Source organism: Anarrhichthys ocellatus, unplaced genomic scaffold (assembly GCF_004355925.1).
Source record: "Anarrhichthys ocellatus isolate YVR2014 unplaced genomic scaffold, GSC_Weel_1.0 scaffold4, whole genome shotgun sequence".
Lineage (NCBI taxonomy): Eukaryota > Metazoa > Chordata > Actinopteri > Perciformes > Anarhichadidae > Anarrhichthys > Anarrhichthys ocellatus.
The window spans coordinates 9887744-9959021 of NW_022280034.1; the positions used below are offsets into that span (position 1 = coordinate 9887744).

At 40.5% G+C, this 71278-nt stretch overlaps 5 protein-coding genes across 7 annotated transcripts in view; 2 read left to right on the forward strand and 3 right to left on the reverse strand.

Moving 5' to 3' along the window:
• Positions 1-7362: 7362 nt before the first annotated feature.
• LOC116381561 (tripartite motif-containing protein 16-like) lies at positions 7363-17249 on the reverse strand. 2 transcript variants are annotated; one of them, XM_031843818.1, is made up of 6 exons: positions 12785-12942; positions 11155-11187; positions 11013-11075; positions 10770-10912; positions 10225-10459; positions 7363-7456 (listed from the first exon to the last, which is right to left on the reverse strand). In XM_031843818.1, the coding sequence occupies exons 1-6, from the start codon at positions 12831-12833 to the stop codon at positions 7425-7427; spliced, it is 555 nt and encodes a 184-aa protein (XP_031699678.1). In that variant the 5' UTR covers positions 12834-12942; the 3' UTR covers positions 7363-7424. The 2 variants fall into 2 exon arrangements, with proteins under 2 accessions (XP_031699678.1, XP_031699676.1); XM_031843816.1 differs by lacking the exon at positions 7363-7456 and adding an exon at positions 17227-17249 and having other exon boundaries at positions 9575-10459; positions 12785-12929.
• On the forward strand, positions 14771-16752 carry LOC116381109 (stonustoxin subunit beta-like). Its single transcript, XM_031842950.1, has 5 exons — positions 14771-14779; positions 14891-14906; positions 15939-16010; positions 16090-16232; positions 16324-16752. Exons 1-5 carry the CDS (start codon positions 14771-14773, stop codon positions 16750-16752), a joined length of 669 nt encoding a protein of 222 aa, XP_031698810.1.
• A 6875-nt stretch (positions 17250-24124) lies between the features above and the next one.
• On the forward strand, positions 24125-46607 carry LOC116381389 (myosin-binding protein C, fast-type-like). Of its 2 annotated transcripts, XM_031843510.1 has the most exons (29): positions 24125-24207; positions 29919-29939; positions 31349-31369; positions 36234-36302; positions 36468-36616; positions 36707-36824; positions 36937-36985; positions 37217-37276; positions 37403-37566; positions 37727-37859; positions 39481-39605; positions 39745-39850; positions 40035-40201; positions 40517-40682; positions 40817-40923; positions 41024-41053; positions 41166-41308; positions 42282-42441; positions 42585-42689; positions 42783-42971; positions 43089-43223; positions 43473-43640; positions 43758-43846; positions 44406-44601; positions 44781-44920; positions 45093-45252; positions 45363-45499; positions 45725-45911; positions 46207-46606. In XM_031843510.1, the coding sequence occupies exons 1-29, from the start codon at positions 24186-24188 to the stop codon at positions 46230-46232; spliced, it is 3342 nt and encodes a 1113-aa protein (XP_031699370.1). In that variant the 5' UTR covers positions 24125-24185; the 3' UTR covers positions 46233-46606. The 2 variants fall into 2 exon arrangements, with proteins under 2 accessions (XP_031699370.1, XP_031699371.1); XM_031843511.1 differs by lacking the exon at positions 31349-31369 and having other exon boundaries at positions 46207-46607.
• A 140-nt stretch (positions 46608-46747) lies between these two features.
• LOC116381390 (testicular acid phosphatase homolog) lies at positions 46748-54006 on the reverse strand. Its single transcript, XM_031843512.1, has 9 exons — positions 53588-54006; positions 52852-52938; positions 51684-51839; positions 51324-51422; positions 49597-49692; positions 49005-49137; positions 48654-48736; positions 48445-48551; positions 46748-47031 (listed from the first exon to the last, which is right to left on the reverse strand). The coding sequence occupies exons 1-9, from the start codon at positions 53693-53695 to the stop codon at positions 46818-46820; spliced, it is 1083 nt and encodes a 360-aa protein (XP_031699372.1). The 5' UTR covers positions 53696-54006; the 3' UTR covers positions 46748-46817.
• Positions 54007-62004: 7998 nt separating this feature from the next.
• The window catches only part of lrrc4bb (leucine rich repeat containing 4Bb), an 11734-nt gene continuing 2460 nt past the window's right edge, over positions 62005-71278 (reverse strand). Inside the window, exons 2-3 of the mRNA XM_031843832.1 lie at positions 68913-69517; positions 62005-68797 (exon numbers count right to left, since the gene is read on the reverse strand). Coding sequence (XP_031699692.1) covers positions 66803-68797; positions 68913-69155 — 2238 coding nt within the window. The 5' untranslated portion in view covers positions 69156-69517 and the 3' untranslated portion in view covers positions 62005-66802. The remainder of the gene's footprint in view (positions 68798-68912; positions 69518-71278) is intronic.

Below are 71278 nucleotides of genomic sequence, written 5' to 3' on the forward strand. Positions count from 1 at the left end.
TATATCTTTTAGAATGTAAGGTGTACAGGCCTGTTGGGAAAACATAGATTTGGGGGGAAACAGACTATCATTTGACATGTAAAATTATTATTTAACGGAATAATGTGTCTTGAATTTGGAATTTGTTAAAAATTACTGATTTGAAAACACTGCTATTTTGGTTTGAGGGCATCAAATCTGCCAAATTTTACATAGAAATTCATGAAAAAAGACGGTGAGTATAGGCCAAATTTAATAAAATTCCAAAAATTTGGTTTAGTTGTGCACCACGGAGAGGATGGAACTATTGGGAGCGAAAGTCAGGATGTACAGGTGTAATCAAACCACGTTCTTCTGTGTGGATGGAACCAGAGTTGACTCTTGAATTGATGAAGATCTAGTCAAATAAAAATGAACTTGCTTTCTGAAAATACACCAAAAATAAATACACCAAAAAATGAATGCTGTTTAGATTGATCCGTCTTGCAGTCATTTGTGTAGCATTTCAATATCAGACATAATCATATTGTCTTAAAATCAGTCAGTCTAGGCTTTAAATAATTCCACAATTGGGACAAAAGCATTTCCCCAGATGGTAGGCTCGTTTTTTAAGTTTTCTGTTTCACTGAGTCAGCATCTTATGGAGTTCTTCTTCGAATATTCTCAAGATAGAAACTGAACTGCCTCGACTTGGATGCAGTGCATGAGAAAGATGGTGCTTCAGTAATCCAGCTGCAAGAAAACAGGTGTACGGGGCTTTAAGGTGAGAAGAGTGCAAACGTTTCGAGTCATGAATAATAATAAAAAACCTAGACAGAGAGAAAAGCTCTCAAAGAAACAGTGAAAGCCGATACCCAGCAGCGGGCCCACTACAGATGCCTCGGGAGAGCTGGCATTGTTGCTGTCGGAGGGGAAGATATGAAAGGTATTTTAAGAGCTATGATAAGAACAAGGAGAGGAAAGCCAAGTCTAAATATACTCTTACAGGAAAGCAGCCGTAAGGTCTGGCTGGTTGCTGGGACCATATTCATGCTATACAGTTTAACCTCAACACGTACTGCAACTAAGGCACAAAACACTTGGACAATTTCTCGACACTCAGATAGTAGTCATGCTGTCTTATAATTAGTATCTCACATGTCCAGGCCATTTGGTTTTGATCTCTGATGCCCATGACCAGTTCTCACAGGGCACCAATTAGTCTGCCTTAAGATATTTACGAGCTATCCCTGTTAGCATACTACACAATTAGCCTTGTTGACTGACAGCTGTGTGGCTACTTATCATCTCCTGTTACACACTGAACAATCTGCGGGGCACTCGTATTCAGGAAGCAGGGACAGTGGTGTGAAGACTCATGGGAAATGTAGTTCAGTTAGACAGTCAGACAAGCTAGAGTCCACATTCACCTGTAATATATGGAGCCCTCAAAATGTTTCATAGATTTTTAAAACAATAATCACATTAATAATTAAAGGAAACTCTTTAAATGGACGAATAAACTGAACACATTTAATAAATTGTTCAAATTCAACCAAATATGATTTAAAGTAACATTTCATTACACTCAAAATAATTTATTTCGTAAAAAAAACTATAGAAGATAACAAAATATAATGCAATATTATAGAAAGTCATGATATCTATAGTATTTCATTTTAACATTCAGGAAACTCATGACTTGTGTCTACACCCCGTCATAAAATGTCATATTAGAGGGAAGCATATTGTATACAGAGTTAGTAAAATAAATGTCAGTGTGCAGACAGTCCATATTGTGAATATTTTTTGCCGTTTGTTATGTAAAACAACAAGAGGTGCAGCTGTTTAGTCATTGTCTACATCACTTACAGCATCTACTGACAGATTCACAGAAAATGTTCAAATCAGTAAGTATTGTAGATATAAATTGTGGATAAAATACACAGACGTTCTTTATGATGTTCCAGGATAGCTATGTTATAGCAGAATATACAGAATATACAGAAGCCAGTTTACATGTCTGGCTTGCAGTGAATCAATTCAAACAGAAGATGGTGGTGTTGTCTTGAGTGATGAAGAACACCAACGACCAAAGTAGTTGTTCACAGGTGAGCAAACAACCCAGAAAGACCAATTGGCAGTGGTCAAAGAAGCAGTCATATTCTTCATTGAAATAAATCTAGAAATGCCCCATTATAAATAAAGCTCCTGGCTCAAAGTACAGCTAGGATTGTAAGAAAGTTGGGATCAAATTACTTTTCATACTGCTGCAGTATAATCTATAGGGATGCTTTGTATTGTATAGAGTAAACGCATCACAGGTTTTCCCTAAAATGTAGTGGAGATAACTAAAGTTAAGAAATGTTAAAATACTATACACATACCTCAAAATTGGACTTGAGTAAATGTATTTGATTGCAATTTTGTACATAGATTTACAGAAACAATAAACCAGAATCTACATCAAATCTACATCAAATCTAGTGTTTTTGAATATTGTCCTCATGGATTAAAAGAAAATTTTGAAAAGAAAATCAACAAAATATTCGCCTCAATTTGAAGTTTTTTTTGTTGATAATATTAAAATATAAAGCGTGTTGTAATACTTGTATAAAACTTGGAGTTTGATGATTTTTTGGGGTTAACACAAAACAAATATTTATTTCGATATATTTAAGAAACAAACGTGCTCGTTAATTCTATCATAAACTACATATAAAGAAGGCCCAACCCCCGAAATAGTTTGTATGACACAACATATTTTACTTGTAAATGTAAATGAGGAAAACTGGTAAAAATTCAACCAAGTCACCCGTTGAAATGTTTGTCAGCTTTCAGTCTAAAAGTGGGTCTCTTCTTTCAATACAACCAATTTTAAATTATACTGGTCGTGTCAAAAACCAAGAACTGTTGCAGCAGAAAACCATAAACAGACCTTGAACCAGTATCCCAGTGTAATGTACTGCATGGGCTACAGTAGCACCACATGTCCGAGATTAGCATCTGTAAATACAGGCAGAGCACACAACAGAAACAGAGGTGAATATATATATATGTGTGTGCGTTTGTGTGTGTTTGCATGTGTAGGGGCGCTCTGCACATACAGACAGCAAGGGCAACATGGAACAACTGATTCTCCCACCAGGCCGTCTTGGAGTGTTGACAGTTTGAACGTGGGCCAGTGGCAACATGACAGTAAAACTGCCAGGACCAATAGCGTCAGAATAATTGAGTGCTGCATATCATCGATGAGTGTTGGACCAGGTGGGAATAAAACCATGGGGGCACATGGAGTGATAATCATTTAGAGCCAGTTACTGAATGCTACTCATATAACTGCTGCACACGTGTTATAAATTACATACATATGTCATAAATTCTGGAAGCAGTGAGGACAACAGAGAAAAACATATGTCATGGTATATGTGTCACTTATATAGCGTATACCACTCTGTTTATGACACAAGTTTAGAGTTACCACTCACTCACATGCCTGGCATGAACTAATCCAGATACATCACATAGACACAAACATGTAGGGCACTGGCGCTCTGGTTGTGATTATTCTTAGGATCATGGATCAATCATCTCGTTGTGTTTTCTTTTGGTACACGATGAATATTTATGGTTTAACTGTCACACTTGCGACCATAAATTCTCACGTTTACTCATCACTGGAACCACTTCCTAAAATTAGACATCTGCGATCATGTGTGCTTCAGCAGTGATATATATTTCTGAAACTTTATCTTTGTGTGTTTCATCATCAACAAATATTTGTTCACACATAATTGAAAATGTATGAAGTGTATCAAAACTATTTGTGAGGTGTGAAAACCTCTGTGTCAACATATATTATACAAAGTATTCTGTGATTTTTCCAAACAAATTGTAAGTATAAGTACACTTACACTCGAGTTTCAGTCACTAAAAAAAACAAGTGAAGAGTACTTGAAACTTTACTTAAGATGTACTCTTGACTTAGTAAAGCCTACTCAGAATTACTATTTCAAACAACTAAATAATCAAGTGAAATATACTTTGTGTGTATTCCAAGCAACACATTTATTTAAGTCAGGCTAACTTATGTGACATTTACTGCTCCTTAATATTTCTCAGTTGTATTTACTTGAACACTAAAATCATTTACTTGGTAAAACCATGCAAACCGATTGCCTTAAAACAACCAAGTTCATGTTACTCGTCTAACTTAAGTATGTCAAACATCCTTTAAACAATAATGAAAAACAGGTTCCATTGTCTTCAAACAATCACATTTACACATAATAAATCAAGGTAGTGACACAGTTCAAAGTTCTAGTACATGATTTTTTTATTTTAACATTAGGATTTGGTTCAGATAAAAACATTTAGTAAAATGTACAATTTGATCATCAAATAGACATGTACTGGAGGTTCTATATTTCACAGAGGAACAACGTTTTCACAATAGCAATTTAAAACACCAAATGCTCAGCTATGTTACACTGCTTTGCCAACTCACTGCTATAGGAGTATTGTGAACAATGGAGTCTGCTGGACTGTCTTTTTCCCCCCCATCAGCCTACATATGCCAGCATCAAAATCAGTGATGGTACAGTTATCTGCCATCAATACTTGCCAGCTGTAGTATAAATTGGGCTTTATAAAAATAAATGCAATTATAATACTGAAAAAGAAAAATCCAACCCTGATCTTTAACCTAACATACAGTCCTGAAACAACGCCGTTAATACTGTAATAGCTATACAACTTTGTTGATAGACCAAACTTGGTAAAGAACCAACGGGCTGACAACTACAAAGTGGCTTCATTCAGTTAGCAGAACAGTATGAAAGAGAAAGGACTCCGGCATTGGATCACACTTTTTTAACATACACTGGCAGCCTCTGGACATGACTTGCTGATGAATCCATGGGCTAACTATTTGAAACGAGTGCCTTAATGTAGTTAACGTAACAAAAAGCAACTGAATCTAATGCCAAACGTCAACACCTTTATACAGTAATTTACGTTCTAACTATTTTTAAGAGTTTGCAGTTTTGGTGGGAGTTTGTCTTGTGCCAAGCGTCACTCTTTGAATGAAGTTGAAAGTGTTTTTCATGGCTTTAGGGTATTCAGTCCAAGTGTAAAGAAAATGACAACACAAACAAGAGGCAAAGTGCTTGAGGTAGGTTCAGGAGATCATCCATTACAATACCTTCCTCAACAATGATGGAAGTAGACACTGGGTCAAGGTGGAGTTGATTTGGAGAGAGGGACATCTTCACTGATGTTCGTCAGCACCCCAACAGATACTTGTGCCCAGGCACCATCCCTGTCAGAATCCTGTGTAAGACCAAACGGAAACAACATTACAACAAGGAACTATAAATTGTCACTGTGTCATATGTTTTCCTCACACTAAATATTCTTTGCCATCCTCGTTAGATTGTATTAGCTTGTGTATTCGAGGGAGAGATATGATCTACCTCTTGTGCATTATACACAACCGGAGATGGCAAGCAGGCTTAGCACCGTTGAGCTGAGCTGAGCAGTGCAACCCGGTGACATGGACTGCGAACGGAGTTAGATCAATATATGGCTGCTTCACCTTATGGGTGATGCTACCAGCCTAGCTCATGTGAAGCCAGGAAAATACACCTTTATCAATATGCATGAAAAAAAATTGTAACAATTTTTTGGGGGGCATTTCTGCATTATTCGACAGTAACAGTAGAGACAGAAAAGGCAGGGATGAGAGAGGCGATGACATGCAGCGAAGGCCTCCATCCAAATCAACTTCCGGCTGCTGTGGTTGGGACTCAGCCTTGCTGTGATACGTCTTGAGGCATTATGTTTATCTCAGGATTACCTTGACGGAATTTCTTCAAATTTGGAACAAAGGTCCACTTGGACTTAAGGTCGAAATTTGGTGGTCAAAGATCACAGGTCACCGTGACCTCACAAAACACGTTTCTGGCCATAACTCAAGAATTCAGAAGAATGCTAATTATGACACACAATTCATTTCACACAAATGTCTATTTACATACATTTCATAAAGGTTTCTGTTAAATGAAAGTGAAGACGTTTATTCATTAAGCTTCTTTCTTATTCATCTCTGTTATAGTGTCAAAAGTCATCCTGAGGACAACACACACACACATCAGAGGCATGGGTCTCTTCCTCCATTCAGCGCCCATCCTCTACCCTAATAATTTACAAACAGTTCCTAAATGTTAAAAATGGTCGAGGGATTCAATTTACAACAATATTTAACTGAGAAAATATAGGCGGGGATCGGCTCACGTAAAAGGCGTCATGGGTAGGGTGAAGCCAGAGGACACTGGTGGAGGCAGTAGTCCTGACGTGCAAATTGGTCGTCCGATCTGGGTCTAGGGGCGAAAGACTAATCAAACCAGCAGCTGGTTCCCTCCCAAGTTTCCTTCAGGATAGCTAGTGTCTCTCAGGTTTTTCTCTCACTGCATTCACGTGAATATGGTTCACTGCTTGAGTTAATGTACTTGAAGTGAATATGAACTATGAAGTATTCAGAAAAGTAAAAGTAACGGTACAGAACTATTATGATCAAAATATACTTAAAATACTAAAAGTAATAGTCTTCATTATGCAGAATGGCCCATTTCAAAATAAGGTTAGGTTAAGCTGTTTGAACAACAGCTTAACCTCTCTCTCTGCCCCCTCACCGGTCACAACATAAAAGTTCATAATCCCTGCAGGCTGGTCGATGTAAACTCCAATTGTGGAGCTGTATGGGACATCGTTTATGGCTTTGTTCATACCGTTGAACCAGATCTGGTAACGTGTTCCTGACCAACACAGACCTCATGACTCCTTATTTTCTCAGAGGCCGCTCGGCCCGGAATCTGCCCTTCTTGCTCCTTGATAGGTGACTCCAATTACCACCCACCCAGAGTACTCTGCCTCCCAGTAAGCCCTCATGCTCCAGATACCCTCTTTGCACAACGCCTTCGAAGAAATTAAAAAAGGAGGAAAAATCAGAAAGCATTTGTTTCTTTGAAAGCTTGTATCTGTATTTGTATCTTTATTATTTTCAACATACCTGAGGAGAGAACTCATATCTCTCTGGTCGATCCATGACAGGATAAACCTCCTCAGTTCTCAGGAAAACCTGAGGCCCATTGTTAGAAATCCACAACATCTTGTTGGCAGTCTTATCAAATATTCTGCTGAGGCGCATCCGTCAGTAACTGTTCCAGCCGAGACACATGCTTACTCAATCATCTTGTTACAATGTAAATGCATGGACTGTTAATGTAAATGGGATAGAAAAAACATGATGTACCTAGTTTATTGGCCTCTGAGAGGATTATTGCAGAATTGGGTCTAGCAGGCACCTTGAGACGTGCTAATAATCCACGTCCAGATGCTTCAAAATGCTTCGGTTCATCCAAAAGTACCAAGTCTTTGTCTTTGTCTTCCACTTGACTTTCATACCATCAGTTAAGATGAGTTGGAGGGGCTTGAGTGTCTGAAAGAGGAGTTGAGGTCAGTGGAACAGGTGCTCAGCAGGGTGCAAGTGGGAGTATGCACTTGACTTTGACATATGGATGTAAGTGAGGCTAGCACAGACATCTGACACCCCGGAGTGTGTGCAGAAAAGCAAGACGATGGTTGCAAATATGAGTGAAAGTAAGATTAAAAAACTGGTCCTGTCAGTGTTGTCAAAAGAGACGGAAGCAGAACCACATAAACAAACACACAACCGTCAAACTAAGATAAACTATGCGACATTTCGTGTTTTTATTTCAATTACAATAATACATCGACTATGTTGGTATGCTATAAGAGTCCACCTTAAGGTGATGGAAATCTGAGCTTTTACACCACCGTACGGCAAACAAGCACTCGTTTACTCTACAGTCCCTTTTTACAGCAGCAATTTTGACATGTAATAGCAGGGTAAACACATGTGTAATAGATATATTAAATAACTATGGTCCCATTCTATTTTGTCCGTCACAGTCATCGGAGTGAGCTAGCATTTAAATACCAGGGCCCTGGCTCACCTAATTGGAAAAGGGACAGAAGTCATGTTATCAATTACACCTGTGTTTACCCTGCAACACGGTCTCATGGCAGTTTGTGAAATAGTCACAAAATTGAATCTATTGATTTGTGTACTTGGGCAAGAATTTTTCTTTTTTTGTGTGTTGCTCAGCACGATTTTCTGTTTTGTTTAGGCAACAAAACCACTTCATTAGGTTTAGGAAAAAGGTCTTGAACGTATCACTTCACAACAACGTTTTGGCAAACAGACACCAGTCTTGAACAGCTGTGTTCACACGATGGTTACTCCGTCGGCTGTCAGGATATACGTTCCTCTTGGAGTTGTCGGAACAATACCTTCGGCCTTTTATCTCACCCCGTAGCTGAATCGTTAGGATTTTGGGATTATTGTCTTTCTGAAAGTCTTTTTACGGCTATACGCCCTAGGCGCTTTCAGTAGGATGTAACCCTACACCCAGTACGAATAGTTATGTACATCGTCTATATACTTTACTATTGCCAATTATGAACATTCTCACCATTTTAAGACTAACACTGCCAAGTCTTCACCCAGGGAACTTACCTTAAGCTCCTCTGCACGTTTTCAGTCGTCACATATTATCGCACGGTTAACGGACAGGAAGAGGGTTAAATTGTTCTAAAGAACCGGAATACTTCAGACACTTACAAATGGTAAGGGTGTGGTTTTATTAAAGTTTTTCACACAACAATCACGTACCACAATTTCAATTCAATGAAACAGTCTCTGTGCTACAAGAACTAATTCTAACACTCCTACTGTAACGAGGCTTTCCTCTTAATCAGCTGGCACTGATTTGCTGAAGGAATAAAGTCCAGCTCCTAGCCTAGACAATCTTCCCTCCTCTTTCTCTCTCTCTCTCTTTTTTTATGCTGGTGCTGACATTCCTGCTGTGTTCAGGCTCTCTCTGTGACTTTTTTCTTTTTCCTTTTTCTCATGCTGTCAGAAAGGTCTTCTGTCCCCCTATAAGTGGGTAAGACAGTAGAAGGGTCTTCCTGTCCTCACTTCCTAGGGGGTAAACCCCCTAAGTGTCTATTTAAGAAGTCTGTCCCATTCTCTATTTGGGGGGAAAAGGCCCAACTCACACAATGTTTCTGCTGCTCTTATGCTGATAAAAAGCTGGCATCTGCTTCAGGTTCATGAGTCACTCACATGTGACTCCTGCTTTTAGATCTGAAACAGAATGTAACTGGTTTGATACTGTTCAGAAGAGAGGAAGGATACTAAAAGTTTTGAGTGACTATTTTATATAAGGCGTATATGCAGTTTATATGGTTAATCACATCTATCATGAAATAAAACAGTTTATATGTTTAATGGTTTAATACTTTGAATCAAAAGGGTTACAGGTTATAATAGTTATACTTTTATGCTTTCATACTTCTCTACCATCTTTCAACAACATGAAAATGGCTGCTGTGAAAAGGGCCAGTTATCAGTGTAATTCATAAGTCATCTAATAAAGGAAATGAACTCAGTGCATGTGCAGAACTACGTTTGGCATATTATTGCTGTCGTTCTCTTGCGTTGATATTTGGATTAACAAGCCAGAACAACACGTGTCTCACTCAGTTTTATTATTTATCTAAACTTTACATTCTGCACACCAAACTAGGATTTTCTTTACATTAGCAAACAATAACAATGGAGGAATAAAAATACTGGTCCAGTGGTTTCAGGAAAGTCCATATAGAGTGTGAAAAAAGTGAATCCCAGCTTAACCCCTACCCGACTGAACTTAGTTGCCTACATTAAAATGTACAAACCTAAAAACTACTGTGTAAACCTCTGAGATGCTATATGTAGGAATATCTCATGTGTGCTAATGTCTAAATTATGATGTCACCCACATAGGGTTAATGCAAGCTTATGGAACACAAATGTTAACGGCAGTTGGTATTGTGCCATAATTGTAGCTTGATTAAAAAAGGACGAGATAGTTTCACTCCTTTCTCAGCCAGAGCTCTGCTCATAATCACTGCCTATTAGATATAATATTCTAATGTTGTCAGCCCTTTATTCCTCCTTCTTTAGGATCAAACAGTGTGACTGCGGCGCCACCCAGAAACCTGGTATCATTTTCTGCTCAAAGGGGCACCTAACTTGTTGCAAAAGATGAACCTCCTTTCCTACTGTGCTCTCCTCTTCCTCCTTCACCTCCTCCACACCGTAATAATTTAGGATACCAGCAGGCTGGTCAAGGTACACACCAATTGTGGGGAACTTAGGGATCCCCTCGATCTCTACATGGCGGCCTTTGTGCCAGGCACTATAGCTGGAACCACTCCAGCCAATGCACCAGGACTCCTCGTTCTCTCCAAGGCCGCAGAATCCATCGGTGTTCCTCCTTCCTGCTCGTTCGTAGGCGACCCCGACCACGACCCACCCGGAGTACGCCACCTCCCAGTAGCCTCGGAAGCCCAGGATGGCTTCTTTGCAAAGAACCTGTTGGAACATGGATGGGGATGACAGTGCTATTTAGGGACTATCCGACATAAACTCTGATTAATTACAGCTGCCACTGCGGAGAATTTAGAGCAGCATCACTTTCTCCGACTTGCAATGCCAAACTAGTTGCCTCAGGATTTAAATAAACGCAGGGGGACAGCCCTCCGGTTCCAAATACTCTTGCCTGGGTTTTACAATCACATCAAACTCATGACAACTTCATGGCACTCTCATCTAATTTCGAGAAAATACATATAAATGGCATAGTGTCAGTCCAAAATAATGTTACTGCGTCTTAAACTTGTACCTGTGGAGAATACTCATATCGCTCTGGTCTATCCAAGACAGGACAAGTTAAATCGTCGGTCATACGAGCAACCTTAGCACCATTCTCCCCAATCCACAGCATCTTATTGGCTGTCTTGTCATCCAGGCAAATGTTGTACCAATCTGAGAAAAAATGATAAAGAAACAATGATTCAATAATAAGTTTGGACATATTGTTTTTTTTTTAAGGGATAAAAAATTGGTAAAAGAATAAGAATCTTACGTTTGATGAGATCAGCTCTGCATTTCGGTTCGGGGATATTTGGCTCATAGGCCGGGATGTTCTCTGAGAAGTGAGTGACAGAACAACATGGTCTTAATCTTAATCTTAATTTCCAAAATCTGTAATAAAGTTACTGTCTTACCTGTGGTTGCGTTTCCACCTTTGCCTTTTTTTGCTGCAAAAAAACAAACTGTGTCATCACCAGAACAACCTATATTAAGATCAACATGCTCAGCTGCTAGGCAGAGGTATGTGTCAGGTGTGTCTCAACAGGTGATGATGAAGTGTAAAAATGGTGTATAATTAGAAAACCATCTGCCTCTGTCAGATCATCACATCGCCAACCACATGCTTACTGGAACCAGTGGTGGGTTCATGCCAGGCAGTTGGAATTAACAAGACACCTCGCATCCTGGGGGTGTCAGACTGAGTGCAGCACGAAGCTCAGAGCAGTTTAACAGATGAAAAGGAACATGATCTGCTCGCACAAATCAGATAAGTTGGGAAGATGAAGATCCAACATTTGTTTGTTGAGGTGAATGAGTAAAGGCAGCCAAAAAACGACTAATTGCATTTAAATTTTGTCACAATTGAAAAGCAGCTGCTCTCGTATAGAGTTAATGTGAAGATAATGAATTGTAACATGTGCTTTATCCCTAAATTGAATAAGGAGTGGGACTCTCTTTAATGAAAGGAGATTATAATACAGACAGAAAATAATTAAGTCTGCTAGCATTTAGATTTCAAGTTAAACTTGATTACAGGGGGCAATATTGTGTCATAACTTTTCTTGAAGTGATAAATGACAGTTGCATAACAGGCTCAGCCGCGATGCCAGTTTTGTAACTTATACTCATGTAAACATGTACTATCCAGTTTGTTGTTAAGGACGGGGATTAAAAACAGGAGACACCTAATCCCCACAGCATTAGGATGTCACCGTCGACTAACATAAGTGATGTGTTTTATATATATCAACAAGTAACATCAGCTCCAAAATGAACTGAACCTTTATTTTCCTTCACACATCGACATTAGCTCGAAAAGCACAATATTGCATGCTTTATATACATATATATATTGTGAAATTTAAGTGTGTGATTAGGTTTCACAGGCAAGAAGCTGGATTCCTATCATTAAAGAGCTAACAATTATACTATTGTCAACTACAGCAACTGCAAGCTAGTCGTGAGCCTCCATTCCTCTGGAAGTTGTGTTACAGGTCCACATTATGTTATCCTTGTTGTCAGGATAATACAGTCTGTAGTGGCTGACATCAATGAGCTACAATCCTGCTCAATGTCCCCAATTTTCAAGATGCAAAAACAGCATTTTAATACATACTGCATGATAAATCTTTTTTTAGTGCATATGATTGCGCCCTTGCGCCCAGGCAGCAACACCATTATACACCCCGCATGACGACAAGCATGAAATCGGGCAGAGAAAAATTGCGCTTTCCACACAGACATCAACTCTAGTGACCGATTCACCCAGGGTCTGCCTCACAGGACACTGCCCGGCTGGGGTTATTGAATCAATTCATATAAAGCATTGCTGATAATAATTCCTGTATGCACCAACTAATATATATGCTGCAATATTCTTCACAGGCTTAATTTGACAGAAAAAATATATTTACCTTGTAATATTCTTAAACATTTAGATGGAGGTGTTCACACATGGAAAAAAAACCTCTTAAATTATTGATAAATGTCCTGTATTTAAATCAATTATTCTAAATGGTGTGAAATGTAAAAAATAAAGTTCACCTTTGTCTGACATCCGGGTGTCAGTAATGAGTCTGTTGGTGGCAGGCATCTCTATACTGGCTGTTTAAGCTGCTGAAGGGAGCCTGGCTCAGCCCTGATGTCACTGGTCTCTCTGTTGACTCCACTTAATGCCACTCTTATATACCTGTGATGTAGGACAGAGGTGAAGGAGTGAGAGCCAGTGTTGTGGACATGAGCGTGAGATCATATTTGCCAATTGAAAAGAGGGGGAGGCAGGAGGCTTGTAATCAGAGCGTGTTTTACCTTAGAGGGGTTAAATAGATGGTTTAATGTCTGTAGGACACCCCCTAGTACCAAGTGAACCACACCCCCTTCCCTCTACATCACTACCGCTGATCTCTTCACATTGCACAGTGACAGCACTGATGCATTGATGTTGGATGAGGTGATTGGTGTATGCAAACACACACATACCTACAAACAAATTCTCAGTATGCAGCTTGCAAAGAAATAAACCTTAGGTCCTGGTGTTGGACATCAAGCAGTATGAGGTCCAACAGTTGCAAATGTGTAACATATTGAACAACTAGGAATATCACTTTGTTCTACATTAGAGCATTATTTATGTGATATGTAATAGATCATCAAATTTCTCTTGCAGCAACATATGTAAAGCCTGCATTTACCGGTTTGTTCTATTCTAACATTGAACATTTTAAACAAAAATAAAGAATTCATCCCTTATTTATTTATATAAATAAATATATATATTTCCAGCTGCAGGTTAAAGACGGCGCTGGTTCGGGTCCGTCCATCTGCACTGAGCTGGTAGCTGCCAGAGGACCAGCTGGAGTCTGAGCTGAAGGAATCTGACCCGGTGGCACCGACGACAGTCAATCTTCTATAGCTGATGGTCTTGTGTGCTTATGTGGTGATATACAGGCATCAAAATGAATTCACAACCAGTTAAAAGTTGAGCTCTGAACATGAATATAGCATGCAAACAATTATTTGTTATGTAAAAAGATAGTGGAGTAATGTCTACTGAGCAGAGAATGAAGTCTCTTTCCCTCTGTGTGTATTGTTATCATAGCTTTTCCTTGCTTTGTTGCCATAGCCCGTTGAGTTAATTGAAAGGATCCTAATCACGGGTCTTGCATCTTTATTAAGTGATCACAATTAAGTACAATTTTTTCTTTTTTAAGAGAATAGGTTACTTTAATTTGGCAGTTTTCTAATTAATTTCATAATGAAAGATACATCTATATAACTGCACATATTTGTAAACACTCAAAATTCAATTAATGAATTTGAATGAAAAAATTGTACTAACAGGACATTGTCATGAGGATAGGCATATACCATCTGATAATTGCACTTTGGAGAAGAGGTACGTAACAAGCAAAGTCTGAATTCATACTGTATATACAAATGTCACCCGGAATGACCTCATACGATAACCAATAACCCGAGGCGACTTCGAGTCACTTGACTGGAGGTGTCTCGGATCATCATACCAGGCTTCACAACGCACTTGACCCCCATTATCACATCAACCATTTACCATCACAAGTGCCTTCATGCCCACGGCCTGGGTTAAAAGAAAAAGCCTATCACTGGTCGTAAACCCTTCCCTGTGATATGTTCCCCACTGTGAGCTGCGTGTGTCAGATGTTTACAGCTCTGGCACCCAGCCAAACCTCTAGTCAAGGCTGTCCCGTCCTTCTTGTGTTGCGGCCTGACCAAGCAGATGGCTGACCGGGGCAGTGATTGCGACATGCTAAACAGTAAATACCAGGAGTAGTGACGGAACTGTCCCAGACTGCCCCATGGGATTTAATAAAAATAACGGAGAGGGGAGTCTGGGTGATGGGTTTGCGTGTGGCCATCTGAGTTCCTCCAATCTCTTCTAACAGGGTGATCAGAAACCAGGGGCAACAGACTTTCAAAACATTGCTGACCGACAACTGATCTCTGCCATAAAGGCCGGGGCTGAGCTGTGACCCTGCTTAGCGGCTGCTCTGCATGGTCAAGGTCAGGACTAGCTGGTCTAAAGCTCTGAATATCTTCGTTACTATCTTTTTGGCCAACTTCTCCTGTCAACGTGTTGAAGTGTCCTTGAGTGAACCTTATGTTTCTCACCAGGCGCCCACTGCACCTAGTAAATGCTTAGAATGGCTTAAATACAGAAGTCAATTTTCATGCATGTACCAGTAGGTATATGACAATTCGACTACAGTTTATAAAACAAAATTCTAAGTCAAATGCAAGCTAAAAATAAATCACGTATTTGATTTCATTTTGAAAACTTAATATTTAAATGAAATCTTTCTTGGGACAATCTCACCAATCAACAAACTGAAGGGTTAACTTTTTCAAGCAAAAGGAATGCCTACAGAACAGAATATTGTAGTATACAGTATACAGTATATTACAGTATACAGTATACTACAGTATACAGTATATTGATATGCTAAGGGAACACAGAAGCATTGCAATCCTAAAGTGCTATTCATTAAAGATTCAAAAATCTATCACAAGAAGAATTAAAGGACATAACAGACAAAATCAGGTACATTAATAAAACTACTTCTTTACCTTGGAGTGCACAGACAGATGAACTCTTCTCCAAATTAAACTCCCTCCAACCAGGTTCCTCTTCCCTCCATCACCAAAGGTCTCAAAGTGCCGTTAAGCTGTTCCTCCGGTCTAACGTGAGCGGGTCAGATTTGGCCGGCTCTGTGACACACCCATTATCCCATTATGAGCTCATTATCTCTGCATACCTTACCAAAACTTTTTCCTAGAGAATGCTGCAGTTTCATCAGCCAGGAGTATCACTTTGTGTTGGAAAGCTTCTCTGGAGATGAGCCAGGATGCAAACTACGGGATGAGACTTTTAGAGCTTAGAGCAGAGTGTTTACTTTAACAGTCTGAGGAACTTTCTGAGCAGATTTTGCATATTGTTAGTATTACGGTGAACCAAAAGTGTCCAATAAGTACAGCTGGCAGTCATTGTTTGTTTGATACTTACAGGTATAAAATCTAAACATCTGGCTACTCCTACAGGTAAGATTTTAAAGTAAACTACAGCAAATACAGTATATAACTTCAACTGTGAACTCACTAGAGACTGATAAGAGATGTATTTTAATTTTAAAGACAATACCTCTGCTTGTTATTGTATCATCAGAATGTATCCCAGACTACGAGCCTAACATCCCTGAGCCCACATGCAGAGCTGATCTTCTGAAATATAAGAACGGTCATTTAAAAACGTTTTTCCTCACTTTCATGATTTATAGTTTCTCTTCCTGAAATGGCACATTTTCCACCTCCCACAGACTGGATTAACCTTTCCCTGGATGACAAGACAGCCAATAAGATGCTGTGGATCACAGAGGGTGGATCCAAGGTGTCACGCATGACCGATGATAACACTTGTCCCGTCCTGGACAGACCAGAGAGATATGAGCATACCCCCCAGGTGGTTTTTAAACAACACACATTCATTCCAGATGTATAGAATACTTGTTTCATATGCTCGACTAATTTAATCGTCTTCTTTGCTCTTTAAGGTTCTTTGCAAAGAGGGGATCTCGGGCTTCCGAGCTTACTGGGAGGTGAAATACTCAGGATGGGTGGTCGCTGGAGTCGCCTATGAACGGGCTGGGAGGAGGGGAAGCGATGGACAATGTGGGCTGGGAGAAACTGAACAGTCCTGGGGTTTTGGGTGGGGTGGATCCCACTACCAGCTGTGGTTCAATGGCATTAACACAGAAATCTGCAATATTCCCCAGTGCACCACCATCGGGGTATACCTTGATCATCCAGCTGGTGTCATCAATTTTTATGCAGTTGAAGAAGCAAAGGAGGGAGAGGGGTTCGAAGCCAGAAAGGAGATCAGACTGCTGCAGCAGATTAAGAGCTCCTTCAAGGGGAGAATGTTGCCGGGTTTCTGGGTGGGACAAATGTCCTCATGTCTCTTAGTTAAACCAGAGGAGTAAAGTAAAGAGTGTGCGTTTTCCATTTCCATTCGTACGTAATTTACAATACATCTAAAACCTGAAATATGTCTGCATGTATCTGCAATGCATATTTTGGGGATAATGCAATACAAGCTATTCTAAATCAAAGAAAAACACGTTTATCATCAAGAAGCTGCTATTTGTTTGTGTATCATTAAAATGTTAATTTTGTCAAAACCCAAATGACTGGCTGACTTTTAATAGAATAAACACACTGAAAATAATCAGTCATTAAAAAGGTGTGAATAGTTTTGCCATGCTAATCAACAGTAAAGATGATGGTAAGGGATATAAGAGAACAGAGTGAAAGAAACAGCATAATATTGACAGACAGATGAATAAACAGATGAAGCGTTCATGCCAACTGTGAAGAGAGGTCAAACAAAGCAACACTGCATTGCTTTGTGGTATGAACGCCAGGTGATAAGTCTTGATTTATAAATATAAGCTTACGGTGCAGGAAGATGAATCCATCACTGCCATGTGAAGCATTCAAACTCGTCCATACCTTCAGCTGCTCTGGCTCTTTAATTCTTCACCTTCCCCTGTTAACGCTGAGCAGGGGGGCCAGAGGATAGGGCTGGTGATATGAAAGCAGATCCTGCAAAGTCATAAACAAGTTCATATGAGAGCACACACATAACGCCGTTGAGGGCATATGAGGAGAGCTGATGAAATATAAGAGGGCAGATGCAGGGCTTACCTCAATGGCGAGTTCATTGATAACAATTTAGACTTATGCAGTTTTCCACAGCCCACACACACACCTGAACTAGGAACAGCGGGGGAAAGAGGGAATATCAATTGCAAAATGCAAATATTAAGATTTTATTTTTTTGGCACATTTTCGGTATGATAGTGCTCTCAATGAGCTGATAAACCGCTGCAGTCAAAGTACTTCTTAAGGATGTTACACCTTGTCATGAGGGCAACCTGAACCGCCTGAAAGTCTGAAAGTCGCCTGAAAGTCTCTCTAATAATGTCCAATGATGCTTACTAGCATGTAGCCAACATCAACCACATTGTTGTCATCAAGATGATTGACGATGCTGGATATAATCCACAACTGCCAACACACAAAAACACAACAGAGAGAGTAATGCCTGAATTCATACTGCAATTAACTGGCAGCAATTCACAAGTAAGTTATCTTGAAAAATAAATCTGTAATACATTTTTTAACTTTCATGCACATAATTAGTTACTGTGATTTTATACAGTAGATTGCTGTTTACTGTGATTTTCTACAGTAGCGACTTCCCTACTGTGATTTTCACATAAGGCTGATTAATGTAATTCCAAATTTATTATTATATTGAATATTATTGAATAGTATAATACGCAGTCCTCTACTGTGCACAAACACAGTAAATTACTGTGGTTTCACCAGGCATTCTTTACAGTCCACGGAAATGATTTTGTTTTTTGACCATAATACTCAGCATGATTCCTGTATTGTATATTTTTTTCATAAACCACACTAGTGTGTATGGGTTTTTTTTAATGACAGTGGCTTGTGAAAATTTCAGCTCAAGCACAACTTTAAGCTTTTGGCCCCCACCAACAACATAATGCATTCATTTATCCATCTATTAAATCATTGTTGGAGACAAGACTGTAACTGCAGGCTGAAAGTCACTTTCCTGACTGTCTGTCGTCCTCTGGTTACACTCTGAGCCACACTCATTATCTGGTCAAATGAAACCTTGTCTTTTTCTCCCCCCAGCGACGGTCACCAGTATAACAAGCTGTGGCAACCAGCCTGGATCCTCTCCTCCAACGTGGAATGTTTATTCCCACCCACCGTGATTTGATTGGTTTAACCGTCTAATATGGGCGGGTTAAAAGTGGATTTAGATTGGAAGCTAACTTTGAGCGTTAATAAACACCTTGAGGGGGGGGACACAATGATAATCAGTGGTGGAATAAGTATGCAGTAATTCCACACTGTGATGGTAAAAGTCCTACAGTTAAATTCTTGCTTTAAGTAAAAGTACAGTATTTATTTCATTTTAGAAAAATGAATAACTGCCTTAATCAGTGTTCTACTGTAATATATGATGTTTTAAATATCACTGCTGCATTAATGTTTATGTTGCATTTTAATGTTGTAGATTAAACTACCCAACATTATCTGAAGTAGTATGGCACAGCCTTAAACATCTACTGCAGTAACATGCATCGTATTCTATAAGCAGTGTTGGGAAGGTTACTTTTTAAATGTAATAGATTACAAATTACTAGTTACCCTGTTAAAAAATGTCATCAGTAATGTAACTATTTTAATTATCAGAGTATCATTTACATTTGATTACTTTTCTGCAAAGAGTAAGAAAATATTTGTAATCACAAAAACACTCTTTCTGCAACTGATAGCGATTACATTGATTTGGCAATGTTATTCAAATAACTGGCTCTAATGGTTCATTAAATAGTAATTCTTTGCTTTTTTTATCATCGAATTTGGACATACATAGTTTTCACTGAGCAGGAAGGGGAAATTAGAATCTAAGAAGTAACTTAAGATAAAAGTGGTGGAGTAAAAAGTACAAGATTCCCTTCTGAATGTGTGGAGAAGAAGTAAAAAAATAATAAATGTACATATAAAAATCGTCCTCACAAAATAGAAATTGGTACTTCCTGATAATACCACAAGATGGTGCCATGGTGTCATTCATAAATTAAAGACAACTGCACTTAGGAACATGGGCAGTAAGTGTGCTCTAAGAAGAAAACAAGACTTGCTTTGGCTTCGTGTAATCTTTGGGATTCATCATGAAATTGTATTCATCATCATTTTAATTTGCTCATCAAAAACATTAATGGATTACAGACACTTTTCCACAAGCCGTTCAATGACACAATCCTACTTGTCAAAATGCTCCAGTAAGTCTGACAAAAGTATTAAAAGGTATTCAATTTAGTGGAAAACCCCACAAAATATTTGATTAAAAGTAAAAAGCTCTTCTAAATAGAGCACTATAACATAAGCTCCAAATGATTGGTTGACTGATCAGTCGTGTGCTGTATGGATATTGGTATCAATCATGAATGCATTTCAAGTAGTAAATCCAATTAAAAAAAATATGAAATGTAATTATGGTGGATTATCCATTTAGTCATGGCAGGGTGTTGGTTGTTTGTAAATATATAGTACCCTAAATAAATAAATCTATCTAAAATATTGTACCATAAGGGAAATATGGTTTGCAACTCAATATACAAGCGCTATAATACACAAATCAACCTGATATACCTACATTGCCCACCAGATGCAATAATTGGTCAGTCTGTGGTGTAAATTACCAAGCTGTTGCAGAGGGAAACACTGCTGCTGAATTGTATGTTGAAATGAAGCCATCTAATTGCAGAAGGAATAAATAAGACGGGTCTCTCTGCTCTGAAGTGTATCCAGTGTGAAGGATCGGTCAGAGAGTATCACTTCCTCTGTAAGTCAAAAAGATGTTCATCTTTTAGCACATGAATCACACAGATTGCAGTTATTTATGTGCAGCTCAGAGCAGTAACCATATTGGGGTTACTCACATATTGGGGTTATAGCTGAGGCAATAAATTCTGATAAAAACAAGGTCATAATTTTTGCAGATGTTAATAGATTTGGTTTTCAGTGCTTCCCTGCAAATTATCTCTGTTACTGTCTCTGAAGTTTGCTATCAGTAAAAGTCCCCAGATATTTACGGTATAGTTGCCCTCCAATTCAATTCCCTTATCAGATTGTAGAGCGGGTTAGGGAGCGGCCTGTAAACTTCTAAAATGTATTGCACCGTGACAAAAAGTCACCACAAACACAGTCAAGTCTCCTCCTAGAGTGTAGCACATAATACCAGAATCATCTACAAATTTGTTAAAATGTCTGATTAAATATATACAGTGGTAGGCATGAATATGGATGGAGAGATTGCATCAGTGGACATATATATATATATATATATATATATAATACAACCCAGTGACAGACAGTAGTTATAAGGTAGAATTCTTCCAATGAAAAGCAAAATTCCAGTTAAATTATATTAAAAATGTGACTTCACAGGTTCTGGACTAATCACTGACTTATCACATTAGGTGGTTGCTGACTGGGGAAAAGTTATTTTCATGTTGCGTATTAATCTTTATCTCGTCAGATGAGAAACTTAATATAGACTCTGCCCTTCCCCATCTGTCTCCTTCTCTCTTTGCCCACACACACGCACAAACACACACACACACACACACACACCCCTTTGAACTTCTATCTTTGTAAGGACAGCTTACCTTAACCATCTCAACTAAATGCCTGACCCCAACCCAAACACGACATAATTCTAACCTGAGCCTTAAAACCAAGTCTGAAGGTCTGTCCGAAAGGCCAAACTGTCCTAACTTACCAAAAGTGTCCTCACTCTGAAGGTCTGAAATTCAAATTGGTCCTCACAAAGATAGCTGTACACGTACTCTAACACACACACACACACACACACACACACACACACTCACACACACACACACACACACACACTCTCTAGACCCCCTTTGTGATTCAATTGTCTGCATCAGGGCTGTTCTAAATCACTCTCCCTACTTGTCATTTATGTGGTTTACTGTTCACCATCTTACTGCTCTATCACTATCACTGTGCAAATAAATGCACTCAACTGAACCAGCTTATGATATCCTGCAGTAATGTTTCAAAAGACTATATTGTTGAACTTTATCGTGGATAGGAGCAGGTTATGGAATAGTTCAACATTTTAGGAAAGCTTATTCGCTCTCTTTCCGAGAGTGAGATGAAAAGATCAATACCACTCTCATGTCAGTACGCTAAAAATTAAGCTATACCGCCAGCAGGGGATTAGCTTAGCTTAGCAAACAGACAGGAAGCAGGGGAAAACCGCTGGCTTGGGGCTGTCTAAAGTAAAAGAAATACACCTAACAACACCTGTAAAGCTCTAAAGCTGAACTGTTGGTATAGGCGTGGCTTGGAGCTAGCTGTTTCCCCCTGCTTCCAGCCTTTATGCTAAGCTATCACCTCTTCTAGCTCCGTTTTACAACACATTCTTGCTGTGGTGAAAGTATCAATACCACATTCCTCCTCGTAAAAGATGTAGTGCGTGACCCCCTGTTGCCAGTCAGTCATGTAGTGTGAAAACCAGGTCGTGAATGAGAAGGCCCACTCCAGAAGTGAATGTGAGTGTTTGCATCATCGTTGTTCAAAGGTCTCCGTTTCTGACCTCAATCCTAAAATGGCTTCAGCAGCGTTTTTGTACGTCTCCATACTAAAGTTCTAGTGTGGATGATAGCCGTAAACTTAGCAAAAGTTAGGTTTTTTAAAACATCGTGTGGATGTAGCCTGACTGTAACGCACTTGGTTACATTTCACTACTGCATTATTTTGTGTCTAAAGCAGTAGCATGACAGGTTGATCTTTAAGATAGCTGGAGGGAGTGAAGTGACTTGGGATGACCATGAACATAATACCTTATGAATAGTAGCATGAAAGACCCACTCACCATCGCCTGCACTCTCAATTTTGCTTACTCTTTGTGTCACTGTTCTTTTTCCAAGAGACATTTCCACCCCCTACAGCTATAGATACACCCGCCTGGTGTTCCCTGTAGACTGACATGCCTGCGAAGATTCACACTTTGACCCCAGTAGCGGGGGACTTGTCTCCACAGTGGCTCCTGTTGACGCAAGCACATTTCTGACAAATGAAGGAGGAGATGACGAACGGTGATGAAGATGTGCTGAAGACTTAATATTATTAATATTCGGTATGAGATGCCATGGAGAACGAGGCCGACACTTCTGCATAGGGTAACATTAGAAAAGTATACACTGTTACTGGCTGTGGCCAGCTGACCATCTCTGGCTGTCAACCGTCTTTGTGCTACAAATAAGACCTTGGAAGCATTACGGCAGCATTTGGGAAACCAACCACAAGTGGTCGAATGTAACAAAGTAGGCCTTCATTTACTCAAGAACTGCACTGAAGTACAATTTTGAGCTTTAAAAAAAAAAGTTTAAATAACAAATAATCGTTTTTACTCCAGTGCATCTATTTGACAGCTGAGGTTAGTAATTTTTAACATATTGCATACTAAACTTTTGCTATATTTTAACTTAAATTCATATTTTTCCACAATGCATATATTTGCTTTCTTGCGGAGATGTGAAGAATTATACCACTCTCATGTCTGTATACTTTATATGTACGCCAGCAACCGCTTAGCTTAGCATTAAGACTGGAAACAGTTACCCTGACAGCCCTGAGAGGAAAGTGAGCAAAAAAATGCTTCTATTTACAACATGGGGTTGTGGTGCAACTTCAGTCTCTTGTGATCAAAATGCGTGGCCAGCTACATTGTTGGCGAGTGGCCATTGAAGTGTTGGTGAAGCATTCATTATGTCATTAAGAAGCAGTTGGATGACGGAACGGAACAGGGCGAAACAAGAACATATGATTGGTTGACGCTTCGCTGCATCATTGGAGCGCTGAAAAAAGTTAGGACCAGCTCAACGTTTTTTGCAGCGCATCACACAGCGACCAGGGTCGGGTGTCAGTTTGTTGCTTCATGTCATCATCTCGCATTGTAAAATGACTTAGCCTGTTGCTGTGTTGTGAACACAGCATTAGAGAAACCGATTTAGTTCAGACTTAGAAAATGTATACCAGAATGTCTTCACTCACTTGCCTCTCAGGGCCTTCGCAGCAATAAAAACATACAGTGTGGTTTACTTTGGGCCATTACTTTAGCTGATTCGTTAATACAATAATGGATGCTAATAATAAGCAATGTTTGATAAGATAATGCTGTGTCAGCTGGCAGGTGCATCAAGCATCAATAACATACAGCAATATGAATTGCCTTTCAAATACTTAGTTGCCTTTTCTTGGATTCACTTCTACAGCCAATGCAGCACATCTAGTATCCAGTGACTTATAGTATAAGAAACCACAAAACTACGTGCAAATCCTGCTCTTAATGTGGGTTATAAGAGGTGATGATCCAAACATTAGTGTAAGATCCGAAGGCACTAGATAAAGTGTCAAAATTGAGTTAGTTAATGGTCATCTAATCTCAGTGTACTCTATATTTCTGCAGCAAACATTAGAGCTCAACAGGTTTAGCCAGTCCATTAAACTCATCATAAATGTATAAGACTTCTTTCGCCACCACCTCACCATCTTGTCTCTCCACCATATCACGCTCTCTCTCAGAGTGCTTCTCTTTTTAAACTCCTTAGGGGTGTCGTCAGTGTTTCTTGCGCTCCTCGCTCACTGGAGGGTGTGGGCGACTTTGAGTGCCAGAAGAGATTTGAATAAGAGAGAGAGAGAGGGAAGAAATAAAAGGAAAAAGCACCACAAGCTCTCAGTCTTGCAGCAGCAAAGCGGAGACACAGGAATAACCATGCCTGAGCCAGTCCCTGCAGGTATGCAGATACTTTTTGTGAAAGCATAATTCATTTTAATTAGTTTGGAGACTGAGTTACAGTGGTGATGTTGATGCTTGGATTTGGGTTGCCTGGCTTGGTTGGAGATATTTTTCTCTTGCAATAGTTTTATATTACTTATACATCTGAGGATATAGCAGAATGATATATATATATATATAATTATATATAATGTCAGATTTCTTGATAAAAAAATATTGTATTGTGGTGTATGTCTAAGATCAATTTATTATTCATTATGTTTATGTATAGTGTGGGATAAAAAAGAATAAAACAATCTGATGCAAATAAATATACTTATATTAGGTTTTGAAGAGGAGATTAGATGTATCTAAGAGCGTGATACCTGCTGTTATGGTGTAAGATACAAACTAATTAGTTTAATATTCAGTCTAACATACTGGCAAGATTTAGCTTAAATAAGACTCCCAAGTTACTCCCAAGATACCCCCATATCAGATGACCTCAACGCTTACTGTGACGTATTCAATTTCATTTCGTAGACAGTTTCACTGATCTGAGAGCAGGAACAATATTCATAACAAAAACTATAATAGACTGAATATAATGCTTTAATGTCAAATTCGATTTGATTAAAAAAAAAGTTTAAATTTTGATATCACAATGGCAATGAACCAAATACTTGAAAAAATGATATAGAAATATCAAAAAGTGTTTATTTATATTTCTGATTAGAACGTTTATTTGTCTCTTGCTGCTGAAGATGCATGTGGCCTTTAAATTACTGTGGCTGGACAGATTGGGCGTCTCATAAATACACACATTTTGCCTATTTGTCTCCTTGTTGAAATCTGCCCATGAAGAATAGTTTAAAGTCCATAAATGATCACATAACCAGCTGCTATTACATCAGCCTAGAGAGAGCGACATCATATTTAAAAGCTTCCACAAACAGTAACTACAGCATGTACAGCAGGTAACACTGCTGCCTGCAGCTATATGTGTACTATTTCTGGACTGTACAGAGGGCCAGCTTGTGTTTCATGGTAGCTACTGTCGCTGACTAGTTCCATGTCCTTTACATAAGTTAATACTAAATCATTTTTAATACAATAGTCACAGGGGAAATTGGTTTCATTGTGTTACTATGACTTCCTTTCCTGAATTACAACAGTTTTTGATGCTTTTTAACACAATCCAACATAAGTGGGCTAATAAACATGTTAAATGATTATATTAAACTTGACCCACCGGTACTTTCATAGAGACGTGTTTCGTAAAATTAGATATTATATTTTAAAAAAGCAAACACAAAGTCAAAGTTTGATTTCATATTATTTTGCATATTAACTTTCCATTTAAGATAAAATAAATAAATATATAAAGCTTGCTTCTCCCATAAAACTGTCACATGGCACCCATGGGTGAATGCTATTTTTCTTTAATGGTTGTTTGTCCTTTGTGGAGGCGCCTGTCCTCCAATTTGACCCTGTGTGGCTCTAAATCACTGTGGCAGACAGATAAGTGAATGTCATAGCCGACGAGTCTGTTAGAGGAGTTGGGTTTTACAGGGCAAGATTGTGGGAAGTGTTGAGCCCAAACCCCTCCATCTAATTTCTTCACCGCCCATGCTCCAATAGTGAATGTAATGGGCTTTGCTGGACGTGTTAGCGCATTACTGACAAATTGTACTAAGGATTATTTGGTTATTTTTTTCTGTATCTGTCCCCGTGCTAATCATTTCACAGATCTAAGCTAGGCCCTCTTTATTTATATCCCAGAAACATTGCCAGGCACTGCTTTCATTTACCATATACAGCCACAGAGTTAATCCATGGAATGTGGATACGATCCCACTTTCCTTACGGTGTGTCAGCACCTCCCACCGTCATTCCAAGCCAAATTGGGGGTCGGATAACCAGCCAATGTGATTTAAACAGCTCAACAACTATATGCGTCTTACGATCCCATGAAACCGAAGTGGGAACATTTTCATCCTTATCTTACAGTCTAACGCCACTTATTTTCCCATGAATTAGGTCTGTATTTACACGCGGGATGAGTTGAAATGTTCTCTGTGCTGCTTCAATTAGCAGCCAGATCCCGCCCTCAGCTAACAGCTAAAAATACTCGGCAATAACCCATGACCTTTTCCACTCCCTTTTATTTCTCATGAGTTCATAGAGTTTCACACATCCAAGCATATTCTTAAGATAAGATTTTTGTTGCAACCCCCTTGCAATCCCATGTCAAATAAATCATTCCATCTAACATAAGAAATCTATCACTTCCATCCAGAGAGTTATATCATGGTCATCAGGCCTGATGCCCGATCCTGAATGTGATGTTGTTCCAATGTACTCAATCAAGCACATGACAGTTTGCTAGTCAGTGGTTGGAAGCTATGGTATGATTCATGGTCGCAATCCCTTTCATCACTGTGACCTGAAAAAACACTATGAGGGCAAGTTGAACTATAACTGTTCTTAGAAGTGTATCCATCCATATCCCAACGTTATTTATCTTTCTGAGGATGCAAAAATGATGGAATTTATTATCTCTCAGATAATAAACCACGCATAAAGGCACAACCTAAAATCCAATATACAAGCAGAAGAGCCTGTCACCAAAAATCAAACACAAGATTTAATGCTAGTTTCTACCTGCTGTCATTGCTCTATTGATGATGATTATTAACGGGAGGTTTAAAGACAGTTTTCCACCTGTACCTCACAACTATTAACACCTTCATTTAGGCGCCTTAAAATACCATACGAAAAAATGGTCCTTAAAAATGATGTACATTTACAGACACACTTGCAACTGTATGAAACAAACTGTTTCTTATAGCAGATGAAAACTTTTAGATGATGTGCTACTGAGATATCTTCACAAACTTTGACGCATGCTGTTTAAAGACACCCAGACATAAGGTCAGACTGCAATCATACCCTTTTTTTTATGTCTGGGTCATTGCACACAAAATCAGGCTGTCAGTGGTAAACACAGAGACATAAACAAAAAGTGAGGCGAAGACCTGCCGTACCTAAACTGAACTCCAGAATATATGTAAGATAGAGGAACTTATGTATAACTCATTATGCTTCCAGAAATAAACTGAAGGTAACTTTAGACAAATATTTACAGTTAACTACAGAGAGCTTGTTTACATACACTAACAACATAGGGAACAGGGTAAAAGAAAGAATTCTCCCACAAGGAAACAAACAAAGAAACCAAAAAAAACAGTATATCAAGTAAAAATCTACAACAACTTCGTTAACATATGAAACCATGGACAGTCTCTGAGGGGGACATTTAAACTGTGAGGAACAGCTGTGCAGAAGTTGATTACCACGCAGGATCAAAAAACGTGTTGGAGATGATCAAGACTCTCACCCCAAGTGGATTGATTTAGCAGATGCTAATGCAGATTTACTTTCGACGGAGGTGTTAAAACTTCTGACAGGAAGTGTGAAGTATTTACACCAAAGTCTTTGAGTTCACAATATTTTTCTTTTTTGTAAACGACAAAGTAACATGCGTATACTGTTCTGCAGTGGCGGGCCGTCAGGGCCTTGCCTTCTCTGCTGGCCTAAACAGAATCACAAAGCTATATCTATTTTAGAATTGAATATTTTTTCTTAAATACACTACATGTATTATAATTTATAAAAATATTTTTCCCATTATCTTATTTTCTCATTGCACAGCTACCGTCTTTCCTCAGGTGCTCTGCTTCCAGTGCAGCTTATTTTAAGTAGAGCTTTTATCCAATCAGATTTCACCTCTGAGTCTCTAGGTAAGAACAGAGGCCCGAGGCCTTCAGACTCACAAGTGAATCCCTTCGCAGTTTAAGTGAATGGGGACGATATTGTTGATTCTCATAGTCTTCAACCAATCAGATCTTTAGTTTGACATGTTAGGCGTATTCTTTGACATGCCAGAGCCTTCTAGCTGGCCTACAAGTACGTCAGCATTAACACGCAGCTCAGTTTTCAGGTGCAGCTCTGCAGTGAGGTGCAGCGTGCGCTGTGATTGGTCAGTGGGCGAGCACGTGACTATCGTGAAACGAAACTTAAGGAAGCTGGCAAAGCTTAGTTGGAGTGGTAAGAGTTAAAATTGAAAGATATGGAAGAAATTATATAAAAATTTGCATTTTGCTTGGTGTAGATTATTATTTTTTTACCTCGCTTTGTTTTTTAACACTCAATGGCTGAAGGAGGAGGAGAAACGGATTTGTGAGTTGGGATTTAACCGTGTGATTAAACTCTTTGTCAACAAAGAAAGGAGGATGGAGTTTGTCTTTAAGTGAAGAGCATTTTGTTAGTCAACTGCGTTTGGTTTTTTACATCTAATATCTGAATGGCCCTCGAGTGTGTAGCAGAATGCGTGTTGCTGCTGTTGTTTTCCTGTTAAGCTAGTTTAGCGTAGCCTCCCAGAACAGGTGCGGTGCCTCAGCTGTTTTTGGTTTTGTTTTTTTCTGTTCCGGGCTCAGAGGTCACAGCCCGTTGTCTCCTACGTGAGCGCAGAAAACATTATATTTCCTACAATTTAAGCTTCTGCATTTTCCAAATGCACTAGTATTATTCAAACGTATTGTTCGGTTCGTAAGCCAAACGCTTTAATATGAATACGTGTGTTCAGCTGCAGGACAGCTGTGAAGGCCCAGGTATAAAATGCACAGCCCGCCACTGTTTCTTAAGAGTTCAGAGACTTCTGTTCTGTAAGAAGCCATATGAGCTAAACATACAGTAGCTGTATACAAATGCATTGCATTAAACACAGTGCTAATAAGATATCAGCCGTTTGCATGAGGACCCACGTGGGCGCAGTCTGCCTACACTGCTGTATGAGAAAGGATAAATAATGTTATGTGCATTACGACAGAACAGAGAGACAAAATAGTAATTATAACTTGCATACATTGTAAATTCAAGACAGCTATTTTAGCAAGTTATTTAAGACAAACCTTAAGTGACCAGTAAAGCATGCGAGGTCAAGTGGGTTGACTATTCAAGGAAACTTGAAATAACGTGGCATGACTTCAGGCAGGTCATAAGACACCGTCCCTGGCCTTTAGCTGCTACTGCAGTTGCCCTCAGGGAGATACCCGACGAGTTGGGTATATTATATGCATCTATTTCAGTTGAGAATTTCCTTTTACCAGATTTAGGCCTCAACAATCCCACCCTCATCTCTCTGCACTCGAATCAAACTGACTGTTTGTCATCCTCTATTGCTCCAATTGGACCATGGAAGCATTTCTCGCCAATAGGTGAAGATGGTAGAGTGAATTTATAAAATAAGTGGGGGATGAAATAATCATCGAATTACTGACATCTGGGTCAAGATATCCTTTTAAAGATTTGTGCTAGAGGCTATGCGGCTTGAAATAAATTTCAAGGTGGCCGTCTCACAGAATGTGTATCCTCTTACCTGGTTGGTAGTCGGCCTATTTTAGATTTATGGACCGAGATTACTAGCTTTAGATGTACTCTAAACATTCCTGAAATGACAGTTGTAGATAATGCCATCAGTTTAAGACAAATATCCAGTTAGATATCATAAACTGATTGCAATTAAAAGAGGAAAATATGGATCAAGATCCATGATCACTTAATATTATTTAAGATAAAAGAGGGCATCCCAAATAACGTTAAACGGATTGTTAATATGTGTACAAATACAGTTTCTAATCATCTCCTCATTCTGTTTCTAATTCTCAGATAAACCGGAGGAGGGGCATGGTAAGTCAGCTTCTACACCACATTTGCCTACTGACCTTTTGTGGGCCATCACATAGTGAATTAATTATGGCTCTCACATTTTGGCTCACATGTCAACTGCCCGTGTCAAGCAAACACAGGCTCTGACTCTGAGGGTGTTTAATCAGCATGCACCATCCTTCATTGAACTTTGAATTTAACGCGTGCACGCCAGCATATGTTTCTATATTTTTACCTTCAGGCATTTCCACTGAGAATCTAATGTACTGTAGATTATCAGGTTACTGAAGCGCTCAACTCAGCTGTCTTGTTTCAGTGTGGTCATGTGATACCGGTCTGGATTTTATACGTTACACACTCATACAATCTGTTTGCTCAGCTGTTGTATATGTGTTTTCCAAAGGGGCTACCACGGTATTACTTTTCATTGTATGTCTCACAAAAATCCGTTAATTTTAGCCCCAGAGGAGCCAGCTGAAGAGGGTGAGGGACAATGATTTCCTCTTTTTCCCCCCTTTTTTGTGACTTTGAGTGATTCAGTGCATTCACACGGTGTTATTATGTGACATGGAGTGGGTTTGAGTTGAGTGTTGTGCATTTGAGCTAATCAGTCAGGGTAATTATCTGAATAACACGGAACAAGTGGTTTTGCTGTAGATAATAAGTTGAACAATTACTGAGTCAACATGATAGGCCTGTAAGTCAATCACATCACATGAGACAACATGGAGCCGCTGAAGGGGGATAATGCAAATATTATGCCACTTTCATTCAGCGCGTTAGTGCTTCTTAGCGAGCCCACATGAGCATGCGTCACACGTGAAACTACATCTGGAGTGTGTGGCGACAGATTTTATTTCCTCAGATTATTGTGACAATCTAATGTCAGAAATCAGCAAAGTGATGTCATGCACATGTTTGTAGCCTACAGTGTATCACAGCAACGTGTCAATCCATGTCTTTCTGATTTCCTGTCTTATGTTGATGACCTGCCTAATGGGAATTAATATTCTTGTTTCCTTTTTGGTGTTTTTTGAGTGGAAAAAAAACTTTTATTTTTGAGTTGTTTAGCATGTTGGACCGAAATTATTCATATGTATGATGTAGACAAGACAGACCATCTGTGTGGATTTTAATATAAACTGACTAACAGAACAACTTGATCCATTTTCCAAATCACCTTTGGGTTACAGTTCACTATGGGCATGTGATCACATCTCTATAAGTTCACATGTGGTTGAGTTTATCCGGAGATAGTCCTGTTTCCAATCACTTAACCATGAATTATATTTGCCCAGTTGAACTGCAGCAAAGGGAAGATGGTACCTCTTAGTGTCAGGGAATGATACAATTGTTCTATTAACTTTTGCCTCGGCACCCTCAATTATGACTAGATGTAGTAAATAATTACAGCCATTCATTTTCTTTAGATGCACTCCCCGCAGACGGAGGTAAGAAAGAATCCTGTACTTTGAATGTTCTGGTTCGATATGTCCGTCTATATAATCCATCCAATGTATTCACATATAAGTGCATACATGTGCCACTCAGTGTTAAAATTACACTATCTGCATGACTGTTGAATTTGTATATTCTATTTTCAAAGCTCTTTCCCATTTGGCTCAGGTGACCTGCACACCTGTTTTGTTATCTGTTTTTTTGAACACCCCAAAAATACACGATTTATTTAAATTATTTAAATTATTTAATTTATAAATATGCTCGTCAATGATTGATATGCTGCAATGACATACATTAAATAGCAGGATTAAAAAATGTCATGTTGAATGCCTTATTTTTTTGTCATCACTGGACTGATACATATACTTTATAGTATATGCTATGTGTGAACTTAACCTTGGTTTGGTTTTACATTATTTGCAACATGGTCATTTCTGAAATGTATGTTGTACTTCCAGGTACAGTATAAAAGCATATATTGCATTTTAAGTTGTGGTTTCTGGGTGTCTCTACCATAAGTGTATGTATTTCTATGTGTTATATTTATCAACATATATATTTATTATTTCATGTAGTAACACTAAATGTGTAAAAGGAGAATAAGTCAACTTTTTATTAAATGTGATGGTGGATGGAGCTTCTGTTCTTTGTTCAATGGTCTCCGTTGCAACTGTGCGTGATCTGCAACAAGCATTTGCTTCCTAGCTGCTTTTTTCAGTTGACTTTGCTTCCTTGTCTGTAGCAGATTCAGAAGCTGATGGGGATGGTAAGGAAAGAGCAACGTTTATAGCGACATGTCTTTTCATTATTTACTTTTGCTCTTCCAAAAGTATGCTTTGAGTGTTTTATGTTTACGTATGTATAGTTTTGGTATTATGTGCTAGTCAAGATGTCACATAATATACATGAAGTGTTAAGTGGACCTCTTATTGTTTGAAATATTTTTGATTACTTCAATTTGGACTGAAATCAAGGAAAACTGTTCAAATGCTTTTTTACAGAAAAAAATAAAATTTGGTTTCCATAGTTGTATTTAAGTCGTCTTTGGCTTAAGTGAAAACACGGTTCTTTGCTCTGTAGAGAATTTTTACATTTTCTTCTCATTGTTGATTGACAGTCACAAGTTCTTTTGTTAGTCTCTCCATGCAGTGGTTTGTCACAGAGCTGCTGGCGAGATCCTAAATGTAATATAAGTATGCAGGGTGGCTCCACTTGCTTCAGCCCTCATATCTTACAGATCCCATGAAGATCCCTGCAAAAAAAAAAACCCCAGAGCTTGCAACTTCTTGTAGCTCTGCAGTAGTTAGCCGAAGACAAAGCCACACCTCAGGCCTACGACATACCCTCTGCTGTGTAAAAGAGGAAAAAAGGTGTGACCTAATGTGGTCTCATCTGCAGTTTAGTGCGTAATGTTATCCTTGTCTCATTCACCGCTGATACATCTCACTGACAAATTATGCTGTTTATATCCTTTTAGCAATTCAGAATTATTTCCCCATGTGAAGAGTGCTGCGAATCCCATTACATCTGCAAGCTATGATACCAGCTCTCTTTTGCCTTTGCCCCTCTGGCAATTTAAACAATGAGAATGGAAACACAGCTGTGATTTATGTGTAGCATTTATTGTGGAACAATGGCAGCTGTTGCTGCTAACATATCAAGTGTCATCTGATTAGACGACACTTTTATTAACAGTATGCTGCACTAGGAAATGGCAAAGAGAGCTCAAGCAGCGAGGTCATCCAAGATATCTTAGCCAGTACATCGATGCCTCAAAACTGCACAATGAAAAGACATACTGGGTCATGTTTTATCCTCTATCTGATGGCCAAAGACTAAACCATGGTTGTATATCAGAGCTATGCAGTGTGACTCAGAAGTCAGCCATCTAAAAATGTCCACGCTACTCAGGTTTTACAAGTGAAATTCAAGAGCTTTTATTCATGTTACAAAGTGTCCTCTCTCAGCCACGGTCTTTCAAGGGCACAGCTCCAAGGGTGATGCATTGGAAGTCGATCTGGACTGATAAGGGGTGGATTGGATGGAGAAGGGTTAGGGATGTGACAAGACACCAGGGAGCTGAGGGAGCTGTGTAGGCTGCTAGTTCCTTGTGGTGCCCTTCAAATTATATGTGAAATGTCCCTGTAACTGCTGAGCCTGGGGGGGGAATCACTGACATTAACAATCGTTTCCCCACTGGGACACAAGTCCATAATCTTCTGTGCAGTGCATAAAATCACATGTTAAGGAGAGATCTGTTGCATTCCTCGGCTCTGCAGGGCAGAGGTGGTTATAGCCAAAGACTCCTCCTTAAGGTGGTGTGGCTGGTTTGTGTGCTCACAACCACATTGCTATCTTGGGGAGGTTGGCTGGCGATCTGAAACTCACTCTAAACTATGACGTGCTAAGAAAAGAGAGGTCAAGCAGACAGGGGGAGCTCACCATATGTTCAGTTTGGTTACTGCCATGGATGTCACGTCCATAAATTACTTGTGTAATGAGTCCTGTGATGCTTCTGAGCTTTATCTCTTCTTGGCATTTATGAGTGCACATCGCATTCTCCGCCTTTCATGAATGTCCTTCACTGCATGTTGGGCTCTGTAAGCTCCTCCTGCAGTACAGAAGCATTGGTTGCCCAGAGGGAAGAAAGGTATACTGTTCTGCAGATGTACCAGACAGAGCTCAGCATAAGCTGCTACACATATAGGGGAAGGAAAAGACAAGCACGTTGGCAGTGTATGATTAGAGGAAAAACTGGAGCATGAAACAAAGAAGTAAAAGAGCTCAGCAAGTGGAAACTCTGCATAGTATAAACACCTTGTGGTTGTCTCTATCAGCTATGTGCCTCCCACAGCTGCTTCTCTTGGGCAAGCTAGGTTTCGCAAAATGCTAATTTTGCATGGTGAGGAAATTTAATTCAACATTTTAGCAAGTCGGAAGCATGGCTATCACGCACGCTAGGCTTAATCCAAAGACAGCAGCTGAAGAAAGTTCAGAGGGAAACCTGAGGACACTATTCTTTGGTCAGAACTCTGCCCAGTCTAGATGCCAGGACATCCATATCCAATTTTAGCCATCGCAACAGGCTTATACAAAGACTAACCTGCCATAGGTGCACAGTTTGGCCAGAGTTGTTTTAGTCTCAGGGTATCTTGAGAGGGAAATGCGACAAACTTTTATACAAAGTATTATATTCGTAACACGTCATGGTCCTAAACAAAAAATAAACTAAATGTCTTTACACTTCAGTGGTGTATTTAGGCAGCCTGGGGTGCACATGCTCTGCATTGCCGTCTTAGCGACAAGCAGCAATATCAGTCCAAAAGAAGTAATCATGGTGATTTCAATTCACCACAAGTTTGGTGATTAAAAGCGCAGTAATCAACACATTTGATTACTTTATCTTTTGATTGATAACCTTCACGATCTTGATTCTGTTGTGGTTTGTACTTCACTGTGTGGTGTAATAATTCTACAGAATGATCATTCTGTAATTGCTGTTCACTTACCTCAAGAGTTTACACAGACTTATGGTACAGTATAACTGCAAATGGTTATACTTCCATATGCAGGGATGTTTGTTTTTCCCAGCCAAAGCAAACCCTGCAGAGGAGGGTAGGGATGAGCTGGAGGCACAGTTGCTGCATGCAAATGTGACGTTATGAAATGCAGTTGTATGCATCCTATGTGTTGTTATGTATTAGTCAAATATGGCAAATAAAGATGTCAACCGATTGGATGTGTTAGGGCAAAGAATGACCAGAGGGATTTTTGAGTATCTTGAGTAACTTGCACTGTATAGTATGACTTCAATTAGACACCAATGTTAATGGCGTATGCATTGTTTACTCATTTGCACCTTGAATGCCAAATCTTTGATATGGGTGCTGATGTATGGAGGCCAACGGGTGCACTCTATCTTGCTATAAGGATAGCATGCCAACTTCTGATTTTGGATCAGTCTTTGCAAAATTAGAAGTACACTTTAATCCGTTATGACTGGGGAGGACAGAAATTGCTGCTCTACTGGAAGTGTCCATACAGTACTGCGGAGTAACTCACTATAACATCACTACTTTCATGCCAAAGCACAAAACAATAGCACATAACATTTACTTTTCATATTTCTAATGTCATTTGTCAAGAAAAGCCAGAACATGGCTAATTGTGCTTAAAATCAAGTGCAAAACTGTAGTGGTTACATCTGTGATTTGTGTATTTGTGCATTTGTTAGGAAGGTGAGTCTAACTCTGCATACAAAACAGGTTTTGATATAGCTGATATAGCTTTAATGAAATGCTAGTTAGTGAATATTTGGGAATAAGAATACATTTTATTTGTATTACAATTTATAAAGCTACTCAACATTACATGGTAAAAAACAAACCAATAAAAGCAATAATAATAGACGCAACGCAGAGAGATGACATTATAAAAACAAAACAAAAAACATACATAACTAGCATCACAGGTTCAAAGCAGATTGAAAAAGATGAGTTTTGAGTGCAGTTTTAAAAGTGGCGAGGTGCTGAGGGAGAGAGTTCCAGAGCGAGAGGGCAGAAACAGTTTACTTGTTATACTTCCTCCTCTGTGTTTGAGTGTTTTTTGCCAATTGTTGTTGGTTCATTATTTTGTGTTTATTGTGTTTCATATACATTGTATGTGCGCAGTCTGTGTGCAGTTGTGATTCAGATTTGTTTCATAATTGTTGGTAAAATGTCCAAACATTTTACTGTGTCATTTGCACTTTGGTTTGTTGCACACTGAGGACATTGCCAATAACACTGAAGGGCTATTAAAAAAAAACAAATTCAGAGTATATAAGGGAACTAACGTCTTTCTCCTCTTTTTCAGAGTCCGGGTCGACTGAGCTCAGTGGGCTCTTTGTCGAGAAGCCACCAGCAAATATAAGCGCTGTTGCAGGTTAGAAATGGGAATGGATAAAATACGGCATGTAATGAGTCTGAGCTGAGTCTGGGAGCTGGTTTTTTACAGTGATCAGAGGGGTCGCGAAACAGTATAGCAATCCATACGGAGTGTGCTGATTACGTAATGTCATATGACTTAATTGCTCTTTTTGAATGGCAGGAATGGATGTCACTATCATAGCCAAGGTTGATTCGACCACCCTGGCAAGAAAACCCACCATGAAATGGCTGAAGGGCAAGTGGTTGGACCTCGGGAGCAAGGCTGGAAAACATGTGCAGTTCAAAGAAACTTACGACAGGAATACTAAGGTTTGTGTTAGACAGAGAATCTGATTCTCTTCCTTCAGAAATAACTAAGACACTAAGAAGTAATTAAGCAATACCGCCACTCCCCCCCAGATCTACACCTATGAAATGAAGATAATAAAATCAGTAACCGGAGATTCTGGGGGCTACAGGTGTGAGGTGACGGCAAAAGACAAGTGTGACAGCTCCACCTTTGAGATCTCTGTTGAGGGTGAGTGACAACGGACTCTGGCCTGCCACGGCTGCTCACAGATTCCATACGTGCAGATGTTTTGATCTGATTCAGCCCTAATGTGCATTCTCTGCAACTTCTCTTGTTACAGCTGCACAGCAGGAGGCGCAAGCAGATATTTTGTCTGCCTTCAAGAGAGCGTAAGGGCACCTGTGTTTGCATTTCAGCTTGTCTCAGTGGCGTATGTGAATACACAAAATGGAAAAACGCATACATAGACTATTTATAATGTGTTTGTGTGTGTGACTGTGTTTTTCAGCACAGATGGTAGATGACAGTATAGTAAATTGAATGTGCCATGTCAGATGGTATGCCTGATCCTGATTACACTGTATGCTTTGTATACTATACGTCTGTTTCCGTACAAACAGGGATGGTGGAGAGGACGACGGAAATCTGGATTTCAGTGCTCTGCTGAAAGCTGCGAAGAAGTGAGAAAATGGGCACTATTTGGTTTGCAAAGATATCGAGCACACAATACGATTGTTTCCTTGAAGAAAGAAAGTGTTGCTTCTCCAGTCCCAATTGCATGCCTGTCCCTTTCTCTTGACTAACAGGAAGAAGGTAAAAGAGGAACCAGAGATCGACGTGTGGGAATTGCTTAAGAGTGCCCATCCGAGCGAGTACGAGAAAATCGCCTTTGAGTATGGCATCACTGACCTGAGGGGCATGCTGAAACGCCTGAAAAAGATGAAGGTCGTCGAGCCCAAGTATAGCGATGGTAAGTCAGATTTAACCTCAGAGGATGTGGAGAGGTAAGGACAGCAGGCGAGGTAAACGGGCAAGAGGAAAGGCACCATGAAACTGGACAGAGAGGAGAGGTTTTCACTAACTGATGAGTTGCTAATTCTTCATTTGATCATTTCTGTCCACAACCCCAGCTTTCCTGAAGAGACTCGACTCTTGCTACTCGGTGGAAAAGGGCAAGAAGATTTTCCTGAGATGCGAGGTGGTCGATCCTGACATGCAGGTCAAATGGTTGAAGAACGGCCAGGAGATCAAACCCTCAGCCAAGTACATTCTTAAAAGCAGAAGCACATGTACACACACAGACACACCAGTTGTCATTAGTTCACATAAAACACCTTCAGTGTCTTTTTTCACCATGCTAAGCTCCATGCAAGAAATTCGCTTAATTAAAGTGCGTTGGGCTGTATCACATTAATTCATGCTTAGATGGACTTGATGGCCAGTGTTTAAAATTATCTTGGCCACAAAGTCATGCTCATCAGCAGGTTTTATTTTTAGGCAGTCATAAGGAGCCTCCCATTGGGTTAAAGGACCAGTGTGCAGGATTTAGTGACATCAAGCGGTGAAACATGACGGTGCAACATGGGGGTTTTCTCAGAAGACGACATGCTCCCTATGACGATAGGCAAGGCTCATTCTAAGCTAACAAAATCACAACCATTATTAGTTCCTGGTGATTATACACTAATGGGAATATAATGGATATTACATTCGATTTCTGCCAAAAGATCCCCCTAAAACCTACGCACTGGCCCTTTAAACAAGTCTCACTGCCAAGACATCTTATGCCTTATGTACACCAATGCAGATACACCCCCACATGTCTACGTTAAATAAATAGATAAAGACACAAGGTTAGGGGCAATAGGTTGTCTTTTATTACACAAGCACTTATCAATAATAGGCGGTTCAGTTCCCAAGCATGACATCAACTGGACTAAGGACAGGTTTGGATGAATGTGATACGCAAAGTCAAATACACAGAGAGAAAGTACTACAAAGAGGTAAGATGCAATGAAGCTACACTGTCAAATGACTCAAGCAGCTAACACTCTGGAGGTAAACAACATGCTTGAAAACCCTAAACCCGAGTGCTTCGGCTCAGGTTTTAAAAAAGGGCAGCAAATATAGGAAATATGTTGTGAAAAAAAACATGAATACACTAAAAAAGCAGCTGACAACCAGTGCCCATGTGTGCAAAAAAAGGCTCTGAAATGATTGCTTTATTCTCCAAAAAAATCAAAATACCAATCACAAACATACCAAAATAAGAAACACTATACAATATGTGACATAGAATAGAATACAAAAATAAAAGGGAGAACGGAAACTAGATTAACTCAATTAAATTGTTGGCGGGGGACCACTAGCCTCATCCGCGCAGTATATTTACCACTTGTCATGGAGAATGAAAAGCTACACCTGCATGACTCACATATGCAATATAGATTACAAATTACAAACTGTTAATACCGTCTTTAAATTGTACATGAAGCAGTCTGTGAGTTGTGAAGTTTAAGACCAAACAACAAACATACATGTCGCACGTATTTACATTGACATTCACCGCCAATCAGGAAGTGATAGGACCCCAGACACCAGGAGCTGCCCGTGACTATGCCTGTGCGTATATGTCCTGTAATTTGGGTAGGGAGTTAATACAGTCATTTGGTACACCCGCCCAACCCACCGGTTTGGCTACACATTAAATAGGTCTGTCAATCTTTCAACAAAAAACAATAGGCAACATCACTTAAAGTTAGGCCTACATTTCAAATAAAACCTACACTATTTTTTCTCAGTATGATTATTTGAAGACATTTGTGCTAAAATATATCACTGGCTTGATCAAGGAATACTTTTAATCTATTTGTCATTTTTCAAGGTACATCATGGAGGCAAATGGGAACGTCAGAACTCTCACCATCAGTAGGGCGACCCTGGCTGATGATGCTGCGTATGAGTGTGTGTTTGGAGATGACAAGTGTTTCACCGAGGTCTTTGTCAAAGGTGCAGCATCTTTTCTTTTTGACAGTTCATCAGCAATAAACAATCGGACGTAATTCATGTGAGGTTGTAAACCTCATGGCAATAGCATTGAGTTCCTACTGAATGCATGGATCATGACGTCCCTCTCTGCTCTTCCCAGAGCCCCCTGTGACCATCAGCAAGCTGATGGACGACTATCATGTGGTTGTTGGAGAGAGAGTAGAGTTTGAGATCGAGGTGTCGGAGGAGGGCGCCCACGTCATGTGGTCAGTATTTCTATAATTTAGCAATAATGGCTCAAAGCATTTTTTAGCAGTCATTGAATGGTGGCAACATCATAGCATGTCCTGTAAATTTACATCAGACTCATGCTTGCTGTTACTATTAACTATTAAACATTTAGCAGTGACGTGTTTCAAAGAGATGTGCTCATATTTTACTATTTTCCAGGTACTTTGAGGATATAGAGATTCTAAAAGAGCAAGACTCCAAGTATCGCATTAAGAAGGATGGAAGGAAGCACTGTCTTATCCTCCAGGAGGCTACGCTGAATGACATCGGAATGTACCATGCTTGGACAAACGGGGGCCATACCAAAGGAGAGCTGGAGGTGGAAGGTACGACTGGAAAATATAATATTCTAATTTGGGTTTTAGTGTGTCAAGTGTTTTGAAAGCAGACTTTATTTTACATAGACTTGCTATATTTAGTCTGGGTTTTCTGTCATTTAAATGCAGTGCTGAGGATGCAGCTGAATTTAACTGCTGGCCCAAGGTCTTAAAGCCTCTCTTTACAAATAAACTAACAACTCATGGCAGTGGGTGTCAAGATGTTGCAATCATGGACCTTATTCTCCCTCCTCCCCCCCTACCTGCATACTCTCTTCTCTCCAGCCTGAACTGTTCTCTTGTGGTTTCCAATGTCTTATTCAGAAAAACAACTGGAGGTCTTGCAGGACATTGCTGACCTGACAGTCAAGGCAACAGACCAGGCTTTGTTCAAGTGTGAGGTGTCTGATGAAAAGGTCACAGGAAAGTGGTTCAAAGACGGAGTGGAGGTCTTGCCAACTGATCGCATCAAAATGACTCACATTGGAAGGTACAAGGACATAAAGATATATTCAAGTGCATTTTTTGAATATTTGTCATAACTAAGGATCAAACACATCTTGCATTTTTCGCCTATGTGTCGTTTTTTTTCTTGCTCAATATCTTCTGTGTTGCTTGTTTCAGGTTTCATCGGCTGATTATTGATAATGTGAAGCCAGAAGATGCTGGAGACTACACATTTATTCCTGACGGATACGCTCTCTCAATTTCTGCCAAACTCAACTTCTTGGGTGAGAAAGAAAAAATGATTACAAAGGTGCTATCATGGATGCATTAATCATCAGCAGCCTACATAATAAAGTCATCTCCTTTTTTTTATTCTCAAAACAGAAATTAAGGTTGACTACGTGCCAAGACAAGGTAGGCAGCCTTGCATTACCTCGCTTCACAAATATTTCAAATCTCTTTTAATCGTCGTATCTCAAACCTAGTTCCTCACGCACTCTTACTTTGTATGTTGTACATTAACCAGATCCTCCAAAGATCCACCTGGACACCACCGGAAACATGGTCTCACAAAACACCATCATTGTGGTGGCAGGCAACAAGCTGCGCCTGGATGTGGAGATCACAGGAGAGCCAGCACCCACCGTTGTGTGGTCGAAAGGAGATGAAGTAAGTATGTGACAAGTAAAGGGTCGTCACTAAATTAATGTTCATTTCGGTTTGCATAACTTGTCACGAGCGTGTGCATTTATCAGAGACGAGTCATCCGGAAGACATAACTTAGCTAACATAACAGCCAACTTCAATATGACAGGAAAAAGATGATGTTTCCAAAATGACCACTTGCATTTTCACGGCCATGGCGTCCATGATGTTGGAAGGTCAGACTAACCTGTTTGTGCAGCATGGCCTGTTTTTTAATTATGATTCTGTGCTCTTTATCTCCTCTCCCTCTGTGTCTCTGTCACTCGGCTTCAGTTAAATGCCACTTCACCAGAAAACAAAACTGTCGTTCTGTTGAGATATGGCCCAACCAATGGGAATGTTTGTGCCCACGGGCAGTTAGGGGGCAGAGGGGTGCAAAGGAGGCTGTCCCTGATGTATTCGGTCAGAGTGCCAAAGTGCCCTTTTTGGAAACAGGATATGTCTGTGTCCTAGTGGGACAACTCCATGATTCATATTTTGCCTCAGTTTCACATCACTATAATGCTTTGGTGACCACTGGTAAGCTAAAGTGCTGCCAGAGTCTCCCTCTGGTCAACTCAAATGTCTCATGAATGTCCTTTTGTGATTTGCCCCAAAGCCTCTCTGTTTGTGCCGCTCTGCGTGGCTTTTAGGGTGAACCCTGCTTCTAACCTTTCTTTAATTTTCACACCTCCACCCCAGAGAATCTTTGCACAACCCTGATGAAAGAGAACTGTTATATAGATTTTAGTGACAAGCAACCCAAATTTTGGGGAGTTAAAAAGTCGCTCTTAATCACCCCTGACTTGTTTAGTTAGCTCTGCTTGACCCAGATGTTGCGTCCTAAAGAAAAAATTGCATATTGCACCTTTAGCACATCAGATGCACTGTGCCGATTTGAACGACTAGTACAAAGTTACCCAGGGCGCTTAGACTCTGCAACTTTCCCTTTTGTTAGCAAATTATAGCCACCGAAGGGCGCCTAAGGGTGGAGGCCAGGAAAGACCTGAGCTGCTTCGTCATAGAGGGGGCAGAGAGGGAAGATGAGGGCAACTACACGATCTGTGTTACCAACCCTGCTGGAGAGGACAAGGCTATGCTGTTTGTGAAGATTGTGGGTAAGTGAAGAGCTTATAGTAGAATGGCAACCGGTAGTAACTGATGTGCCGCCATGTGGTTTACAAATCCCCAGTTTCAAATTATTTATATGTATTTCAAACCTCTCTAATGTACGTTAACACTAACTGTCATCTTATTTTAGATGTGCCTGACCCCCCTCAGAATGTGAAATGCCTATCAGTGGGAGAGGACTGCGCCAGCATGGTTTGGGACGTCCCTGTATTTGATGGCGGTGCACCACTCAAAGGTAAAGGATACATTTTGTCTTAACCTTTTCATATCTAATGCGCTATAGGGTTTCTGGGTGTCTTCAATTATTTTTCTGTTTTTTCTCCATCAGGTTATCTCATGGAGAGGAAGAAGAAGGGCTCCTCAAGATGGACGAAGCTCAACTTTGATGTGTATGAATCGACTTCATATGAGGCTAAGAGGATGATTGAAGGTGTTATGTATGAGATGAGGGTGTTTGCTATCAACAGCATTGGCATGTCTCAGCCAAGTCTCACCTCCAAACCCTTCATGCCTATTGGTACGTATCGCAGCCATCTTCACTGAGTCTTCCTTTGCTTCCTCCCTCTGTGCGGTCCTCATCTTCTGTCACCCCACTCCACTGATTCTCTTGGGTCTCTCTTCCTGTCACCCTCAGCCCCGACTAGCGAGCCAATACGTCTGTCAGTGAATGATGTGACAGACAGCACGTGCACCCTGAAGTGGCTCGCCCCAGAGAAGATTGGAGCTGGAGGCCTGGATGGCTTTCTTATTGAATACTGCAAAGACGGAGGTGATGAAACTAATAGTTCTGTTTAGAAAAATCTGAGCATTCACTGGCAATTTAACAAGATTCTTGAATTAAATTAGAACTTAAGGGTATGTATGTGATAGCTGAATTTATTTTTAAAAACGGCACAGGTTTATGTCCATAATGCTATCACAATGAATGTACGTAATAAAGAGAACAAAAACCTAACAAGCAACAGGATTGAAATCCCACTCACTGTGATTTACTGCATGTAATTCTCTTTTATTTCAGACACTGAGTGGGTGGTGGCAAACCAGGAGCTTTGTGAAAGGCAGGGATTTGTGGTGCGTGGCCTGCCCGTGGGAGAGAAGATCAACTTTAGGGTGGTGGCAGTAAACATCGCTGGACGCAGTCCTCCAGCTCTGCTGTCACAGCCCGTCACCATCCGTGAGATCATGGGTGAGTCAGTCAGGATGAGTTGTGAACGAGTCAAAGAGCACCTCATATTGAGCTACTGAGCTTGCTATGGTTTATATTGGCAAATGCTTCATACTACAATTTCTTTTCATGCTTTAGAGTATCCTAAGATCCGGCTCCCTCGCGACCTGAGAACAAAGTACATCAGGAAAGTAGGAGAAAAGATCAACCTGACCATCACCTTCCAGGTTAGAAACAAACCTGATGTTTCATATTTTGCTTGTGAAGCTGTGTTACGATATACTAAAATAAACCATATGAAAATAAATACAAGTGAGATGTACAAAAAGATGTACAAATAAAGGCATTATGACTATTTACCTTTAAAGGGGGACTGTGTACAGGTGTTACTGCAGATCCTAAAACATTTTATGCAGCCTTTTGTGGCTGCAGAGGGAGCTGCATTGAAGAAATGACATCTCTGGTTCCGCTGCATCGATTTTGATGTTCTTTTTTAATGTCCACTGTTAGTCAGTGTTATAGGAGTTCAATGCTAAATGCATTTTTAATCCGAAAAGCCCAATTACATTTTTTTCAACAATACTATTTGCCCTTTTTATGACCCAGCTTACTTTAGAGAGAAACTCTAAAACAAAGCAGATTCTCATTTTCCTGTAAATCAGTAGCTTATAACATACACAGTGGCTATGTGCCGTATCTTGTCAGCTAATATATTACCATATCCAAGAAATAATTACGAGGAAATCTTTTTCATCCTGAACAATGGGTCACTTTTGTGTCTTATAGGGTAAGCCACGTCCTGTCGCAACCTGGTACAAAGATGGTCAACCCATCGACCCCACGATGGTCAGCATCCGCAACTCAAATGTGGACACCATCCTCTTCATCCGCCAAGCAGAGAGAGAGCACTCTGGAACGTATGAGCTGGTGCTGAAGATTGAGAACATGGAGGACAGAGCCAGCATTGTCCTCAGGATTGTGGGTAAGGTTGTCAGCTCTCTGCAACAGCGGACGTCCGTTTCTACTTTATCTGTCTGTGTCTGCATTTCAGCGAGAACTATTCATTTAAGAAAAAATCTATTTGAAGAAAAGCACTCCTTGGACGATCTGAAATTCATCACAACTGCAATGAAATTAACATCTGACATTTATTCCATCCAGATAAACCTGGACCTCCTCAGAACCTGAAGGTGACAGACGTCTGGGGCTTCAATGCAGCTCTGGAGTGGCAACCCCCCAAGGATGATGGCAACTGTGAGATTTCTGGATACACCATCCAGAAGGCAGACATGAAGACTAAGGTGAGAGAGGAAGCGGAGGTAGCGTTTCAAACTTACAGTGGATCAACACTATGGTCACCTGCTTTCAGGGCCTGCAGCTCAACTATAGTGCTGAGATTACCTCTAGCCAGTGTTTGACACTTGGTTTATTCCATATGCTCAATTTGTGGTTCACCTTTTTCTCTCTTTTCAGGAATGGTTCACTGTTTACGAGCACAACAGACGGCCAAACTGCACATCTTCAGAGCTGATCATGGGCAATGAATACATGTTCCGTGTCTTCAGTGAAAACCTCTGCGGCCTGAGCGACGAGGCGCGCGTAAGCAAGAACACGGCCGTCATTGCCAAGACAGGTGTGTGCATGTGGTTTGCATTTAATACCATCATTGGAGATGTCAAGTAAAATGTGACATGATTTATGGGAGTTGACCACGTTTGCCTGCCCTCCCACCCTTCTCCATAGCACTGGACCACAAAAAAAGCCCCTACAAGGAGAAAGAGATATGCTGTGTGCCCAAGTTTACTCAGCCCCTGGTTGACAGATCCGTAGTGGCCGGTTACAGCACCGCCATCAGCTGCGCCGTGAAAGGCTACCCCAAGGTAAACATGCATGTTAAAATAGCCTGTGGAGCATGAGTCACAGGAGGAGGCGGACAGCGCCGGTTCTCATAAGCAAATTAAAGTCTGAAGTTCCCTGTAAAAGGGATTTGTATGCAAACAGTTGCCTTTCATATCAAACAACGCTGCATAAAAAGAAATTCTTCTATCTAAAAATTTGATTTGTTGCACCTGATTATTTACTAATTTGACTTTTTCACGTCTCAGCCTAAGATTGTTTGGATGAAGAACAAGATGATCCTCGGTCAGGATCCCAAGTTCTTGATGCGGAACTACCAGGGAGTGCTGACCCTCAACATTCGCAAGCCAGGCACCTTCGACGCAGGGAAATACACCTGCATGGCTGTCAATGAGCTGGGCAAGGACGAAGTGGAGTGCAAGCTGGACGTCCGAAGTAAGAGCAGAGGGGATGAGAGGTTGGAGGCAGATGGGAGGGGAGGGATGATGGAGGAGGGAGAGCGTTGGTAATATGACTGCAAGATGAGTTTCTTTTGTTGGGTGGAATGGAGACGATTAGTACGTGGTTAGTTTTGATTATGGGATACACACTCAAAGCTGACTGTGTACACAATGACAGCTGCAACAGAATTGAATTGTTTGAATGTGGATATGAAAAACAATACTTGCCATTCAATTTGGATTTATTTCAACAAAATCTAACTCTTATCATCTGTCCTGTCATCCCACAGTGGCCAGAGATCCAGACAAGCAGTGAGAAAACGAACAGCAAAGAATTTGAAATAATTTGAGCCAAACGGTGAATGAGTACACACTGTCAAGGGTGAATCTAATAAAATATAGTGATGCCTTCTATAAATAATTGTTTATTTTGAATGTTTCATTTTTTATCTATATTCTTTTAGTCATACAAACATTATACAGAGAAGCTCACAAACTTTCCACACACCCAATCAGGATCTAAGATTTTAAATACATGGCACATTATTATTAGAGAAGCACCTCTCTGTATTTTTGGCACATGTGTGACAGTTGTCTGCACTACACCTCCCTGGAGTAGTGCGCTCTCCTCCTATGGATTGGCACTCCTATACTGAACAACAGCGCCACTGCCAGGAGACCAACAGCCACTGCAAGAGCTGTTATGACACCTGTGGGAGACAACAATCCTGTTTAGGCGAATGTGAATATGGAACATTTGGAAGATTTCCAAAAAACATGATATTTTTAAATCAGACAGTTTGTGCTGAAAATCCGCTTGGCTGGTCCCTAAAGTAAATACAGGAATAAACATATTGCAGTGATGCATTAACAAGGCCAAAAATATTTGTTGAAATAGAAGTCATGAGAATATATCGAATTTCACTTCTTCACCTGTGCTTGACAATCTGGTCCTGAACCCACACTCAGCCTCCCAGTCCTCTGCCACCACGTCCCGCACCAGCTCAGTGAACGTGGACAAAGGGCAGGGGTTCAACCCGTTGCATCCTGCCACAGGGTTGGGGTAAGGGTCGTGCCAGGAGTCATTGCGGTAATACAGCTCCAGAGAATAGGAACTGGGGGGAAACACAGCGAGATGACACACACTTGTGGTAAGTGTTATAATAATAATAATAATAATAATACATTTTATGTGTATAACATTTTAAAAGGTGCTCAAAAGCACTTTGCATACTAAAAACAGAAACAATAAAATCAATAACAATACAAACGAGGCAGAGAGATGATATTATAACAGTAAGAAACAAAACAAAAATATTCATACTAGCATCACAGGATAAAAGCTGATTTAAATAGGTGAGTATTAATTGCAGTTTTGAAAGTGGCGAGTGACGGAGAATGTCTGAAGTGCTGGGGGAGAGAGTTCCAGAGGGAGGGGGCAGCGATAGAGAAGGCCCTGTCCCCCCAGGTCCGATGCTTGGACAGAGTAGGGGGGGTAAGGAGGTTGGCGTCGGTGGATCTGAGGGTGTGAGTGTGTCGGTGCAGGAGGTCCGAAAGGTATGAAGGGGCTTATGGTTGTGAGGGGCTTTGTATGTAATGAGGAGAATCTTTAACTATTCTTTGCTGTATGGGGAGCAGTGGAGGTTTTGAAGGACTGGGGTGATGTGATCTCTGTTGCGGGAGTGGGAAAGCAGATGGGCAGCTGAGTTTTGGATGCATTGTAGTTTGTTGATGATCTTGGTGGATGTGCCGTACAGGATGCCGTTGCAGTAGTCCAGTCGAGAGGTGATGAAGGCGTGGACGAGGAGGAGAGGGTTTGATCAAAAAGGATACTACGGTTACGAATATTTTGTTGAAGCAGGAACACTGGTGCCATCGATGCAGATGGAGAAGTTGTGGTGGAATTTGTTCAGTGGTTTGGGACCGACGATGAGGATTTTAGATTCGTCGCTGTTGATTTTGAGAAAGTTGGCTTGCATCGAGGTCTTTATATCTGTGAGGCAGTTGGTGATGGTGGTGGGGGTGATGGATTTGGTGGAGATGTAGAGCTGGGTGTCGTCAGCATAGCAGTGAAAATGAAGACCATGGTGGTGTATGATGTTACCAAGCATGTAGAGGATGAAGACGAGGGGACCGAGTACCAAACCTTGGGGGACACCTTGAGAGACTGGAGTTGAATGTATTGATGCTAATGAGCTGTTGGTGGTCGGAGAGGTATGATTGGAACCAGGAGAGGGCTGTGCCAGTGATATGGAGGGAGGACTCAAGAAGGGAGAGGAGGATGGTTTCAAAGGCTGCATTGAGGTCAAGTAGGAGGTTATGTAAATTATGTTTGTTTCATCTGCTAATTTGGCTATTGCAGTCCTGGATGGCTCCCATATTTCTATCAAATTGAAAAGCAAAAACAGTAATGTACCTAAATGGTTTGCTGCGGCTAAACAGTTGAATGCGATTGCTAAAAATATGGCTGGAACATCTGACCTAGATAGTGAAATTAAATATGCAAAGGGCAGGCAGGGCGTCATTACCCATCATACTCCTGGTAGAACTCAAAGAGTTGACAGGCAGCATAAGGAGGAAGAAGGCCGTTGTACACGTCCAGAGCCGCCTGGAGGGTGATGAGGGTAGAGTCATGCTGGAACGAGAAACATCAAGGGAGGGAGGCGATACATTATGTGAAACAACGGTTTGCACGATAGATTAGGAATGTGTGTTTGTGCCCAAACATTGAACTTACAGCTGAGTACATAATGAATTTGAGAGTGCTCCCTTGCTCTACAGCCCTGGAGAAATTCCTCAGAATGGCATTCAGCAGCACCCCTGGTGAATTAACATAAGTGTCAACAGTACAAATACATTTTCCCACCAACACACTCGTTTTGACCTTACGGAGCATCATGTCTTAGCACTGTGAACATCTTTGTCCCATTAGCTCATATGTGCTAATGTGCTTTTGGGGAGGCCCGGCCCAGCACTGTCTGAAGCATAAACAAAGCCTCTGCCAGCAGTCACATTAGATACACTGAGATTTGTTTTTTTACTCTGATAACATTGCTCTATGTGAATTGCCTCTAATGGGAATCCTCACCTCCCGAGAGCCTGGCCTTCTCTTTGCGCTTGTGACTGAGAATGCTGTACATGACCTCAAATGATGCAATTCTCTTCAGGGTGTCCAGAACATCTTGGGTGGCCCAGCGTGGGAGAGTCAAGTTATGAATCAGCTGCACAAGAAAATAACATTCACTACCATACATCACGCTAATAATCACATTACACAATACATGAATCCCAAACAAAAGGGTTTTAAATGGCCGTGTTTCATCGTTTCTATCATCCAAGGCTATTTTTAGAGCCGGTCTAAAGATAACAGATGCTCATTTTGCAAGTGTGAATGAGCGTATTCAGCCTAGAATCCACCCATCTCATAACGCTTTAATTATTATTTCAATATGTTGTCCTATTCATGTCTTACTGTATGTATAAAAATGATTTCCCCACGCTCCAGCCCCCTCTCCATCTCTCTGAAGTGTTGAAGAAAACCGATCCCTTCTCTTTCCCCTCTTTCTGTTTGACTCTCACTGCTGGTGTTTTGATGAGTAATTGAAGCATTTGTAAACTGCGGAACACAGAGAGTATAATTGTGTTTATGTGTGTGTCTATGTGTGAAACATCAAGGATACCTGACAGGTAAGAGTGTCGTAGACCCTCCATATTTTTTTGCCAACCAGTTTGGAGACGGGGTAGCCAGTGTGGTTGGAAAGTCCCTCCACAAAGTACTGCAATGTGCAGAAAAGGTGAGAACATTACATATAACCAGTGGTGGAAGAAATATTCAGATCCTTTACTCATGTAAAAGTATCAAAACAATTCATTACAAATACTTGATGACAAGCAGTCAAAATCACACATTATAACATTTTACTGTTGAAGTTGGCCCAAGATGGAGCTAGTTTTAACTGCTTTTTATACAGTTTGGTAGTTTAATCCAGTTGTTCCCAACCTGCGGGTCGGGGCCTTCAAAGGGTAACAACATTAATCCGCCGGTTACGATGGGGATCAATGATATTAGATTTTTGTTATGCATATTATGGACTTCAAGTTTTGCTTTTCTGTAAATGATATGACACATCTTTAAGTCATTGTAATCAAAACATGTGAGAAGTTTTAGACGGGAACATCTGAAATTTGACAAGGGGCTCAAATTAGACGATACTTCTTTGGAAGGGGTCATGAAGTCAAAAAGGCAGGAACCCACTCATCTTTAACACTACATTGTATTGTATACACTTATCATGTGATTTTTTGGTGTAAAATTGTCGTAGTAACCAGCTGTAAAATATAGAAAAAAAATCCTCATTTAAACTCAATTAATTTGGAAATGGCAATTATCCCTACGGATCGCCTCTGATCCAAAGAGCACATGCTGACCGAGATAGTGTACTAAAATGTACCCCCTGAAATGTTGTGGGGTTTAAGTGTAAAGTACCATAAAATGAAAATACTCAAGTATAAGTATCTTGAAATTGCACTAATGTACCACTAATCACAACCCTCAACTCATCATTGTCAGGGAAAATGTTTGAAGAAAAACGGTTAAATTACCATTTGTATGAGTGATGTTTTTGCAGATGCACTGTAAATAACTACAGAATTGCAGACGTTAGTTGGTTAATTGAATGGATTTGTATTCTTTATTGATTCAGTGTTGCTCACTTCAACCTTCGGTCAGACAACACATTGAAAAATGGCACCATTTTGGTTACTGCATCCAACTTGCAGGTAGTGTGCCTCCAGCAGAGGGTGTGAAAATTCAATGCAGGAGGCCCTGTGCTGATCTCAAACACCACCTTAATAGGCAGCACATGGGACTCTGTTTAATTAAACCCTTTCATTGTAATTCTTAATCTAATTCAATCCAAGCGTTAATTAGCGTCTCTGAGAATGTGAGAGAGATTGCACTGTGCAGCTTTTTCGAGGCACTGGAGTCACCGTGCCTGAGAAAATCACTGAGAGGACATGATGTCTGCAGCATAACTGTCACGTCCACTGGAGGTGCCGATAACGTTGGCACCCGCAACCGTGAACTATATATGTCACTTTCTTACACAAATGTGCATTTCACAGCGTTTGTTCATTTACAAATCAAGGCACGGATAAGCAGAAAAGAAGCATCTGAGGTGAGGTAAAGTATTATTCACAGCCGTTCTAATTCTATGATTCAGATGATTAAAAAAACAACAGACTAGCAAACAAGTTTTTAGTGGTTAACAGGCACATGAATCATGGAAAAGTGATGTTTACTACAAACCGAGCTGTGAGTAGAACGTTCACGTCATAGAACAGATACTGAGGATGAGTTACAGTACAGTGTATTTCGATGACTGTCTTCTTCTGTGGTTTGTCTTACCTGGTGAGCCCTGAGGAACCTCTGGTAGTGCTCGCTCTCAAAGGTCTCCGTCATCAGAGCTCTGAACCTTGGACAGTCTTTGCCTGGAGACTTTAACAGCTTGAGAAGTCGAAAACAACAGCACAACATCAGTTGAAATAATGCACATTCACTGCAGGTACTGCAGTCTTCTGGGCACAATTATATGTTCATTTCACACTTTAAAACAGTTGTATATTTCAGCAGGGCAGGTTCACAGCTGAGGCGAATGCAGACAGCAACACAGAGCGACAGAGAGCGACTCAGATTAAGTTATACAAGTTTCTATTTAGAGTGTGGCTGCCATGTGAAAGGAAGTATTGATGTGGCTCAGCAGCCCACCTTGTCCTGGGCCCTGGGGACAGTGTGCACTGGAATAGGCCTCCACAGTAACTGGGGCACGATGGGAGGCGGGCGTCTGGTTGGGGGGAACATCCCAGCGAGGCATGCCTGGGTACTCATCAGAGTGTGGTCGTAGTCAGTGCTCCTCACATAGAACTGTTGGAAACATGGAGGGAACATGTCATTAAAATGATTCGATATGTTGGTACTAGGCCTGACATTGATTCCAACCGTGTTCTTCTAAATGGGAAAATCCGGCTGACATTTTGTGGAATGTGAAAATGCACTTGGAAACGCATTCGGGAAGTGGAGCTGCACATACTTCTGTTTCTATATTTATTCAATAAAGATGCAAAAATAATTGTACCCAGCAAAGCAGCAGCGTATCACGAGTTAACTGTAAGTCAACTGAGGTATTCCCTTAACATGAGGAGGAGGGGAGTCAAAGGAGATGCAAAAGGGATGAGAGAAGGAGGGGGGAAAAAGATCCGTCCTACTGTGATCTCTTCTGACAACAGCCTTCGCACATCTATATCTCTCTGTCACCCCGTGTCAGGTTTTTGCTCACGCTGATAAGGTTGGATGTTCCTGTGATGCCAAGAATGCTTCTTTTTTTTGTATCCCCTTTTTGTCAAATTAAAACAGACATGGCAGCGCGGGGAAAGGTACAGTGCAAGTTGACGGAGACTTGGGCGACAAATCGCCAATGACAGGTACTGAGAAGAGCTGTTCTTTTTGTGATAATTGCGTGTTATTTAAGAGATGGAGAAGAGAGGACTGAACGCAAGGATGGGGGGGATAAGAGACAGAAAAACAGAAGACAGCGAGTGTAAAGAAAACAGAGACAGAAATGTAATCTTAATAATGACAGTATGCTGAACATGCAGCCCAACATGCGTGTTGCCAACTGTCGTGTACATGGTGGCCCACGTGTTACAGCACATAAAGGCCATGGCAGTGATATCACCAACATGAGTCATGCTCATTAGCTTAGTGTGTGTTGTAAGAGCTGGTACAGGGGGTGGCTTGCACATGATTTCAGATGTTGGGCCGAGGGCACGCGCAACAACAGCGTTAGGTGACACTGAAGCACACAGGCTCAGGGTACGTCAGAAAAAACTGAATTACACACACACATACACATACATGTCTCCATACACAAATACACCTCTTTGTTGTTGTAGTCCTCACTGAGAAAGTTGCCATAACGCCTCCTTAGAAACCTGCCCAGCTCAAACTGTTGTTTCATGCCCAGCTGAAAGGAAAATTGCCAGCAATGTTAATCTTTGTCGAATCTGACCTTTCGCTACAGATTTGGCTGATTTAAGATCAAATTCAACTTATTTACATAAATTAACACATTTCACCCATTATACAGGGCCTCCAGGCCAGAACAAAGTCACAGTAGGAAGGACTTTAATTATAAGTCTGCAACAAGCATTTCTTTCATTTTTAAGACTTGACTGATTTTGTGTCGTACAGATCATAAGTGAAACATACTGTGACACCAAAGCTAATGTGTGCCTTTGGTGTATTTACTCTGTAAGTGACTTTCTTGTCAAATTATGTATGAAGAGTCATTTGCATTTTGAACTATGGACTTGTATAGTTAGTGTGTCACTGGCTCCAGTATAGTGGCCCTGAGGTGCAAAACACAAAACTATTAAAAAAATTATAGTAATATTTTTAAATAGTTTTTGGTTTTATTGTTATGTTTTTGGTTTTGCTGCTGTGTTTCTGTAAGTAAGCCTGAAAATGTGATGGATTGGTGGATTTTATACACTATATACATCTAAAAGCTCTTCATATTTGGTTGTTTGTTGGCCAAATCCTGCTTGACAAAATGTTAACGGTGACACACACACACACACACACACACACACACACAGAGTAACACCCAGTACCTCAGTCAGCTGTCCGAAGCCTTGACCCCACACTTTCTCCCCATGAGGATCACTGGGATACGACTCAATAGGCGATCGATCGCCGTGTCGGAACACCTTAAAAGTCATAACAGATAATGTCACATGGATTCAGACGCCACGCTGCTGTGCCAGCCATTTCACTGTGTACTTAAGGAAAAAATCAACCCTGAGACAGAAGTCAGGAATAGAAACCTGTGATCTTGGACAGTTCAGCCTGGATTTGAGACACAGAAGAGTCATTTTGATGACACAAATGCTGGAGCTGCTCCGTTCATTGTATCATTAACCTGAAGACTCACTTTCTGGGCAGCGACATGACACACATGTTGATTAAACTGGATTATGGATACATCTGAGTCACTCTTGGTGGCACCACTGTGACGTGAACAGCACTAACAATTTGGATGTAAAAACCACAAAGTCAAGTCAGCAAAGCTGTGGTTTGCTTTTAGAGATAAATGTTATGTTCAACGACTCTTTGTCGTTTTGATGGAAAACACCTTCCTAAGAATGGACATGAATTGAGCTAACCTAAACTAAACTTGACACAAATTAAAATGATAATTTTAATAATAATAATATAGACCATTAAAACACATTTAAACAAAAAAATATTTAAAAAATTACACATTTACATAAAAAAATGTAAATGACAAAGATAATAAACAGATTAATGAGACAATTAACAATACAATTTAACAACTACACCGCATGTAGTGAACCTAATCCTTACTTTGGCTTTAGTAACTAAATAATAAATAGTAACTGTCAAGCTCCAGTATGTCTGTTGTGTGTGTGTGTGTGTGTGTGTGTGTGTGTGTGTGTGTGTGTGTGTGTGTGTGTGTATATGAATGACAAACACACTGGTATAATATGGTCATCATAGGAAAAACATTTGTGATTTTCACCAACGCAGCAGTGTCTGGGTGAGATACGCCTCACGCTGTTGAGTTTAGGCTAAAAATAATCCTTCGTCAAAGAAATGTGTAAATATAATAATGTTTCACTGAGCAGAAAATACAGTGTAATCAGAGACAAAGTGCAGTCGTATGTGATCTAGGAAAAGAAAATGTGTGGCTTGATGATGTCAAAATGTTGTAAGACAGCTTAATGTGAAATGTCATCGTTGTTAATCATGCACACAGAGAGGGAATAAAACTGGACACACTTACAGCTACGACAAACTTCAGCATCCGGCACTCAGTCGAGCAGACGCAACAGAGGAGGAGTAAACAGCCCAAACTTTTCTGGAACTTCCACATCTTTTTCACTGGTCGATCTCTACCTCCTTCCCAGAGTTCCCCTGCTTACAGGAGTGAGAAAAAAACGTCTTGAAAGTTTCAGTGTAAAAGTTACAAGTTACATGTTAGTCAGGCAATTGTTGTGTAAAATGTGTGTTTTTAGACCAGTCATATAACATATAAAATATGTATGTTTGCTCCTCTTTTTCCCACATGCTACAACGCTGTAGTAGTATTTATGTCAACTCAATTTGAACAGTCTTTAAGATGGATGGACAGCAGAGTTCATGTACAACAAAATGCCTTGTCAAAAGAGATTTAACCGATCATATAAATGAACACACGCACTTACCTCAGCACTGTTGTTCACACATTTTGCTGTTTCAATCAAACAAGTTACAGACAGAGGAGGACTGCTGTGCATCCCAAATCTCCAGTCATACCCGGATTGACATTAAGTGCATGTTCCAGTAAAAGAAGGAGTGCATTTATAGCCCTCCTACCTGACCTCGTCTCTCCTTCTCTCTCTCTCTCTCTCTCCCCAAGGATTTCTGATCCCAATCTACTTCATCGTCGACTGAAGTCCAAATCACTGTCTCTGCCAATTCCCCGCTGACAACCCCCCCTCGGCAGACATATTTGAGTCGTCTTTTGAACTTAAGGATACATATTTGGCTCTTCAATGTGGATAACTCCACTTTTAAAGCCCCGTATTCTTAAGGACACTTTGGCTTTAGAGTAACAATATGACAAAGAAATGGGTTAAGTTAAGACGTGCCCACCTGGCTTCTTAAATTGTACTTCTGGAGCATAAGCACACACATACACACTTCCACACTGGCCCTGGGCCACAAACACTCATTATAACTTGCTATGTCATCCGCCGTGGGTTTGGCCCCAAAATTACAGGGCCTGGAGTGTTTTCCCTGACTCGACACACATGTAAGTATCTGTTAGTATCAAAGCAGCTTTATGGGATACAATGGGATTAGTGAGTGTGAAGATTTAGAGCTATAGAGCGTAGACATCTTATTTGATAAGTGTAAGATAGGATCTATTGTACTAAGTGATACACAGTGCAATATTCACAGGGGTAACATGGATGTTTGAAGCATTAAATTAAGACTAAAATGACATTGATTTGAAGTAAAAGAGCACACATGGTCTCACACATGCAAGTATTCACTTTTACTAAAGTTAAAGTAACAATACCAGAATATAAATCCAAATTGTATAATTACAATTACAGTTTTTCTTATTGTCAACAAATCCCCTTTTGCCAGATATAGCTTATTCGTCTGTGCCGTCGTCATCCAAAAGCTATTAATTGCACATGATTAAACCAAACCACTGGACTGCGTGATGTGTTTCTTTATCACAACAAACATGAGCATTGTACTTGTTTTGAGTCATTACCACACACGTATCCTCTTGTGTTTGGTTAATGTCTGGTAAAAACTACAATGCCCAGCTGTTTTAGGAAATCATTCAGCCTTTTAAAAAAATACCCCTTTTTAATTAAAGATTTACATCTTTTTTTGGAATTTGTTTACAATAACAAAAATAAAGAACATCACTATAGTGTACAGTATGAATAAATGTAGCCTATTAAAGTAGCATAGAGTGTAAATAATCATGTAAAGTACAAGTACGTCAAAGTAAAGTACTTTGGGAGATCTTAACTTTCCACCACAGTGCAGATCTCTCTCGGCCCATCTGTTTGCATAGTAATGCTCTCACTGTCTATAGCACACACACACACATGCACACACACACACACACAACACACACGTGTGATACTGTAGCTGGTACAGTTGGCTTTATAAAACCATGCGCGTGTACAAATGGGTCAGTGAGTCCACCTACACTGATCTCCAGAACAAAAACTCAAGGGTCTGAGTGGCGGACAAGAAAGGAGTATGAGGCCAAGATACACACATAGACACACACACACACACACACACCATCATACTGTATGCACATTTGTGCTACAGTTGATACCCACCAGTTCATTGAAGGCTCTTTGCATCTCTTTCCCTCTTTTTTTCAGTGAGACAAACATAAAACACAAACACACACACACACACATCCCATCCTTTTTTTCTCCCTCTCCCCCAAGTGACTGTAGTGTTTTTTTTTTTGTCTTTGTTGAAATAATTGCAGTGATTTTCAAGACTGTTGTCATGGCAACACAGAGGTTGATGCATGTTGACAGAGTCTGTTGCAAGGCGACCGAGAGACTGAAAAAGGGAGATAAGAGGTGGGAGGAGAAGTGATGCTTGTGTAAGTGTGCGCTCATGTATGTGTGTGTGTGGGGGGTCCATGTACTACAATCCACATGATGAATGAAGATGAGCAGTACGGGACGTCTTAGACCGATAGAAGGAGGCCTGAGACTCAGGAATGAACAGTTACTAGTGTATTGTGAGCGGAGGAGAGGGCGAGCGAGAGAGGGAGAGAGGGAGGAAACCAGGGGTGCTATTTCAGTCCGGGCGTTGTCATGGAAACTGCAGCCTCACTACAAATGGAGACATCCAGAACACATGGATCGTCAAACAAATGGCGTGCGTAGGGCCCAGCGTGAAGCTACGCCAAGGCTGTGCGACACCGTGCCATCGCAGTCAGACCCACCCCCACCCCTCCAGTCGGATAGCAGCGGCGTCTTCTCCATCACAGAGACTGAATATCAATGGGAGGGTAGCTTTTAGGGAGTGAGCGGTGGAGGAGGGGGACAAATGCTCAGAGTCAGGGGCTAAGTGACAGGCAATGGTGTCCATTCAGGCAGTGAGTCGCAGCCACTCGCCCTCCGTCTTTTAATTAACAGTCTTTTCCACACTTCCTTCCCTTCCCTCCTCTCCTCTTGTCTCTTATTCTGTCTACCCCTTCCCTCTCTATCTGTCTCCCATCCTCTCCCCTTCTCTCTCTCTCCCCTGCGCTCTGAAGGACGGAGGTATTCCCACATTTCTCCGTTGCTATAGCAACACCGCATCGAGAACAGGAAAGAGAGGACGCAGGGAGGGAGGAGACGGAGGAGGAGGAGGAGGAAGGGAGGATGGAGACATGGTGGTGGTAGGGAGTGAGGGGGAGGGGTGTGGAAGCGGCCTAAGATGAGGGGATGTGTGAACAATGCTAATGCTAATGTTAGCAGCAGCGGCAGAGCAGCCAAAATGTTGGCGAATTCCGGTCTCGTCGCATCATCGCTGGGCACAGACTCACATGTCACTTCCACATTTGCATAATTGCCAGTGGGAATCTATTTGCTCTTTATGTTTCTATGATCGTTGACGTCTTCCACAAAGTAATACTGTCTCCGCTTAGACATTTGACTCTTGTTGTTTTTCTCTGTGACATTGACCAACTCTGCCGAGCTTGAATCCAATTTCTTGAGCATCATTTAGGAATAAAAGCAAAAAGATGGGTGTAAATCTAAATATAAGGCAGTTTGGAACTGAGCTGCTTCTTTTCCAATATTTCAATCGGCTCAAATCAATGCAGGTCAAATAAGTACAGCAGCCATGGAAAGACCAGAGCTATTTCATATCGATGTCATCATCCCATTCACTCAGGACGCAACGCAATCTCATTATCTCCACGTATGTATCGTAAGGCCTTAGAACAAAGCAGTGTTGCATCAATATCCCAACATGTTAAGATATGTAGCGAGCAGCAAAGCTCATGTGGCCTCGAGAGGAGACAAACGGCCACATTCTCTTCCTCTTCCCTCAGTACACGTGTTTGTCTGGCTTGACATGTTGTAGAAAACTCAGTAGATACATCAGTACTGACTGAAATTAATATTCCTTCATACATGCCACATACACGTATGAATACTTAAGCTTCTCGGTACCTAGAGTAATCTCCTGCATGTCAACTGTCTCGCTGTCCTCTCCTCTCAATCAATAACTCATCTCTTGACGTCAATATTGTTTTCCCCATGGGACGAAAATGTCCTTCTTTAGGACAAAAGGAGGATAAGCAAGATGGGAGGAAGGGGATGTGAGAAATAGAAAGATGAGTTTGTTCTGTCTTCATATGGCATCGTTTTATCCATGCAAGGAATCTCCACGCCTTTCATTGAAATACCCGCTGATGTCCTCCTGGGTAGAGCAAAGCCAAAACACTGTTGACAGACAGCGTGACAGGGCCGTTTTTGAGACGTTGCTTCACATACTATATTGTGAAGCCATATCTTCCCACTTGTAAAGCAAAATATGAGTAAAAAAAATAACAACAGGAAATCCACCATTTTGCTTTCAGTTATTGCCAATCATTCTCCTCTGAATTCAGCTCTCATCTAATCTTTTACTTGATTAAACAGTCGGTCAATACCACATATAAAAACTCATTTTAATGCCAAAAAACACACTTCAAAAAAGACTGAAGCATTTCGCAGATTTTGTTTGATGAGGAGATTGATACTGCACTGATATCGTCTCTGTAGTTAAGTACGTATGTAGCCAGCAGCTGGTTGGCTTAGCGCAACGTAAAAACTGGAAAGAGGGGGAAACAGCTGTCTGAAGTTAAGAAAATACACCTACGAGCTCCTCTAAAGCTCAGCAATCAACACATTATATCTCATTTGTTTAATCCGTACTGTACAAAAGCTGAAATGTAAAAATAACAGGAAGGGGTTATGTGTCGGACTATTTATTGGACAGAACCAGTAACTTATTGGAGTCTTGTCGTCACTGTAAGGTTGCAACCAGCGGAGACTCCACATGTTGTTGTTTATTTTATTGTGCATTTGTACAGATTAACCAAAGGAGATTATGATGTTAATTAGTAGCGCTGGTAGGCAGATTTCTTAGCCTTTGCACAAAGCCAGGCTAGCTGTTTCCAGTCTTTATGCTAAGCTAAGATGACCTGCTGCTGGCTTCACATTTATTCTACAGAGTGGGTTCAATCATCTCATCTAACTCTCAGCAAGAATGCAAATGACTATATTTCCCAAAATGACAATTCACGAGTGCCAGAGCTGACTATGTGAATATTGCTGAAGCATCAACGGGGTAAGTAAAAGTCACGATACAATTCAGAGTGCCATAAAATGAAGACACCATTACCACACACACAACATTAACCAAGCAGAGTATAACCATTACCCCTATCTGCAGTTATGGTAAATCAATACTCAAGTAAGTAACAACATCAGCGCAGTGCCTGAAAATTGTGTGTGTGTGTGTGTGTGTGGGAGTGCATGCACTGGGGAACAATTTGCAACCTACAGTACGTCCCTCCAGCAATTACAAGGCAAGTGTCTGTTCATAATAAATGTTGGAAAAATAAATATTCATAGGAAAGTAATTCAATCTCACAGTCTACAGTGAAACAAGCATTATCGGTGAGATATTAATACACAAACTGTTTTCTTTTTTGTCATTTCTGGTAACATCTAATATGATTAGATTGCATTATGAAGTAGCTCATTACGCTCTGTGTTTTTTTTAAACATTATTTTAGCATCAAGAGGGATATTTTTGTCTCTGACCCATTGCAGCAAATTAGAGTCTGTGGAATAGTAGGACTAATTTAATTTGTAAGGGTGAACATGTAAGTTATGTAATAATACACATTACCAAATAAAACTGATACACTTGAGGATGAGGAAAAATCCATCCAAGTCCAGACATGCCACCATATACAACAGCAGCTGTGTTTCACACACACCTGAGCAGCATTTAGTGGGAAGAGAAACAAACAGCTCTTTTCCGGGTGACATGCCTTGTTGGTCAGGTTGAGTGATTTATGAAGAACTGTCTGGGGTTACAAGGGCTCCTGAGTGCTTTCCAAGTACACTAGATACACATAGCCTCCCTAAAGTATGTTAGTGTATCCTCTCTCTTTGGATTATTAATTGAGATATTTGGGTGAGGAAGGAAACAATATTCCTAAATCCAAATGATCTGCTGCATGGCTCTTAGTGATATTGGGAGAAGAGAAGGAATCTAAATATAGACTGAAACAAAAGCAAAGTATGTTCAGTACAGAATGAAAAAAGCCCTCTGAGAATTCAGCAGCAAGCTCATAATTCACCAACATAGTTTCATGTAATAACAGTCAAAGGATGAATCAGAAGCCTTTAAATCAAAAGGCTTCTGGTTTCCTTTTATCAATTTACACAAAGTAGGTCCAACTGGGTCACTGTCATCTTTTCCTCACACTTTCCATAATACTTTGGATTCTCAGTCTGAGCTAAGCCTGCTAACGGTTCTGCGTAGTCCATCCTCATATAAACAATGCCTAAATAGGCCACAGAATCTATACTTGGTTTTTTTTGTGCAATGACTGCAGCCCACACGGCCGCGTCGAACACACTACGCTCATGTTAAACACATGTTGTTGTTTTTTGCTGCAGCAGAAGTGTGAAGGAATAAAAAGCTGTCACATTTTCATGGCTCCTCGATCAGCGGAGATGCAGCCCACAGACTGACACCTTTGCTTCACGGTGGAGTTTATGTTGTGTCAGGTTCCCCACAGACTCTGCAATCTGTCTGTGGGCCAGGGGAGCTGGGGAATCCCTGGAGGAACACACAGCTGGGAGGTTATTGAATTTGAAGGGAAAAGACAGCATAGGGAAAAGGAGAGGCTAGTGCGAGAGCACAGTAGATTTTAAAAAATAAATAAAAAATGACTGCACCATAGGCTTGCAAAAGGAGACGTCAATGCACTGCTGCATTTTCCAAACAGAAATCAGGTTTTGCTCTTTTAAACACACTACGTAGTTTGGAATTACAAGGTGGAGTTATATTGTTGTTTCATGCTGCAACGGCTAATTTAATTAAATTCCACCTTTTTTTTTTTTTTATTAGAAATGACCCTTCTCCATCACATTACATTCATGTCTAGATCACAGAATGCTCTAAATGTATTTGCATTTGAGCATTTCTCTTTCATCTTTAGTGCATATTAATGCATTTTTTTTTCTGCTGCACACACACTCTGTGCTCACTTCACACCCCCCCACTTCATATCACCCCTTTCAGACATAGCATATTTTGTATGTTTGTATGTATAAGCTGAGGATCAGCAAAAAGCTGCAAAACACAGATAGTGCAGAACATGTAATATCTGTGTGTTACAGGTCATTTTGTTTATTACAATCCTTGCGTTAACGTCTTCAGAAAACACTACGATGTAATCATTATATACTCTAGCTGTCTTTTCCATTGCTATTTCAGCATACAGGCCTTTATTTCCAAGAAGTCTCATGGGGACTGAGGTCTTTGGGGACCGGAGTACAAGCCAAGTACAATTACATTCAAGAAAATAACTTTACATAGTGCCCCCTAAGACATTTCAAATTCAATTCCCTGTGCTGTAAGGCCCACACATTTTCTCTAAACATATCATTCAAATTCACTGTCACGGTTCATGGCTGATGCATTTGTTGTTACATGAATCCCTTGAGGTTGCTGTTTCGTAACGAGGGTTGCGCTTGCACTGCGCAGGGGACATCTGTGATAGTCTATAGAGTTCCACCTCACCTCGGGGTTCTAAATAAGTTAAAAAATGTCAACTCTGGAACATGCAGATGAACAGAATACCACACAGTGAAGCAAGATAAGAACTAGTGATAATGATGTTATTGAAGGCCTGCACATAAAAGCATAAAAATGAGTTAGTGTATTTGATCTGGAGATGTCAGGAACAAAACCCCGAATGGACTGAGTTGATTTTACATTTGCAGTGCGAAGGAAATGTTTAACTATTCACGAAAGGATCTGATTTGTTGCCTTTTATTTGTTGGATTTGAAAATGCCCAACATATGCAAATAATCAAAAATGGCAATGCGGGTTTATGTACAATTACACTAATGTAACATGATGGACCACTTGATTTATTAAGGCGGTTGTCATGCTGCAGTGATTGCAGGAGGTTATACTTCTACACCCGCTGCTATAACTCAATTTGTTATTTGGATTTCAATCAGTAAGATCAGTTTGTGTTTGTTCATTTTTCGTGATAACAGTTTACAGTTCAAGAAATGTATTTGCGCCATCGGAAAACGGTTGACTCTTTGACAGTTTGTTAGCTGCTGGCACTGTTTTAAATTCCCTCGCTACATTTGCTGTAATGCCGTAACATTTGCACGGGCCTTTTATAAAACAAGCTACCAGCTATCACAATATAAGTGTGGACGTAGCAGCAATACAAGGGGCCATTGCGTCCAACTATGACCTTATTTTGAACGTGTGTCCTGTTTCCTGATTTGATAAATAAGTGCGAGAAGACAAAAAAAATTAAGTAACAAAATACAGTGTAAACAGAGTAAATGTTAGGACTTTGTTCATTTTGTTTTATAAAATTTCACGCAATAACTTATTTGAAACATCATCATGTTAAACTTCTGATTTAGTTAGTTGTGGTGCTCTGTTGGTTAAAATCACAACAAAGAATGAAAGTGACATATGTTTCTAATAGCAGAATAACTCCTGACTGAAGTCACAGAAGTAGCAAACAATGAAATAATATACCTCTCAGTCATTGTATGACAGTCATTGAAGTGCAAGTGCAGCACATGTTGATTTTGCTATAATTGAAGAAATACACTCTTCTGCCACACTGTACCTGGATGAAGGCATGAAAAAAATGACATTTAATGACAATACATAAAGACCCAAATTGATAATATCACATACCGAGATACAACCAACAACTGGAAAATAAAATAGGAAACAAAACTACACAAAATTACTTTTTTCATAATTATTTTGTATGAAACAAATCTAATTTCTTCTAGAGCTTAACACTGTTCTCTCGCTCTCTTTTTAAAAAGCTTTCAAAACAGACCCAGGTCATTTGTTTACATTGTTTTATCAAACAGAACAGCTTACCTTTAAAAGACCAACAGTTCATTCCATTTTCTTGTCTTGCAATTTGGTGTCTCAGATTTGATAATCCTTTTCATTTAGGAGCTTTGCTTCCAACAAAACAAGAAATGTCATCTGGGCTGAAGCATCCATTATAAGCAACGGATGGTGCAGAGGATACACATATGCCAGTACTCCATCTGTAGCCAAACTGCATCGATTCAACACCATATACTATATAAAACAGTGAGGTACAGTTGCCCAATATGCACATATTCAGATTCTAGTCTCAAGCTTGTGATCTTCATTAAAAGGGGTCACACTGCTGCAGAATGAGCCTCCTTTTAAATCGCATCAATGTGTACAATGGCAGCCACTATACTAAGATGTAACAAAAAGCTTCTGCATTTCCTCAAAATGTTAATAATAATGATGATAATTGTGTTACATGTTGCATGTAACGGATGTCCAGAGGTATGAAAGGAACATTTCTGTGCCCATTAGGTGAGTCACCATCGTAATAAAACACTGCCAAAGCGGCGTTCAGGTAAAAAGACTTGTTCCACAGTTAACATGCAGCAATGCACCCTCACACGCAGAACACAAGGAGATATCTAGTATGCTCTTTCAAATCTGACGGCAGAGCCACCAAATGTAGCACATCAAGGGAGCGGCCCATATGTTGTGTCTTTAGCCTTCATTTATATTCCATTTGTGTCTCTGTGGGGCTACAGTTGAACCCTGCCCACTAGATCTGTTTGCGGGGTTGCAACACATTTACATTTACGATGCTTCTCGATGAGATTCACGACAAAAAAACACCAAGTTGAGAAAACTGTAATTTAGACATACTGAGTTGTTTGATCAATGAGTTTACATGTGGTATCGCAAGTATAACCAGGCATATTATCATAGATCATTAAACAGGATGAACGGGGTGTGCATTGATGCAGAAGATGTTCCTTTCCATAGAACATGAAATCATTTCAATTAACCTCTGTGACAGTGCATTCTGGGTGGGTTTTGTCTGATACCATCACTCATATTATCATCACTATTATTACTATTCCATAGTGTCCTCTTCGTCGAATAAGTGTGGGCTTGTTGTTGATAAGAAAAAACATCATCAATCACATAAAACAGCTCCTATATATAAGCAATGCAGTTGTAATGGAGGGTTGCAACAGAAAAAACCCAGCAAAATCCCGTACAGAGCCGCATTACAGTCGAAAACCTTGTTGATATGACTTTGTTGATAATACTATCTCAGGTACATTATCTGGAATAACTGGTCCAGTTTGTGCTCAATTGCAACAAACATTTTAGGTTCCTGCTTGATAATTATAAAAAAAAAGAGATAATTTATTTATTATACTTCTTTTCTCAATTCTTCTACCGATTTCCAGACTAGCACAAAAGAACCACCATAGGAGAAGCATACTGGGGTCTAATGTCAGACAAAAGCACCTTCATTAAGAATAACTTATCATCTAGTTCTGTTAAAAACACTCATTTTGCAAAACCAGTCGTGTCTGTGGAACATCTAAAAGCCTCTCTGAACATGTTAATAAAGCAGCACCTATCATTACCAGGATGACTAATGGCTAAACCACAAACCATACATTCAATCCAGGTTTAGCACAGAGGCCTGCATAATGTCTCACTCTTTACTAATGTGGTTGCCATATTGACCCGCCACAACCCAATATATGATTGATTTATTTCACACGTAATGATACATGGCTAGACAACTGTACACATTATATCAAACTAACAAAAATAAAGAAATACATAGTTGAAACGCAAGAAGCGTAAATGGCATTTAACATATGAAAGTTACACTGTAAAAATGTGGATCTTACAATTGTCATACAACCAGACATTATTATTATTAATATACTGTACATTTCCATTCATTCCAATCATCCTAAGATGGATGTTTAATCCCTTCTTGAATGATGCTGCAGAAAGATGTCTAATCATCCTTGTGACAGCATTTTATGGCATGATTATGGTAACCATGAGCAAGGAGGTCATATCAAATTCCTCTCTAAAAGCAAATATCTGGCTACTGATCTGATTCAAATAACACATTGTCAACACTTTATTTTACCCATACAGGTCTTTGCAATGGGTTAGCTTTCCGTGTTTGTGGAACATCGTTTCAACAATTATTTGATGCTGGCATTTAAGTATCAGAATTGTCAATTCAAATACCAAGTAGCTGGCTTTTACAAAATACATAATACACTCTCAGAACACAAAAGTTTGTAATGATTATTACTGAAGCAACAGAAAAAAGTTTGTCAAACAGAGATCTGCATTTACTGTTCTACAACCTAAATGGACTTTATGTCACAAAGCCAATTCAAAGATTCACAATGAGTGTTGCAATTGAGCCCTTATGTTTCTGAGAAGTAGCCAAACTTAAAACATGTATCAATACCAACCTCCACTATCACCGCCCCTGATTATCCACAAAGAAACAAACTACATCCACCCCAAAATATCTCTGCATCGGAGTCTGCAATGATACATATTTAAATGAAAATATATTTATATAATTTGTGGATTTTTCACAGTAGTTTGTACTGCACTGTACCTTTTTGTCCATCTATTTATGCCTACATAATTGTCACCTTGAGGGAGTCTATTGAGTCACTTGAGAGAGAGTGTGGCTTGTGTTTTGTGTGGAAGAAAAATGTCTCTTGGATTTTGTTCTGTAATATCTCCGATCTTCAGTGTGGTAAGTGCTGTGCATGTCTTTCATCTCTGCTGGCCAACAACGATTTGGGGACTGATTACTCCTAAAGGCTAGTTTTTCCCTATGAGAACACAGCTTGTAGAAACTGCAAAAAACATTTGCTTTGGCACAGATTTACATTGTAGCAATGTCCATTCCTTGATCTCCATGGCCATGATCGTTACTACAAACACAAGTGGCCCATTGTGGTAATCCTTGGCTCAGTACACTGTCACGGATAAGTCTGTGTTTGTGTATTGCCGTGTCAGTCTATCCTCTCTCCTGGTGTAATGTCAATGCACTCTAGTGTCTAATCATTCCGCGCATAAACCCAACATCAATCCCCTCTCTGTCTCCAACTTTTGCTCACTCTCTCTCTCTATACTCTCGCTTTTGTTTTTAGATCTGAGTCTCTTGGACGTTTTCCTTCGAGTTCCCCTTGAAGAGAAGTGGCTCCATTTGGGGATTCTGGTGTTGGCCCATGAAACCCTTGATCGATCCATGTAAGCCCATGGTAGGCATGGGGAGAGACATCGGCAGCGGTGGGGACATAGAACAGGGGTGGATGTTGGTGCCATTGCCGGATGAGGAGAGCATATTAGACGTAGAGATTGGGACTGACGTACAGGAGATGGGGATATCCTGGAGTTGCTGGTTCTTGCTATTGAGCATCATCCCTGGTCCCATCCCGTCGGAGCCGAGACTAAGACCCATCACGTTGTTGTTGAAATGATGGGTCTTGTAGTAATGGTTGAGAGTATCTGAGCGACCAATATTGGGGAGGTTGACTATTTCTGGATGATGTCTCCTTAGGGTTCCTTCTCCACTGCCAGAATTCATTGTTGAGCCGCCTGAGATGCCACTCCCGGCCCCGGCTCCAATCTCATCTTCTACGTTGACAATCTCGATGGCTCTGGCAGGGCCGTGGTGCTTGTGTAGCTGGTGCTGCTTACGCAATTTATAGAATACGACCAACATTACAGCTGCCATAAAGGTAATGGCCACGAAGCAACCTATGATGATCTTAGTTGTTTTCATTACATCATCTAGGCCTGGAATGTTAGTTACATCCATTATGGACACAGTCACTGCATTTTCAGTGGCTCTGTTGGCTCGTGGGGAGAGTGAGGAAAGAGAGGAGAGAGAAGGCGATATAGTGATACCAGGTCGGCCCTCTAACACTCCTCTTTGGCCAGTAGGATTAAGAAAATCTATGAACGTCTCGTTAATATACTGTCTTGCTGAGTTTTCCTCGTCTCCTCTCACTGTCTCCACTGTTTCCACAGTGACAGTGGTGAAATAGCTGTAGCTGTTGCTGGGGTCTGAAGCAGACACATTGAGCACGGCGGTCGCAGTGGTGTTTCCCGCGGAGTTGGTTACCATGCAAGTGTACTGCCCTGTGTCTTGCACGGTCACGTTTGTGAAGTTCAGTGTTCCGTCATGAAGCACTGAGATCCTTACTCGGTATGATCCGTGGGTCATCAGAGTGCCATTCGGAGTGAACCAATTCACAGAGGTCATCGAGGTTCCAGTACGACATTTCAGCTCAGCAGCCATGCCCTCAGTGACATTGAGGTCAGTGGGTGGCTCAACAATCACTGGGGCATAGCAGGTGAAGTGGCTCTGGTCTAGTTCCCCAATGTATTTGCCTTTTATACCTGGGGGCGCGTGGCATCGAGCACAACATGTGGTGTTGCTGGGAACTGTTTCTTTCAGCCACCAGCTGAGCCACAGAACATCACAGTTGCAGACCCAAGGGTTGTGGTTTAGATGTACCCTCTCCAACTGGTGCAAAGGGGTGAAGAGGTCATGGGGCAGGGAATGCAGGGAGTTGTGGGAGAGGTTGAGCTCCTCCAAGTTTTTGAGGTCATCAAAAGCATTTCGTTCAATGACTGACACTCTGGAGTGCATTAGCCACAGCTTGCGAAGCGACACTAGGCCCTGGAAGGATCCAGGCCTGACTATCCCCAGCTGGTTCCCTGACAGCTCCAACTCCTCTAGTCGTACTAGTGGGGTGAGGTTAGGGATGTCCTTCAAGCCGCACATGCCAAGATTCAAGAAGCGTAAGTTGACCAGACCTTCGAAGGCCGCCTCTGAGATGAAATCCAGCTTCCTGAGTTCCCCTAAATCGAGACGGCGTAATGAGGGAACACGGTGAAAGGCAAATGCCGGCAGTGTCTCGATGGGGTTGTTTCGTAGCCATAGTTCCCTTAGCTTGCTGAGGTACTCAAAGGCTTGTGACGGTACCACTGTGAGACGGTTGTCAAAAAGCTCAAGCGTGTTGAGGTTGGGAAGGCCATTGAAAGCTCCCACCTCAATCTGCCGGATGTGGTTCTTGGAGAGCTGGAGGATTTCCAAATGCCGCAGGTGTTTAAATGTGTCAGACTTGATCACCTGGTGTGGAAACAAAAACACGGAGGCATGTTGTAGCAACATCAAAATTACTGCTGTCAACATATATCAATTCAGTCTGAATGCATTGTCGGCTTGAAGACAAAGTCATATTTACCTGGATTGTGTTCTCTTGTAGATTGAGGTATCTTGTGTTCTCTGAAATACTGTCTGGGACTTGATCTAAACTCTTCCTTGTACAGATGACACGGCTCGCCTGATTGGAGCAGGTACAAAGGCTGGGGCACGCGGGTGCTGCCTCTGTCAGCTGTGGTCCATGGTTGTGAAACCACAACAAAAGCTGGACCAACCAGAGGAGGGGGGAAGGGGTACAGGGGCTGGTCACCATGACAGCACGCATGGCAACTGAGTCATGACCCACCCCTATTGCTATGAAGTTGATAAGTCACCTCCAAACAGGGGGATTTAAGTGCTTATCGTGATATTCATATTTTATGCTTGTATTCTGTTTTTGTCTTTCAAGCAGTCAGTTTAAAAATGGAGAGGGGAAAGCGTAATGTTATATTAAACACTCTATCATTAATAGATTCTTATTTTACTCTGCTCATGCTTTTTTGACAATCAAACTCCTTGTTCTTTTCAACAACTCATTTTAGGGAACTCTGTATCATTTGTTCCCATGACAATTATTAGAATAGAAATCCAATTTGGGGGAGGGTTTGCTCTTGGATGTGTTGTCTCTGTGGATGCTGTTGCTTCTCACTGTAGGGGGGGAGAGAGAAAAGGAGAGAGAGGAATAAGGTCAAGTAAGTGCACAGTGCAGTAGCTTTCAGATATTAGCCTAACACATACATGCATGTATTCCCAGAACTGAATTTAAATCTCAACATGTTACAATGCCCGATATCACCAGTGTGTGACGAGCTGGGTCAGGCTTGTTTTTCTAAAGAGGTGCCTCTCAAATTGTGGCCTGTAGACTAACTGGTGAGTCAGCTGCCATTTTCTTCATAGGTTGAACTTAACATCTGGGTCATGGTCTGAAATGGCCACACATTTCTTAAACACCAAGCTGGGTCGCAAGTGCTGCAGCAGACCCATTAGGATGTCAGTCTCACTGTCCACTTTATGATACTGCTATGCTTCTAGTCAGACACATACAAATCGACTCTCACGTTTAAAATTAGGCCAAGATGTTGAATGCAATTACAACTGCTGTTGAGATTTATCTAGACCTAAGGTTAATGCAGACATTCGTGCAATCCATCACGAGGCAGCAGCAGTAATCTAGCAATTAAGATATGAAGGAATTGATTATTGAAATGTTACTGCGATGCACATGCTGTGTACAATAAGCAACGCAAATTCAGGCAAGATCCCTAGCAAGTAAAGTTGATGAACCGAAAATGAAAATGAAAACTAGATTGTGAATAAAGTAAATAAAGGATGGTGGAAAAAATACCTTTGGGGCTTTTGTTATACCTAAATGAGTATCTGTGTGTCTTTGGTTAAGAGGGTGTCACACAGAAATGGCTGCAAGCGTCAGCAGACTCACTAAATTTAGAGAAAAGGTTTGGCTGTTTCCCTTTCAGTGATTAGACCAGGAAGAAAGTGTTGATTGTTTTCAAAGCACGTTATGTTCGACTCTCGCAGTCACAAGCCTGTGCTGTCTGTTGAAAACATACAGTATAACATCTCTGTTCCCTGTCACTTACATGACCGCTGTGTTGCCCTTATTGATTTTTTTTACATCAGATAACTCTTGGGATACATTTTTCCAAATGATTTCGTTCTCTAATAAACAGGTTGTTTTTCAAAAAGGCTCCATGGTGGTGCTCAGCATCGCCTCTCCTATGCAGCGACGATGCATGCGCTCCTAGAAACACGGTTGCTGTGGCAACCTGCTCCCTCACCATCTTGTGTTTTTACTGTCCAGTGCCCTATTCCACATTACTGTGTTTAGCTGAGCCTCATGAACATTCACTGTTCAAAACTGATCAGCAGCACATCTGCGGTCCAATTTAGCTTATATTTGACTTCACGCTTAATAAGGATTATTCACAACACTTGGTGTTACACGAGATATAAAACAGTTGTTTACTCAGTAGATACCTTTATCTAGAGGAATACAAATTGAATATATTTGAAAATATACATTCACATAAGTGCAGGGAGACCTGAGAAAGCACACATTTGAACCTTGGCCTTCAATATCACAACACATTTGCCATGAATCTTAATATCTACAAGGTCTGAGGATTAGGTCAACTTCAGTCTTTATTAAAAACAGCTCTGATAACTTTTAAAGCAGCTATTATAGAAGCTCATAAGGGAGTGTATGCTAAAAATAGACTTTTTAGATGCCCTGTTCATCCCACAGACTCTCTCTCTCTGTAACTGCCACAGAGAAATAACAACACATTACTCAACTCCAATGTGAAAATGTAGTTTCATGGATACAAATGCAAAACCTAAATGTTAACTGCATGCAGCCCCTTTGCAGCACTCCTCACTATGGTGTTCTTT

Excerpts from the sequence above, each read along its gene's own strand:
- LOC116381389 (XM_031843510.1), top strand. The coding sequence starts at position 24,186 with ATGCCTGAGCCAGTCCCTGCAG. Across the intron at positions 29,940-31,348 it reads TAAACCGGAGGAGGGGCATG|ATGCACTCCCCGCAGACGGA; the intron begins GTAAGTCAGCTT and ends CATTTTCTTTAG. Across the intron at positions 40,683-40,816 it reads AAAATGACTCACATTGGAAG|GTTTCATCGGCTGATTATTG; the intron begins GTACAAGGACAT and ends TGCTTGTTTCAG.
- LOC116381390 (XM_031843512.1), bottom strand. The coding sequence starts at position 53,695 with ATGACTTTTAAGGTGTTCCGACACGGCGATCGATCGCCTATTGAGTCG. Across the intron at positions 51,423-51,683 it reads TCCCCAGGGCCCAGGACAAG|CTGTTAAAGTCTCCAGGCAA; the intron begins GTGGGCTGCTGA and ends CGACTTCTCAAG. Across the intron at positions 47,032-48,444 it reads TTCTACCAGGAGTATGATGG|TTCCTATTCTCTGGAGCTGT; the intron begins GTAATGACGCCC and ends GTTTCCCCCCAG.
- LOC116381109 (XM_031842950.1), top strand. Across the intron at positions 16,011-16,089 it reads TCTTCTGAAATATAAGAACG|ACTGGATTAACCTTTCCCTG; the intron begins GTCATTTAAAAA and ends CACCTCCCACAG. Across the intron at positions 16,233-16,323 it reads GATATGAGCATACCCCCCAG|GTTCTTTGCAAAGAGGGGAT; the intron begins GTGGTTTTTAAA and ends TTGCTCTTTAAG.
- LOC116381561 (XM_031843816.1), bottom strand. The coding sequence starts at position 12,833 with ATGCCTGCCACCAACAGACTCATTACTGACACCCGGATGTCAGACAAA. Across the intron at positions 11,076-11,154 it reads AGGTGGAAACGCAACCACAG|AGAACATCCCGGCCTATGAG; the intron begins GTAAGACAGTAA and ends CTCACTTCTCAG. Across the intron at positions 10,460-10,769 it reads GATATGAGTATTCTCCACAG|GTTCTTTGCAAAGAAGCCAT; the intron begins GTACAAGTTTAA and ends ATGTTCCAACAG.